General features: G+C 41.8%; 2 protein-coding genes and 2 long non-coding RNA genes across 9 annotated transcripts in view; 3 read left to right on the top strand and 1 right to left on the bottom strand.

The window, feature by feature from the left end:
- The first annotated feature begins 7,443 nt into the window (after window positions 1–7,443).
- LOC308386402 (uncharacterized protein) lies at window positions 7,444–13,445 on the top strand. The gene is made up of 5 exons (XM_080865909.1): window positions 7,444–7,513; window positions 9,738–9,789; window positions 11,315–11,470; window positions 11,703–11,798; window positions 11,990–13,445. Exons 3-5 carry the CDS (start codon window positions 11,357–11,359, stop codon window positions 12,227–12,229), a joined length of 450 nt encoding a protein of 149 aa, XP_080722035.1. The 5' UTR covers window positions 7,444–7,513; window positions 9,738–9,789; window positions 11,315–11,356; the 3' UTR covers window positions 12,230–13,445.
- A 3,261-nt stretch (window positions 13,446–16,706) lies between these two features.
- LOC308385764 lies at window positions 16,707–19,208 on the top strand. 5 transcript variants are annotated; one of them, XR_013969634.1, is made up of 3 exons: window positions 16,713–17,043; window positions 18,146–18,269; window positions 18,498–18,679. It is a non-coding gene; the product is annotated as an uncharacterized lncRNA (long non-coding RNA). The 5 variants fall into 5 exon arrangements; XR_013969635.1 differs by lacking the exon at window positions 18,498–18,679 and adding an exon at window positions 18,704–19,208 and having other exon boundaries at window positions 16,714–17,043; XR_013969636.1 differs by lacking the exon at window positions 18,498–18,679 and adding an exon at window positions 18,704–19,208 and having other exon boundaries at window positions 16,714–17,043; window positions 18,146–18,265.
- A 26-nt stretch (window positions 19,209–19,234) lies between these two features.
- LOC308385763 lies at window positions 19,235–21,227 on the bottom strand. 2 transcript variants are annotated; one of them, XR_013969631.1, is made up of 5 exons: window positions 21,169–21,227; window positions 20,956–21,068; window positions 19,871–19,965; window positions 19,697–19,762; window positions 19,235–19,538 (listed from the first exon to the last, which is right to left on the bottom strand). It is a non-coding gene; the product is annotated as an uncharacterized lncRNA (long non-coding RNA). The 2 variants fall into 2 exon arrangements; XR_013969632.1 differs by lacking the exon at window positions 21,169–21,227 and having other exon boundaries at window positions 19,242–19,538; window positions 20,956–21,161.
- Window positions 21,228–48,354: 27,127 nt separating this feature from the next.
- reck (reversion-inducing-cysteine-rich protein with kazal motifs) overlaps window positions 48,355–72,089 on the top strand; it is a 100,997-nt gene continuing 77,262 nt past the window's right edge. Inside the window, exon 1 of the mRNA XM_080865841.1 lies at window positions 48,355–48,544. Within this exon, the coding sequence (XP_080721967.1) occupies window positions 48,472–48,544 (73 nt within the window). The 5' untranslated portion in view covers window positions 48,355–48,471. The remainder of the gene's footprint in view (window positions 48,545–72,089) is intronic.

A 72,089-nucleotide genomic window follows, 5' to 3' on the forward strand; every position in this document is an offset into this window, starting at 1 on the left:
GCACATCATTATATACCAGCTAGCTCAACTTCAGTAACCCTACAAACGTCACTGCTGTTTAGTTTTCTGTCTTCATTGATGTTGGAAGTGATAACAGAGCTGTACGTTTTTAATTTGTTTCCAAAACCCTGCAGTCAGGACATGCTATATTCTATTTAGATAGAAGCGAGCTAACGTCCTGCTAACTAACTCCGTTAAATGTCATAAATTCCGTTTTCATGGATGCCTGGATGTTAAACTCAATTGTTACACCTGGTAGAGCAGAACGCTGATCATTTTATTAAACATGAAAGACTTTAGACAGTTTTTCAACTCTCAGTAATGCCACAGTGATCGTTTGATATATGGACCTGCAGCGGAGTTTAGGTCCAGACACGGCTAGTGACGTCAGACTGAACGATGGGATACTGGTCTGCACTGACTTTCCATTACAAACCTAGAGGTGCTGACTATTATATTAATCTTTTTTTAAATCTAGAGAAAACCTATGTGTCATTATAAGCTGCCTTCTAACATTCAGAGATTTACATGATCTGATTCACAGTGTATAGTAAGCTTCATACACTTAAGCATAAATAGTCGAGTCTGAAATCATCTTTTAATACAAACATTATGTACAACATTATTATTGAACAAACATTGTTGAACAAAAAAAAACAGGTCACATGTTAGAATGATTTTATTTTTGTAGTAGGCCCCTAAGACAATATACAGTTGGTGTTTAGAATAGAGTTGAATAAATGTTAAAAACATGATCTGATCATTTCTGAAACAGTCTTCAGGAGGATAACCACGTAGAGCATCAACAGGGGCCCAGAGGTTTCTGCTCCCAGTAAACATGCTCACGCTTTCCTCCTGGATTAAAATATTTCTAATGTTAAGCTTTTAAAATCAACATTAGGGAGTAAAGGCTGCCCGTGAGTCCCTGCAGTGGCTCTGGTCTAGGCCTGCTCCTGTTGCCTAGCAACCACAACACTATAGCGTTACATGATGTTTTGTTGGGTGGAAATCTTGACTTTATTTTCTTCTTTTTCATTTTCTTTATTTTTACTTTTACTGAAGAAAACTGATATGTTTCATAGGTACATATCAGAAAATTAACAAGATGTTGTTATTTTTCATGATAAAAATGAAGGAATCTATCTGAGGCCAAAAGACCACAGCCATGTAAAAATAAGATTTGTTAAGCTGTGTCCCTTTAGCCAAAACTAATGTGAATATTAGTTTATAATAAGCAAATAGCATAGTTCAGGAAACTAGTGTCATTTCACTTTGAGAATATAAAACAACAGGGCCTACATTAACCATACTAATATATGAAATATACTAAAAATGACCAGCGGTGAATTTAATTCAGTTGATTGTGCTACACTCCAAATTCAAGGTACATTTATTTCAATGTTATATAACTTTCTATCTTCTTTACCAGGGCTCATCTCAGAGACGTTGTTGCCAAAGATGAATATATATAAATATGTCATATGTTGAGACAGATATTGTTCATTTTATATATTGTCTCCAATAGATTTTGGGAAAAAGTTTTGGTTACATGTATGGAAAAAATAACAAGTTGTGGTTATTTTGCATGATAAAAATGAAGAGATTGTGTTAGTTGGGTGAGTAAATGCTGTATCACAGATGCTACAAATAGCTATAAACACAATATACTTTATACAGGGAGTGCAGAATTATTAGGCAAATGAGTATTTTGTCCACATCATCCTCTTCATGCATGTTGTCTTACTCCAAGCTGTATAGGCTCGAAAGCCTACTACCAATTAAGCATATTAGGTGATGTGCATCTCTGTAATGAGAAGGGGTGTGGTCTAATGACATCAACACCCTATATCAGGTGTGCATAATTATTAGGCAACGTCCTTTCCTTTGGCAAAATGGCGTGCGGCGTGCGGTGAGAGATGCCAAACGCAGGTACCGGGAACGTGTGGAGTCCCGCTTCCACCAGGGCGACACACGGAGTATGTGGCACGGACTACGCACCATTACGGACTACAAAGCCAGGGACACTGCGCCGATCAACGCCGACTCTGCATTCACCAACGAGCTGAATCGGTTCTACGCCCGTTTCGAGGTTAGCCAGGCGGCTAATGCTATCTACCGCCTGACTACCGAGGACAGTGACGTCATCAGCGAGAGACCGGTGACCAGCATCGCGGAGCATGACGTCCGAGCGGCACTGAGGAGAGTGAACACAAGGAAAGCGGCGGGGCCAGACGGCATCACCGGCCGTCTGCTGCGCTGCTGTGCTGACCAGCTAGCAGGTGTGTTCACTTACATCTTCAACGAGTCCCTGGCGAAGTCTGTGGTCCCCACATGCTTCAAAAGATCCACCATCATCCCTGTGCCCAAGAACAGCAAACCCTCATCCCTGAACGATTACCGGCCAGTTGCACTGACCTCGGTAGTAATGAAGGTGTTTGAGAGGCTGCTGAAGAACATCATCTCCTCCTCCATCCCAGACACCACAGATCCGCTGCAGTTCGCCTACAGATCCAACAGATCCACAGAGGATGCCATCGCCCACGTCCTACACACCACTCTCAGCCACGTGGACAAGAAACAGGGTAACTATGTGCGAATGCTGTTTGTTGATTACAGTTCAGCGTTTAACACAATAGTGCCCTGCAGACTGTTCACAAAGCTCAGGGATCTGGGACTTAACAGCCGTCTGTGTGCATGGGTGTTGGACTTCCTCACTGGCAGAACTCAGGTGGTGAGGGTGGGCAGGTGCTTCTCCAACAGCATCACCATCAACACAGGAGCACCTCAGGGATGTGTCCTCTCGCCACTGCTCTACTCCCTCTACACTTCAGACTGTGTGGCCACCCATGGCTCCAACACCATTGTGAAGTTTGCTGACGACACAGTGGTGTTGGGTGCCATCTCCAACAACGATGAGGCGGCCTACATGGATGAAGTGAAGAATCTGGCATCATGGTGCCAGGACAACCACCTCCAGCTGAACGTCAGCAAGACCAAGGAGCTGGTGGTGGACTTCAGAAGGGGTCAGCACAGAGACTACAAGCCCATCATCATCAATGGAGCTCCAGTGGAGAGGGTGCAGTCCTTCAAGTATCTTGGTGTCCACATCTCCTCAGACCTGACATGGGCTGCCCACATTCAGGTCCAGACCAAAAAGGCTAGGCAGCGCCTGTATCACCTACGACAACTGAGGAAGTTCAGGGTCTCTCCAAAGATCCTCAGGATTTTCTATACAGGCGCTGTGGAGAGCATCCTCACACAGAACATGACATCGTGGTTTGGGAACAGCTGTGTGAAGGACCAAAAAGCTCTCCAGAGAGTGATCCGTACAGCAGAACGCTGCTGCAGGATTGCTCTCCCCCCGCTTCAGGACACCTACACCAGGAGATGCCGGACTAGAGCAGCGCAGATACTGAAGGACCCGTCCCATCCTGGCAACAAACTGTTCCAACTTCTGCAATCTGGTAGAAGGTTCCGCATCTTCCGGGCAAGGACAGAGAGACTCAAGAGGAGCTTCTACCCCCAAGCCATCCGTGCCCTAAACACACACACCCGCCCTCTCACATCATCTATAATTGACTGAGACAGGACTCTCTTCCAGACACCAAACCAAGGCACAATGTACATTTCAATTCCTTTAATTTTAAATATGTTTATATTGTCTATCCTGTAAAATAGTCAGATGTCTATTCATATTAATGTACAGAATTCACCTGCCTGCTGCTACTACTGCACATTTACCCAGTGTATATACTATATGTATGTATATATATATATAATGTTCTTCCTCTACACCCCCCCCCCCCCCCCCCAATTTTTGCACATGTCGAGGAGCGTGTCAGGCTACATTTCACTGTGTGTTATACTTGTATAACTATGCATGTGACAAATAAAGAACCTTGAACCTTGAACCTTGAAATGGGTCAAAAGAAGGACTTGACAGGCTCAGAAAAGTCAAAAATAGTGAGATATCTTGCAGAGGGATGCAGCAGTCTCAAAATTGCAAAGCTTCTGAAGCGTGATCATCGAACAATCAAGCGTTTCATTCAAAATAGTCAACAGGGTCGCAAGAAGGGTGTGGAAAAACCAAGGCGCAAAATAACTGCCCATGAACTGAGAAAAGTCAAGCGTGCAGCTGCCAAGATGCCACTTGCCACCAGTTTGGCCATATTTCAGAGCTGCAACATCACTGGAGTGCCCAAAAGCACAAGGTGTGCAATACTCAGAGACATGGCCAAGGTAAGAAAGGCTGAAAGACGACCACCACTGAACAAGACACACAAGCTGAAACGTCAAGACTGGGCCAAGAAATATCTCAAGACTGGTTTTTCTAAGGTTTTATGGACTGATGAAATGAGAGTGAGTCTTGATGGGCCAGATGGATGGGCCCGTGGCTGGATTGGTAAAGGGCAGAGAGCTCCAGTCCCACTCAGACGCCAGCAAGGTGGAGGTGGAGTACTGGTTTGGGCTGGTATCATCAAAGATGAGCTTGTGGGGCCTTTTCGGGTTGAAGATGGAGTCAAGCTCAACTCCCAGTCCTACTGCCAGTTTCTGGAAGACACCTTCTTCAAGCAGTGGTACAGGAAGAAGTCTGCATCCTTCAAGAAAAACATGATTTTCATGCAGGACAATGCTCCATCACACGCGTCCAAGTACTCCACAGCGTGGCTGCAAGAAAGGGTATAAAAGAAGAAAAACTAATGACATGGCCTCCTTGTTCACCTGATCTGAACCCCATTGAGAACCTGTGGTCCATCATCAAATGTGAGATTTACAAGGAGGGAAAACAGTACACCTCTCTGAACAGTGTCTGGGAGGCTGTGGTTGCTGCTGCACGCAATGTTGATGGTGAACAGATCAAAACACTGACAGAATTCATGGATGGCAGGCTTTTGAGTGTCCTTGCAAAGAAAGGTGGCTATATTGGTCGCTGATTTGTTTTTGTTTTGTTTTTGAATGTCAGAAATGTATATTTGTGAATGTGGAGATGTTATATTGGTTTCACTGGTAAAAATTGTCATGGCTACTGAACGGACCCACGCGCAGACAGTTCTTTCAAGGAAACAAAAGGGGATTTATTTACAATAGGGATCACCTTAGTGCAAAATATATGTACAGTGAGTTGGGAGGGGGTCCAGGGCTCCAGGGAGAGAAGGGGGGGGGAATCCACACACACGCTTCCTCTTCCACTCAGTCACCGCCACCGCTCCTCCGCACACACGCACTCCTCTTCAGCCGCACTCGCTCCAACACTCCACACACTGCCCCACTTGGACAGGTCCGGTGATTCGGTCCAGAATCTACAGACAGAAGGTCAAAGGTTAGTTCCACAACATAAAACACGTGTAAGCGATTCTTCTTTGAATATGCCGCGAGCACGAACTCAGGTGGTTCGACGTTCCAGCGGTGAGCTGCTCTGTGCCACTGCCTTAAATAGCAGCTGGGGAAATCAGCCAGATCAGCCGCAGGTGGACACCATCCACAGGGGTGCGTGGGCCAAGAGTGAGAGCCCGTAATGAGCTCCACCCAGGCAGAGAGGAGGAGGAGAGACAAAAAACTAAAACTAACAACAACAAAACCTGTAGCCAGCGTGGGCCAACCAGAGAGACACGGGGACCGTGACAAAAATAAATAATTGAAATGGGTATATATTTGTTTTTTGTTAAGTTGCCTAATAATTATGCACAGTAACAGTCACCTGCACACACAGATATCCCCCTAAAATAGCTAAAACTAAAAACAAACTAAAAACTACTTCCAAAAACATTCAGCTTTGATATTGATGAGTTTTTTGGGTTCATTGAGAACATGGTTGTTGTTCAATAATAAAATTATTCCTCAAAAATACAACTTGCCTAATAATTCTGCACTCCCTGTATTTTAATGTCATAGATGAACTTACCTCGAAGAAAAAAACTGTGAAAAACTCTAAACTTGTAGAAATTTTTGGGGGGCTGATTATTTCTTTGTTTTAAAAATACTTCTTGGAAATAAATCTTATACTGTTGGAAAGCCTGTTTATTTCCTCTTACATGATGAAACATTGCAAGGAAAATGAATTTGGGGCTAAGTATAAGAGTATGTGGTTTGCATCCATGAAAAACTTGCCAAACAACTTCCTCTGCTACTGACTCTTGTTTGGTGTCTCTCACTCTTTCCTAGCATCTTCCCAGCGCGGGGTCTGCTGCGTGGCTCTGTCTTCTCCATTTGGATCGGTCTTGAGTCTCCTCTGGGGTGAGAGCCACTGCGCGCATGTCTTCGGTCTTTGTATCCATCCACCGCTTTTACAGTTTTCCTTGCGGTCGGCGGCCTCCAGGGTCGAGTCGGAGGGCTGTTCTTGACACCAAATTCTCCTTACTGCACATGACGTGTCCATGCGACCATAGGCACGCTTCCCTTATCTTCCTTTCCATCAGGACAACTCCGAGTCGTTTTCGAACACCTTCATTAGTCACACGATCCACGCGGATTAAGCCCATCATCCACCTGAGCATCTTCATCTCCATAGCATTGAGGATCTGCGAGTGTTTCCTGGTGGCTGATGAAGCTAGCCTCCTAACGCAGGCTGTTTAAGCTAAGCAAGCTGCTGTTTCACATAATAAACCCTGTCAACCACTGTCAGAAGAAAATTGTACATAGCATGATCAGCTACATGAAATGTGTTTTTTATTGATCACTAAGCAATCCACATGTCTACGTGACCTTTTACATGAACTCTTGTGTGATAAACTTTTTTAGCATTTAACAGCTTCCACTTTTCTAAGAACATACAGACTTAGAAAAGGGGAACCTCAGCTCTAAGTTCTTGGAATAACTTTGTTACCTTTGTACACACACAAGCTTGTATAAATAAAGAACGCAGACAGTGACAGAGCGCGAGTCCGTGAGTGCCTCCTGCGAGGACGAGCGCTCTGTGGCCGCCCTCGCAAGTAAAGACAACTCCAGTGTTTGTGTTTTCTAACTCGGGTGTCTCAGCTGAAGAACTGTGGGGCGATTCTTAGAAATCCCCTGTCAACCACAGTACTGCCTTCTGATTTAACAGTTAAAGCAGTAGAGATGAGCTGTGTTTTCATGTGCTTGGAACTCTAGCTTCATTAACCAGGCTAGCTGTTAGCTTATAGCTCACGCTAGCTAACCAGCGAGCAAAAGGGCAGCCGAAGCTACGGACACAACACCCACAAACTTACACTGAAAGAAGTGATATTGTCTCCTTTTAAATATAGCATATTATATTTTGGTATATCTTTTCAATTCAAATGAGTAATTCCTGTCTACATATATAATTCGAGTAACTCCAGAATACATTCCCTGCGTTTTAATCCAATTAATTTTAGTTAATTAAATGTAGCTCAAAATGCTTAAGTATGTTTTTCATAGCCTCCTGCTGGGCCATTTTGCGCATGCGTTAGGACAGGCCACCATTTTGCGCGCGGACTGAAGAAGCGGACTCTTTGTGTGCTGCAAGCAGGCTCAAGTTAATCGCACAACTTCATATAAAGGTGGTCTAGCTTCGGTAAGTAAACCTTTTACAGTCGTTTTTGTTTTATTTTTTTACCTCAGTCAAAGCATGTTGACTCTTTAAGACGTGTGCACATGGAGAAAGAAGTCTAAGTAGTTGTACAGCTCTGAACTTTGTCGTGATTTGACTTAAGCTAGCTATGTGCTCTATTAGCTACTGCTCTATTAAAAGAGTAATTGTATTGATGCGTTAAAATGTCATATGTTTTTAGCTTAGTTCTTGTGGCACACTTTGTACTAACAAATTATGGAACGAGGCAATTTCTCTGTAGTTAGCTGTAAAGTTCACTGTACAGTCGCCTGCAGTTTTAAGTTGAGAAATCGTCCCTCCCGCCACAACATTGGCATTAAGGAATAGTCGGGCGGGGGAGGGGGCTTCTGAGCGCACCTGCACAGTCAGGGGTGCAGTAGGAAATAAATAAGTAGGATTGGCGTTGCACAACGTCTTTTGTGCAGAAACAAATAATGGTTGTAAACTGTGGAGGAGAATAACTCAGTGGTTGCCAAAAATGTGAGATCAAAAGGCACTGAGAGTGATGTTTGTCAGAACTGAAATTAACTCAGAAAAGAAGTTGCTTCACTTGATAGAGCTGAGTGCGAGACCTGTCAGCGGTCTGGTTTAGCATTTAAAGCCTCGCTACCTGCTTCCAAACCGCTGCATTTAATCTCAGAGAAAACTAACACAGAGAAGTAAAGCAAGTGTGTAAGTTCATCTCTTTATGTTTGCATAGTATTTCCATGTTGAGCTTAACAACCGATGTATGGAGCCACAGCTGGACTGGCTGTCGGAGTTTTGTATTGAGGGGGAAAGGAAGCGATTTGTTTTATACTTCAGCTAGAATGAAAAAAGACACAAAGCTGGAGTTATTCGGTGTCTTCATGCTGAACAGCTAAAACTTCTTCCCTCATTCTCCCCCCTCCCTCTCCTGTTGCTACTTCAATCATGAAACTGATCGATTATCAGCTGATCGGCTTTTCTGTCGCTAGTCTCTCTCATTTGTTAGTCACCCAGTTTGCGCTAGAAAGAGGAAAACGGCAGATAAACAACAGCAGCACGTTTAAGCTTGATAAGCTGTTGCTAGAATTTTTTTAATATTACTTCTAGTATCAGCTGATGTTTTCTGGAGCCACAGCCGTAATAGCTGCTGGTCATGATAGTTTGGATATGTGGTGAGAAGGAAACATGAAGGTGAAACCAGGAGAAGTTTTTACTGAATCATTAGAGCTGAACAGGTAATGAAGAAACAGGTTTACATTTTAGGTCACATGAATGAGTTGAAGTTATGAACTGTTTCTGAGAGACAAATAACTCCAGGATCCTTTTTTAGGTAGCTGACATCTGGTAACTGTGCAGGGGCGGGTCTAGCAAAGTTTTGCCAGGGGCCAGGTAGGGCATTAACAGGGAAAGGGAGACACAAAGACATAATTTCTTTCTTATTCTCATTTAAAATGTCTAGCTTTTAATAAATAATTATTCTAAATCTTACTACCAAAGTGGTGATCTGGTTAAATGTATAGAGATCCATTATTGTATGTAGTAAATATTAAGTCTAATATATGCCCTAGTAATAGTAGTACATATAGCACTTTTTCCTTTGGGAAGGTACCATCTGCACTGTCTGCCACTGTATTGAAGAAAAATGTTGAATCAAATTATTATAGAAAAATAATTGATTTCTGTGCATTAAAGTAGATTACGTCAATTAAGCATTATCAGGCGGAGGGTGCGGGGTGATTTCCTAATATTTTTGCTGGGAGTTGGCAGCCCTATTAGTTAGTTTAATATTTCTATGTACTGTTTAGAATACCTGAATAAGGAGGATGGTGTAAGTTTTTTAGGTTGATCAGTATTGCTGAAGTATAAAATATTTTGGGTGCAGTGTATTTTTTGCATACAGGTATAACAGAATAGCTTTAATGTTTTGTTTTTAAAACTGAGTATGAACTTATACAAAATGCAGCAAAATATTTATAAAAACAATTTTATTTATTATAAAATACACTATATCGGATTCATATCGGCAGATAATCAAATTTATGATATCGGTATCGGACATAAAAAAGTGGTATCGTGCCATCTGTAGTTTGCACAGAGGCACAAGTAAGATTTGTTTTGTTACAAGGGAGTATCATGAAGTAATGCACTAATGGCTTGGAAACGGTAATTGTTTGTCTTTCTAAAGTTTTTTTTTTTTTTATTTGTCTTCCTTTTCTGGCAGATTTTCTTCCCCTTATGTGTTACTGTTTATTCAAGAAGATGGTGTTATTTTGGTAAGTACATGCAAATTCCTTACATATTTATCACAACAGTATTTGTCACAGTATTGCAGGGACAAGTTTATCTATCTCATCTTAAGGGTTCTTGTGATTATTAATATTGATATTAATTAATATCAATTAACCCTCCTGCCTTCTTGGGACCTTTTTGTGCCACTGCTATGTGTTAAATGGCTGCCATTTCCACTGTGTTCAGTGGAATATAACCAAACTTGCCACAGGATAGTTTTTACCTGTCAATGTTAATATTCCAGTGTGAATTCCTTAAATCAGCCTAAAATGGCTGAGCAGCAGAAATCCCCACACCCATCACCCTGGGGACCATTTTCTGCCCATTGACTTCCATTATAAATGCTATTTTTCAACCCCAAATTATCATCATATGATTTTATTTTTTCTTCTTTTCTTGGATGTCAATGAAGACTCAGGGCCTTGAAGTTTTAATTTTTAAATTGCAAAAAAAATGCAAAAAAAATAATGGCAGGTCAAAATGTATGTTGGTGCCAATCTTTGGTCCATCTAAAGGCCTACTTATAATGACAATCACATATTACTTCAACTGGTTTTTTGTGGAAATATTTAGTTTCGTTTTTTGGTTTTTGGGGCTAATAACACAGGGCGCTCATGTAATAACACTGGGATTTGAAGGGTTAAAACAACGAAAATATAATTAAAACTTTACATGAATATTTCAGGGAGAAGTAGTTTTACAAGGTTGGCTAATTTAAAGTGGAATAAAATATGGATATATGGTCTTTTTATGGCGTGGCTGAGAATGGTCCCTAGGGTGATGGGTGTGAGTTTTTTAAAGGATGGCAGGAGGGTTAATATATATGATTAAATTTCTTTTATCCAGGACAAAAGAAAAAAAAAACTTGCGAAAGTGAAATGAAAAACAGGAATTTAGTTCTTGTGAGTTAAGAGGATGCAGAGCATAGGGTTAGATGGAGGTGGATCATTCACTGTGGTGATCCCTGAAGGAAACAGCCAAGAGAAAGAGGATCAGATTGCAAAAAAAATGTGGTTTGTGTGCATACATGAGTCTTTACGGTACCCACAGGACTCCTGAAGTATAAGTACTCTGAAGTTTGCAGAGCAATTTCAGAGATGTTTGGGGCTTACATGGCAAGCATGTTTTTAGTTGCACATCTAAATTTTCTCTGCTCTCTGTTGCTGACGGCAGAGTTCTGCCCCGCTGACCTCACAGGTGAGACACTCCCACCAGTGGACAAAGAGCACAGGAAAATGTGTTGCCAACCACCTGAAACAGACAAATATCTGCTTTTTAAAACCCTTTAAACCCGTTAAATGGACTGATGCCATTCATTTCTTCTTTGATTAACAGTAGTAACATCCTTCATGCACTGTATACTAACCCATATGATAATCATGCTTTATGAAGTGATGGCAATTGCATTGTAGCATTTAATGAAGAAATAACAAAATAATCATACCAATGATTAAGCACCAGTCTTCTTTTTTTCTGTGTGTGTGTGTGTGTGGTGTGTGTGTGATACAGGTAAATGCTGAATTCCAGTGTATTACAACACTTCAACTGGAGATGACCTTCGCGGCACAGTTAGACAGAATTACACCTCAGTTGATGACAGTTTTCCAGAAGAAGGGCGGTGTTTCTGGGCAGAAACTTGCCCACCACTTGCAGATCATGCAAGAGGTAAATCTGAATATTGCAAATTCTATTTGGATTTCTTTTGTCTTAAGTGGCAGGTCACTGTGAGTCCAATAAGCCGTTTTAGGTGACCAGCCAAACAATCTAAATTTTGAAATTTCTTATATAAATTTTATTTACTATGTTTGAACTGACATATGATAAAATTTACTTATTGCGAATTTCAGACATTGTTCTTTTTTCCAAATTGGTTTAATCAGCAACTCTCTTTAAACAGGCTGAAAGTGATGTTAAAGTGAAAAGGGAAGCAGTTCTCAGGGCGCTTTGCCTCTACCTTGGTGAAGAGGACGGAAGCTTTATTCGGGAGTTCTTTGTAAGTCATTTAAGTCATTGTAAGCAAGTCATCTATACACACACTTTTTAGATAGATATCTGTGTGTGTGTATTACACACACACACACACACACACACACACACACACACACACACACACACACACGACTAGATTGGAATTTAATTGTAGAGTTAATTGTTTTTTCTTTTACCTTTTTATTAAATGTTTAGGACATTGAAGGAGATGATATCCAGAGAGACCTGAAGAAGCACACCATGGGCATTTATGTCATCAACAGGGAGGATGGACAAAATGGACATTATGATGACATTGGAATATTTGTTGAAGGGGAGATAGTCATGGACAACATTGGATCTCTGGCCCAAGCTTGTGCATTGATGCTTGGAGTAATCTATGCACTAAACCTAGCCTTCCCCAAGGAATTGAAGGACTATTATGAATTCATTTAGAAAGTGTTGATGGGATTCGATGGTGAAAAGCTCTCCCCCAAAGTCTTTGGGCTGAAGAACAAAATTGCTACTGGATAGGAAGATTTCTAAAACCACACATCAAGAGAATGCTGTTATGTAAATTACCAATGACTGGTGCTCTTGTGAATAGGAGTGAAACTCTTGTACAACCATCATTTGTTCTGTGTTATGTTTCGATTGAACATTTTAACTTTCAATAATGAATGTTTCACGTGTGGTACATTTGAGTAGCTTGAAGAGCAACTTTGTAATTATTCAGTTATAGCTGCTGCCCTGCGTATAATCAGTGTTAACTCAACCGGATAAAAAAAACAAAAAAAAACATTCATGATTACCACACTGCAGCACACTGGTAACACTTTAAAGACTATTAATTGTTTTGAAGCGAGTATGTTAGGTCAGAAAATATGTAAAACATTCAGAATCTTCAAGGAAGGACTAGAATGGAAAGACAGTGGTCAATAAGCAGTAAGGAAAACACAAGTTTAATTTTAAGTCTAATTACCTTATTAAAATGCAATTTCTAAATATGGATCGCAGAACAGCAAGTCTGAAACTGGTTAGTTTGTGGATGCATCAGTTTCTAATTGTGATACATTATACTGCTGGTAGTGTTTTATTCTTTTATGTAAGGAGTTTGTTTGTTTTTTTCTTTTTTAGAGGAAGAGAAACATTGGTTAACATTTCTCTTGTCTGTTGTTTCTGTTTTGTTTGAATACAGCTTTTTAAAGCTACTAGTTCATAGGCAAAAGTTTTGTAATTTGTATTATACAAATTGCAGCAATTTCCCTTAGAGATGTGGATTCTTATTCTGTTTGCAACAAATTTTGCATTAATAAATGATGTGAAAGAATGTTGTAGTTTTCATTATTGACGTTTTTAAAAACTACAAATCAGGGTAAGCAATATTTTTTAAGTAAACTTAACTTAATTGAAATAGAGAGAAATTAACAATTTGATTGATTTGAATATAAGTTTGGGACATAAGTGTAAAGGAAACAAATTATTCTGGTACATTTAACACGACCTTAGTTGGACTTACTAATAATATTTGACTAAGACGTATCCACAACAGTTAAGTTAAAGTAGCTTAAAAATATATGTTGGTTTTACTCGCTTAAATTAAATTCAGTGTACTTAAAAAATATTTCTGGATTCAAACAAATTTATTTCGTGCAACCACTTGTCATAAAAAAATTGAGTAAATTGAACAAAACATTTTTTTCAGTGTATCTCACCACAACGTAGCGCCGAAAAAATTATGTAATTCTAGTTTAATCAAACTCAGGGCATGAGGAAAACCACCTCCATATCCCCACAGTCATGTGACGGAGCTCTCCACATGTTAGAGGTGGACAAGGCCAAGGTCCAATCCTCCTCCCCAGTGTCCTAAAACTATTAAACATGTCCTCACCGCAACACGCCAGAATAAAATTATTAGTTAATTAGCAAATACTTTACTGCATGCTGAGGTGGCAATTCAGCCATTTAATTTATGTGTGTTGAACTAAGGACACATCAAAAAGTTGCTCGACACAACATTAGCCAGACATCTACCTAACCACAGCTAAAAAGAAATTTAGAGTAAACTTACCGGGGCACATTTCCTCAGGTTAGACGAAATGAGTTTTTTCACGTTGAAATGTCAGTTTGTTTTGGCTCTTCCCACTTTGCCTGCCATAGTGTATAACTGGTCATGTGACTGCATAGCTACATCTGACTCGTGAAAGAGTTACAAGAAACTCCACTGGTGGCATGATCTATTATTTGGCTTTCACAAGAAAACAATCACACAGGGATAAAAAGAAACACAAAGAATGGCAAGAAGCTGTTGTATTATTAACTGCAACAGCCGGTCGCATGACAGCAACGGGAAGCCGACGGGTAAAGAGATCGAATTTTTTTTTCTTTTTTTTTTTGCCTGTCCCGTTTGGCTCTTTTGCCATCAGAATTGTTGTCTAAAGGCAAAGAAAGATGCCCAACGGATTTACTTTACCAAATGGACCATCCCAGCCTTGCCGTAATGGTCTATTTGATTCACCTTTTATTGTTTATTTTATTTTCACTTTGCTAAATACGGAACAGACTTGACTGGGGAAAAGAAAGGGGAGAAAGAAAGAGAGAAAGAAAAACAGCGGGGAAGAGGGACGGGGGAGAAGGGCAAAAAACAAAAAACAACAAAATAAGCAGACAAAAAATACGTATATCAATCACCTGGATCACCTGTTGAGAAAGAAAAAAGAGAAAACAAGCAGAAAAAAAGAGCAATATAATAAACAATATCACAATGATATATGGGAATATAACAGTAAATGCTAAATATTAAACATTATTGTGCAGCACGTAAGATCGACAGCGCACAGTGTGCTTTGAGGAGCCAAAAAGGGTGTAGTTTGTGTGTGTGAGCACCCGTGTGTAAAGTAAGTAAAGTAAAATTTTATTTATATAGCACCTTTCAAGATAAAAATCACAAAGTGCTTCACAGAAGCCAAAACCTAAAAATAAAAATCAACCAAAAGCAAGTTTAAAAAGATGAGTTTTTAGCTATTTTTTAAAAGCGACCACGGAGTCCACAGATCTCAGGCTCAAAGGGAGAGAGTTCCACAATCTGGGGGCCACAGTCACAAAAGCTTTGTCGCCTTTTGTTTTCAGCCTTGTGTTTTGGACAACCAGCAAACCCTGGTCACATGACCTCAGGGACCTGCTGGGAATGTATGGATGTAAAAGTTCACTTATATATGTTGGTGCTTGTCCATGCAGAGCCCTGAAAGTCAAGGTCAAAACCTTAAAGCGGATTCTGAATTTAACGGGGAGTAGTGATGGTAAATTTGATTCTTTTTACTGAATCGAGTTTTAATGAGTCACTCACCAAAATGAATCGGATTTTTGGATCATTTGATTCACTGAGTCAGTTGACCAGAGAGTTCAAAAAATGTACATTTTCATGTATGTCCTACTGCTAAGATGAGTGATTCTAAAAGAAAACCACTATTTTATAGAGCAAAAAAGAGCAAAAACATTTCTAAAATTAAGCAATTTACTATCGCAGGTCTTTCCTCCCCACTGCTGTCAGACTCCATAATAAAGACTTTAACTGATCAAGCACACACATCCATACATATGCAATAATACTAAGTGCAATAATCCTTTCTGTCATCGTTGTATTTTTACTCAGTTGTATATAGTATTTGTATTTGTATTCTATTTTTATCTTATTGTATATTTATTTTATTTTATTCTACTGTATATAGTATTTTATTCTATTCTGTACAGTTGTGTACTGTATTTATTCTTATTGTATTCTAATTTTTGCCTCATAACTTTTGCACTGTCCACTTCCTGCTGTGACAAAACAAATTTCCCACGTGTGGGACTAATAAAGGTTATCTTATCTTATCTTATCTTATCTTATCAAAATTGCTTAATAAACATTTATTTTGTTTATTTGTATTTTATTAGTATTTTCCTTAAATGTGTCAAATATATATTTTCTCATCTAAATGTCCACTGAGCTGTGAGCCAGGGGACGGTAATGCGCCTTAACATTGGTTGCCAACCAAGAAGAAGAAGAAGCTGTGAGCCAGAAGGGATGGGGTGAGTGAGTGAGTGAGTGATTCGTTCGCTCTATGATTCAGCACAGGAGGGAGGAGGTTAGTGAGTCCTGAGTGAATCGCTCGCTCTATGGCTGTGTCCCAATTCGGGGTCTGCACGCTTGAAGTACGCATTTTAAGTGCGATTACGTCACCGCCACGTGACGACGGCTGTCCCAATCCGAAATGTACTTCAAATGCATACTCCAAATGTGCCGTCGATTTCCCCAAATATCAAGCGTGGTCCGGTGCACGCTTCGTGGTCCCATATATCCCACAATTCATAGCGCGGCTGTGGGTGTGGATAATTTTGCCGCAAAATACGGCACACTGCTGTTGGCCACATGTCGGCAAAGTTGTGTGTGTAACCCATATCAACTACTCCCTGTCACATGACCCACGTCAGCTGATTTGAGGTCCCTCTTCTGATTGGCTCCTTCCACGTCGCGGCAACTCTCAAAACCGGCTGTGGAGGGATACTTCCGGGTTCGACTCCTGCTGTGGCTGTGAGCTTATGGCATTTAGAACGGTATTGGAAAACAAAGCGTTTACTATGGAAGAAATATAGTATCATCAGAATTCAAGTATTTTTAGACATTGAATTTATGACACTGAATTGTTATCCTCCAAATTTCCCTGCAAAAATATTCACCTGCAAAAATTCACCTGCAAAAAATTCACCTGAAAAAAATTCACCTGCAAAAAATTCACCTGAAAAAAATTCACCTGCAAAAAATTCACCTGCAAAAATTCACCTGCAAAAAATTCACCTGAAAAAAATTCACCTGCAAAAAATTCACCTGAAAAAAATTCACCTGCAAAAAATTCACCTGCAAAAATTCAACTGCAAAAGTGATGAACTTTAATGACCCAAGCCAGAGCAATCAGCACCAGATCGAGTCGAGTGGCTCTCGGCCAATTAAATTACGCTGTTTGATCACATGACACCGTTAGCCAGCAGTTTGTCTCCTAAAAGAGAGCTGTTTAGAGGTGAGTGATTAAGTTTTTCTCCTAAATAGAGATCATTACAGAACGCCTAGTCCTACTTAAAATCCCATTTATTTTTATTTTATCATCTACTCGAACTAAGGAAAACGTTTGACTAACTCAAAGACAATTTCCACGCCTCCCCTGCCTGACTGCAGAGGCAGTTTTGAATTTAGGAGCAGCAAGATGGAAGCGGCAAACCCTGGCGATTCTCCGGTAAGTATATTGTTTTTTATCTTCAAGTTTGTCTTTTGAAACGTTAATTTTATTTAAATCCGTTGCTCACGTATAAAGTACACAGACGGGGTCTTTGCTCAACTCGTCTGAGGCGTGTCTCACTAAGCGCTACATGCTAGCATCCTGCTAACCGAGCTACCCTTTACATGCTGTGCTTTAGAAAATAGGATAATCGTTAAAAAATACTCCGCAGATATTGATAGATAGACGAACACTGCAAATATAATGTTGTAAACGAAAACGGCCTTTGGTGAAGGGGTAAAATACACCATGAATAAAGCCATAGATTGAATGGCTGCCATGGTTGCAGAACAGCCTGATTTAATGACAAGAATGGGGAAGAGTGAGGCGAAGTGAACCAAAGCCACAAAACACGGTCAGACAAGGCGGCAAAAGGGCAGTGATCTGTCCGTCAGTATGAAGTTGGTGTGTGCTTTGGTGAACAAAAACTCCAGACCGGTAGCAGGAAGGTGCGAGACTCGTGTTTCACTGGAATAGTGGTGAATTAAAACATCCTTTGTTGGGGACATTTAGGTGTAAATGCATCCATACAGGTGAGACAGAGGCAGACCAGACAGTGAAGAAAACAAGGCAAACATTAGAAATATTAAAACGGAAATATAGGATTAATATAACATACAATTGGGGAAAATGTAAGGAACACAATGTAAATGATATTGTAAAGTCATTAAAACAGCATACTCTGATTAAAAGAAACAGATAATTGGGTAGGAGGATGATGATGATGATAATAATAATAATAATAATAATAATAAAATAAAAAAATGTACAAGATGGGTATGTATACTTGTAGCCAGAACTTAACAACTATAAAGTTGTAGCATGTCAGTACCTTACCCCATCCATTATATCCACACTTTCAGAAAAGGATATGGTCAATATCTTTACAAATACTATCTAAACTTAAACTGGATATCCCCTCTGCTTCTTCTGCTTCTCGTATACACCCTCAGGGTTTGTGATCAGCCAGCGGCTGATATGATCATTAATCCTGTAAAATAATATTCTTTCGGTTTATGAATCTGTTTGCATGGATTTCTTAATCTGTTTCCACTGTTAGCAGAAGTTGTGCATGCAGTTTTGGTGTGCTGCTCTCCAAGACTACAAGCTGCGTTAAAGTTGGAAGTAACTGGCCGATGTTCCACTGTTGAAGATCAGCTGTGCCCATTTGTTGCACATTGTGGGTATGGAGAAGTTGAGGCTCTTGCAGGCTACCCACAATTTCCCCAAACTGAGCGATTATACATCTTCCTTCCATATTTGTATCTTGTGTCACTAAAAATAATTTTATTTAATTTTATACATTGATTAATGACCTGCAGAATCTCCTTATCATATTAAGTGATTCATAATTGTCACTTTATGCTTTCTCCATCTTGAAAGTGATGACATCCTTGCATTACATCCTTTAGGTTCATTTTCTGCAGGCAGGTTTCTGACAGAGAACAGGCAGATTTACACTATAACATGCAGCGTTCTATAGATGGACACATAAAGAAATGAAAAATTACGTGCTAACTTTCTAAACACTGTTACATTAATGATTAAGTAGATAAAACATTTATGTCAGCCTTGGCTCATAGTTCATTTAAAGACAAGAACTTTGTGTGTGTTTCAGGTCCTGCACTCTCAAAGACTGAATGAACCAGCATTGCAGCCATGGGTCACTGTGAGCATCACAGGGAAGGTTGAAGCCACCCACTGCAGCTGTAAGGCCGGAGTCACGGAGACCTGCACCCACGTCACTGCTCTTCTGTTTAATGTAGAAGCAACAGTGATCTGTGGCACAAGGACTGTTACAGATGAACCTGCATACTGGGTTTTGCTGGGTAATATGACCAAGATACAGCCAGAGGTTGGCCATAAGATAGACTTCTCCTCTTCAGCTGCCCAAAAAAAGGCTCTTGATCAGAACAAACAGACCATCTGTAGTGACAGGTAAAAGGAGCCGTCCTCAAAAAAGAAAAATCCCACCTGCTACTGTGGAGGAGTTGTCACTGCTATAATGCCATCATGTTTTATCTAGGGGTCTAGATTTATGCCTATAGTGCACTGCCATGTAAATAATTTGCATTTACTGAATGAGTATCACTGTTCAAAAATTGAATAAAGAAACAAACTAATTTTTGCCTTTTTTTTTATTAAAACCACTTTATAGAACATCACATCAGTTACAATGTAGAATCCATGTCACTGGAGAATTTTGATTCAATAAACAGTAAAAAGGTGAGCTGTGAAGACCAAGGACAAGTGCAGCTCACAGGTTTTCTATCCAAGGAATCCCAGAAGATTGCATGGTGTCATTGCCCAGCAGTTGTTCGCAGGACATATGGACTCAACCTCAACAATCCCTCACACTGAGCAGCATGAAGTGACAGTGCAGAGGAAAAACTCCCCTTTAACAAGAAGAAACCTCCAGCAGAACCAGAACCCGGTTCAGTACCAGCAGCCATCTGGGTTTGGAGGAGAGAGAGAGACACAGAACTACCAAAAGTATTTTTTTTTTTATGTGATTGACTGTTGTTGTAATTCAAGCCCTGAGTGTAGAGCAGGTAAGATATAAAGTTGCATCCTAAATTCATGCAGAGTGTTTATTTTATGACTTTTTCACCTGGTCATTTCTTGATGAACAGATGGTCTTTTAGGGTTGACCAAGCTGGTACCTTGACTCTGTTCTCTGCAAGATGTTGCAAAAAACAAAATCATATGGAGACAATATTGGACACAAAATATATAACAATTTAGTTAAATGTAGCATTAACTCATAGGTCTTGCTAAAGTAAACCTTGTATTCTGATTCATCACAGCAGCAGTTCAGTTGGATGATGTCAGTAACTGCAGCAAGTGTCTTGCTGACTGAATAATTACATCTTGCATAATCTGAAACAAACACATAAAGACAGAAACAATTTATAAATTAACGTTTGATAAAATCTAAGAATTAATCATTTATTAGATACCAATATGAATATGTCTACCATAAAACTTGTGTGGAGCGAAGTTACATTCAATCAAGATGGTCTGGCATGCTACAACTTTGTAGTTAAGTTCTGGCTACAAGTATACATACCCATCTTGTACATGTTCTTTAACATTATTATTATTATCATCATCATCCTACCCAATTATCTGTTTCTTTTAATCAGAGTATGCTGTTTTAATGACTTTACAATATCATTTACATTGTGTTCCTTACATTTTCCCCAATTGTATGTTATATTAATCCTATATTTCCGTTTTAATATTTCTAATGTTTGCCTTGTTTTCTTCACTGTCTGGTCTGCCTCTGTCTTGCCTGTATGGATGCATTTACACCGAAATGTCCCCAACAAAGGATGTTTTAATTCACCACTATTCCAGTGAAACACGAGTCTCCCATCTTCCTGCTACCAGTCTGGAGTTTTTGTTCACCAAAGCACACACCAACTTCATACTGACGGACAGATCACTGCCCTTTTGCTGCCTTGTCTGACCGTGTTTTGTGGCTTTGGTTCACTTCGCCTCACTCTTCCCCATTCTTGTCATTAAATCAGGCTGTTCTGCAACCATGGCAGCCATTCAATCTATGGCTTTATTCATGGTGTATTTTACCCCTTCACCAAAGGCCGTTTTCGTTTACAACATTATATTTGCAGTGTTCGTCTATCTATCAATATCTGCGGAGTATTTTTTAACGATTATCCTATTTTCTAAAGCACAGCATGTAAAGGGTAGCTCGGTTAGCAGGATGCTAGCATGTAGCGCTTAGTGAGACACGCCTCAGACGAGTTGAGCAAAGACCCCGTCTGTGTACTTTATACGTGAGCAACGGATTTAAATAAAATTAACGTTTCAAAAGACAAACTTGAAGATAAAAAACAATATACTTACCGGAGAATCGCCAGGGTTTGCCGCTTCCATCTTGCTGCTCCTAAATTCAAAACTGCCTCTGCAGTCAGGCAGGGGAGGCGTGGAAATTGTCTTTGAGTTAGTCAAACGTTTTCCTTAGTTCGAGTAGATGATAAAATAAAAATAAATGGGATTTTAAGTAGGACTAGGCGTTCTGTAATGATCTCTATTTAGGAGAAAAACTTAATCACTCACCTCTAAATAGCTCTCTTTTAGGAGACAAACTGCTGGCTAACGGTGTCATGTGATCAAACAGCGTAATTTAATTGGCTGAGAGCCACTCGACTCGATCTGGTGCTGATTGCTCTGGCTTGGGTCATTAAAGTTCATCACTTTTGCAGTTGAATTTTTGCAGGTGAATTTTTTGCAGGTGAATTTTTTTCAGGTGAATTTTTTCAGGTGAATTTTTTTCAGGTGAATTTTTGCAGGTGAATTTTTTGCAGGTGAATTTTTGCAGGTGAATATTTTTGCAGGGAAATTTGGAGGATAAAAATTCAGTGTCATAAATTCAATGTCTAAAAATACTTGAATTCTGATGATACTATATTTCTTCCATAGTTTTCTCTCCTCAATTCATCGATAAACTCATTTCACCTCAGCGGTAAGTGTCCTTAATATCTTACAACCTTTGGTTGTCAGTAACCAGCCGATCGTTTTCGCGACTTAAAAAATGACTTTGTGCGGCAGCGTTCCCACCGCGAGCAGAACTCCGGTTCAAAAACTGCTGTTTTTGAACACTTTTGTTTACTTAAGCATTTTTATGGGCTTACTTTGAAACAAAGTGCGATTGAATGATTATTGTTATGTGTTGCCTTGAATTCGGCTATGCTGTCTGTTAGACAGTTGTTTTCCTTTATTGTTGTTTTTGTATTGTTTGTAGCGAACGCTACTGGAATGTATAGAGTAAGCTACGTAGCCAAGATGATTAATGATTTAACTGTTGTACATTGATTGATGATGATTTATGATTTGCATTGTTACCTAGACTTGCAGAAGAATATATTTGTTTACCGGTAAACTGAATTGAACTTGATGTGCTAATGGACATTTTTCTGACCTACAGGTCAGGTTTTTTTCCCCCTTTGAATTTGATCTTCTTCATATTGAAGTGGCGAGCCGGTAGGACCATCCTTTGTTTTCCCCTCTTTTCCCCCACTTAGCCGTCTTTGGATTACGGACATATTTCCCCCTTGTATGAAGCTGGACCCTAAGGAGGAATACCTTAAAAGTGAACTCTAAAAAGAAAAGGACCAAAAAAAGGACTCTTAGCAAAAGGACTCTTGCACAGAAAAATCACAGCACTGATTTATTATTTAATTGTGGACATTTACGTTGTGTGTTGTGTTAATTATTTATTCAATATATTTTTGGTACAAGACATTGCAGTTTTTGGTCTCATCATTCACACCATCTAGGCTCCATAAAGAACTATTTCTTCTGCGCGTCAGTCAGTAAATTCATCCATTGCCATAAACTAGTCCTTAAATAACTTAGCGTTACACGTGGCGAGCCAGCCAGGAGCCTGATGGGTGAATGAGGGTTTTTTTTTTTTTGTGTTATTTGATGTAATTTGATATTCGGTAATTTCTGTGGTTTTGATAAGGTCCGCGACAAGAAAAAATGAAGTTTATTCAGGAAAGTGGGGTCAATGTTGCACATTCTGTCATTGTTTCTGGTGCCACAAACACTGAGAAAGATGAGGAAATTCTTGATTATTTGACACAATACGGTCGTATAAAAACTGTTATATTCGTGGATGACGCAAATAGTGTTTTTTACAAAAACCTGATCGTTGAATATTGTGATAGTTCTGCGATAACTGCTCTTAATACGTTTTTCCCATATACTCATCAGTCAAAGAATCACTCGGCTTTGACTTTTTGTGTAAGATCGCTTGCCGCAGAATGCACAGCCACAGGAGGAGTCAGGACCCCTGCAGATTACCTCGGCGAGCTCAAGCAACTTGCACGCCGCAGCGGCAGGGATTTTCCAGATATTCTGCGGGAAATGATGGGACAAATCAGTGAGCATCTGGAAGGAATCGAACAAGACAGTGACTTAGAGGGAGCCTCAGTCCAAATTGTGGAGCCTGCATCATCTCTGCCTGGCCAGCAGGGGTCGTTGTCTGGACACTCCGCAATCTCTGAGACAGCTACCAGCAATCCCTCACCTGACCAACAGGGGTCACTGCCACATCCACAAAGATTTTCACTGTCACAGACTGAAATGAACCCCCCGGAAATACAAAAGTTAGTGGTGGAGCATGTTGTAAAAACAGACACCGTATCTGCATTCAGACTTCGTCCTTTCTCTGGGAAGATCCCCAAACCAGCTAACGAAACAGATTATGAGACCTGGAGATCTCACATTGAACTGCTGTTAGCAGATCCAAATTTGGCACCTCTACAGATCACTCGTCGCATCCTTGAAAGTTTGCTACCTCCAGCAGCAGATGTTGTGAAAGGGCTGGGCTCAAACACAATTCCATCCATCTATTTGAAAGTGTTGGATTCTGCTTTTGCTTTAGTACAAGATGGTGAAGAGTTGTTTGCTCAATTCCTGAATACGTTACAGGATCCGGGTGAGAAACCCTCTGCTTTTTTGCAACGTTTACAACTCACATTAAACACTGTGATGAAAAGAGGTGGTATCTTGTCTTCAGACTTCAACAAACATTTACTCAAGCAGTTTTGTCGAGGATGCTGGGATAGCGATATCCTAAACAAACTACAGTTGGAGAACTTGAGGAGCGATCCCCCATATTTTGCAGAGCTCCTCCTACTGCTTCGAACTGAGGAGGGTAGACAGCTGGCCAAGGAGAATCTCATGAAGAAGCACCTAACTGCATCCAAGCCTCGTGCCGCTGTTCATTCCCAGAGCACATGTGCTTGTAGCCATTCAGACACCAAGGCTATTAATGAGCTGAAGCAACAGATGCAGAAACTGCAGAGTCAAATGGCTGCTCTTCTCTCACAGAAATCTCAATTCTCCAAGCCAGCACCACCTCAACTCAGATCAGCACAACCAAGACCCAGCAGCAGTGCAACCAGTTCCCAGCCTAGAGCAGGCTACTGCTTTAAATGTGGAGAGGATGGGCACATGTCAGCAGGATGCGCCAACCCTCCGAACCCGACACTGGTTCTGAAAAAGAAGAAACAACTTGAAAAAAGACAGCAGGCTTGGGACAGCAATAACAAATCGTCAAACTAGAGGCAGTCTCTGTGGAGGGACAGACGGAGGCTGCAATCGACCCATGTCCCAGTTACAAGCAGGATGGACGTTCCATCACATTGCCTAAAGGAGTCATTGGAACCAGAAGCACAGCACAGGTCACGATTGGAGGAACTGTATTCAACTGCCTGTTAGACACTGGGTCTCAGGTAACCACCATCTCTCACTCCTTCCACCATGATTATCTTTCTGACCATGAGATACAACCTCTGAAAAATCTACTGGAGATAGACGGAGCAAATGGCCAAGCTGTTCCATACCTTGGTTATGTGGAGCTGAACGTCACTTTCCCTCCCGACTTCTTGGGTTCCACCACAGCTGTTGACACACTTGCCCTGGTAGTTCCTGATGTCCAATCAGCTCAACAGCCGTCAATACTGATTGGTACAAACACTCTGGACTTGGCATATGAGAGAGCATTCTCAGACCAACAACCCTCCATTCCAGCCCCACATGGATACAGAACGGTGCTGAAAATCCTTGAGCAACGATACAGACTGGCCAACAGTAACCATCATGGAATCATCAAGCTGCACACTGACGGACCACAGACCATCCCAGCTGGAAAAACTGTTGCCTTGGAGGGGTTAATTTGCGGACGCTGCCTCCAGGCCGAGAAGGCTGTGTTGGTGGAACATCCAACTTCGTCGCCTCTGCCAGGTGGCTTAATGGTCCCGTCTTGTGTCATGGATTTCCCTTCTCACCAGCCATACCACTTACCTGTGGTAATCTGCAACCAGTCTGATCATGACGTAACCCTCCCAGCCAAAGCCATCATTGCGGAGATCAGTGCCATTCAGTCTATTCAGTGTCAGGAAAGGAGTCATGACAGTATGCCTCCTAACCCTGTGACCTCTGGGTTCAACTTCAACTTTGGTAACTCCCCCTTAACACCGGAATGGAAGAGTCGTATTACTGAGAAGTTAAACGCCCTCCATGATGTCTTTGCAAAACACGACCTTGACTTTGGGAAAACCGACAAAGTGAAACATCAGATAAAGCTCTCTGACCCTACTCCCTTCAAACAGCGCCCAAGACCAATCCATCCTCAAGATTTGGATGCTGTGCGCCAACACCTGAAGGAGCTGGTTGACTCTGGGGTCATCAGAGAGTCAGAGTCACCTTTTGCATCACCCATTGTCGTGGTGCGAAAGAAGAATGGGAGTGTGCGGCTCTGCATTGATTACCGGAAACTAAATCTGCAGACCATCAAAGATGCATATGCATTGCCAAAGTTGGAGGATACTTTTACAGCTCTCTCTGGATCAGAATGGTTTTCAGTCCTTGACCTTAAATCTGGTTATTATCAGATTGAAATGGAGGAGGAAGACAAGAGCAAAACAGCATTTGTATGTCCACTTGGATTCTATGAGTTCAACAGAATGCCCCAGGGAGTCACGAACGCACCCAGTACCTTCCAACGACTAATGGAAAAGTGCATGGGAGAAATGAACTTGAAAGAAGTCTTGGTCTTCATTGACGACTTGATTATTTTTGCACCAACACTTGAAGAGCATGAGAGGAGACTACTGAAAGTCCTTCACCGTTTGAAGGAATTTGGACTCAAGCTCTCAGTTGAAAAGTGCATGTTTTTCCAGAAATCCGTTAAATACCTGGGGCATGTTGTGTCAAAGGATGGTGTGCAGACAGATCCAGATAAAATCTAGACACTTAAGTCCTGGCCGGTTCCAAAGAATCTTAAAGAACTCCGCTCTTTGCTGGGTTTCGCAGGATATTACCGTAGGTTCATCCAAGGCTACTCCAACATCGTTAAACCTTTGCATGACCTTACTGCTGGATATCCTCCATCACAGCGGAAACTCAGAGCCATCTTCAAGCGAGAGCAATATTTGGATCCTAAGGAACCACTTGCCAGTCGCTGGACTCCTGCATGTCAACAAGCCTTTGACACAATTATCAAAAAACTCACGACAGCACCAGTACTTGCTTTCGCCGATCCCCAGAAGCCTTACCTTCTCCATACAGATGCTAGTTCTACTGGGCTAGGAGCTATTCTGTACCAGGAGCAACAAGGACAAAACCAGGTGATTGCTTATGCGAGTCGGGGTCTGTCGAGGAGTGAGTCAAAATATCCAGCTCACAAACTGGAATTTCTGGCTCTCAAGTGGGCTGTTACGGAGAAGTTTCATGACTATCTCTACGGCACCAACTTCACTGTCATTACTGACAGCAACCCACTCACCTATCTACTTACCTCGGCTAAATTAGATGCCACCAGTTACCGTTGGCTCTCTGCTCTTTCCACATTTTCATTCAAAATCATGTATAGATCTGGTAGGCAAAATCCAGATGCTGATGCTCTCTCTCGCAGGCCACATGGAGACCTCTCCAATGACCAGATGTCCCAAAAGGAGATGCCCAACAACATCTGGATCAGTCTTCCTCAATTTCCATCGATCAACACACAGTCAAGGCCCTTTGTGACCGGCAGCTCGTTTATAGTATGGCTGAAAAGATGTCCACCACCGCACTCATCCAGTCACTAACTGCCCATGCCGACAGTTTGCCTGACAGCTTCGTCAACGACACTCAGTTTGCACCTCCTGTTGTTCCTCAGCTGACAAATGCTGAAATCGCTGAGAGACAGAGGGAAGACCAGACCCTGAGGCATGTCATATTGCTGCTAGAGACTGGGGAAAGCCCACCTCCCGTCTTGCGGGATGAACTCCCAGAACTGCCCCTTCTACTCCGAGACCAACATCGCCTGGAGCTCCAAAACGCCATTCTCGTGAGGAGGAGGCAAGTTGGGGACCAGCTCTATCACCAGTTAGTGTTACCTCAGAAATTTCGGGCTGAAGTACTGTCAGAACTGCATGACAAGATGGGTCATTTGGGCATCGAACGTACTCTTGACCTCGTACGTCGAAGATTCTAGTGATGTTTGTACTTTCAGCGTTAACTTGGTTTTGAAAGCGCATATATATATATATATATATATATATATATATATATATATATATATATATATATATATATATATATATATATATATATATATAAAAGCAGCTGGATAGCGTAGTGGTTAGACTACACGCCTTTGGAACAGAGGATCGCAAGTTTGATTCCTGCCTGTATCCAGTAAAGGTCCTAAGGCTAGACCCCCCTATGCTAAGCAAGCCTACCGCAGACATGAGCGAGACAGATAAATATGAAGGCATGCCGGCTCGGACGTCGCCCGGATCAACAAGGTCCGCGTCAGGTGTTGAGGAACCAGGGCACCCTGACGAAAAGTGGGCTACTGGAACAAGAAGGCATCGGTGGGCAAGAGACGAAAACAGGGCGTTGTTGGAATGCTACTACGCAAGTAACCCCGGCGGAAGGGGCTACATGAATAGGATGAGGGACCTATGGATTCTTCGATACCCAACATCCACAATGACGGCGAAACAACTAGTAGCTCAGTGTTCCAACATTCGAAAGAAGGGACTGCTCTCACAGCTAGAGATTGACGAGGTACAACACAAATGCTACGGCAAGGAGGGCGATATCATCACCCCCACCCGAGATTGGGTACATAGCCCCAAGTGCGATAGGAGAAGGATCGTTGAGTGCGAGAGGAACTGACCTGAAAAATAGGATCATGGCCAAGCTTGAAACCTGGATCCCCCGTAGCCGGTTCCCAAGATTACGTGAAGTACCCTCAGAAGGTCTGCTAGATGATGTTAATGCAGCACTATAATACCGACACTAACAAGCTGATCTACAATACGGCAGCAGTGATCAGTGAGATGCTTGGCTACAAGTTGAACAGCCACAAGGGGCAGTACCCTCCATGGAGAAGGAGGCTAGAGGGCAAGATCAAAGTAGCATGGAGGGAGGTTAGCAACTAACGGAGTTGCAGAAAGGTGCGACAGAGAAGGTGCCTAAGAAATACAGCAAGCTGTCCATACCTGAGGCCTTGGAAACTGCCAAGCAAAGACTCACAGCCTTGGCCAGCCGCTTGAGGAGGTACACCAGAGAGATAGAAGGCAGGAGAATAAACCAGCTGTTCTCCACAGAACCAGCAAAGGTGTACTCTCAGTGGCAAGGGAACAATAAGAGAACAGCACCACCAAGGCTGGAGACGGAGCAATACTGGAAGAGCATATGGGAGAAGGACGCAACCCATAACGACAATGCTCAGTGGCTAGTGGATCTGAGGGCAGACCATAGCGACCTCCCTGAACAGGGTCCAGTAACCATCACAGTGGCAGATATCCCAGAAAGGGTCTCCAGTATGAAGAGTTGGACAGCACCAGGGCCCGACATGGTTCACGCCTACTGGCTAAAGAAGCTGACTGCACTCCACGAGCGTCTGGCAGCACAAATGAACCAGCTGCTAGTTAACGAGAGACACCCGGAATGGCTAACCGAAGACTGGCTACGGATACCGACTACGGAACGGAGCAGTTGTCAGCCACCTCCTGTACATGGATGACATCAAGCTGTATGCCAAGAGTGAACGAGACATCGATTCACTGATCCACACTACCAGGCTATACAGCAATGACATTGGAATGTCGTTCGGACTGGAGAAGTGTAGTCAGATGGTAACAAAGAGAGGGAAGGTAGTCAGAACTGAGGGGATTGAACTACCAGAAGGCAACATTGCAGACATAGAGGACAGTTACAAGTACCTGGGGATCCCGCAGGCGAATGGGAACCATGAAGAGGCCGCTAGAAAAGCTGCAACCACCAAGTACCTGCAGAGGGTCAGGCAAGTCCTGAGGAGTCAGCTGAATGGTAAGAACAAGATCAGGGCCATCATCACGTACGCCCTGCCCGTGATCAGGTACCCTGCTGGGGTAATAGGCTGGCCAAAAGAGGAGATAGAAGCCACTGACATAAAGACAAGAAAGCTCCTTACCATGCATGGAGGGTTTCACCCCTAAGTCCAGCACCCTGAGGCTGTACGCTAAGCGGAAGGAAGGGGGCCGGGGACTGGTGAGTGTCAGCACCACAGTCCAGGATGAGACAACGAACATCCAAGAATACATTGGGAAGATGGCCCCAACTGACTGAGTGCTCAGTGAATACCTCAGGCAGCAGAAACCCAAGAAAGAGGAGGGAGACGAGGAACCATCATGGAAGGACAGGCCCCTGCACGGTATGTACCACCAGCAGATAGCAGAGGAAGTGGCTGATATCCAGAAATCCTACCAGTGGCTGGACAAAGCTGGACTGAAAGACAGCACAGAGGCACTAATCATGGCAGCACAAGAACAAGCTCTGAGTACAAGATCCATAGAGGCTGGGGTCTATCACACCAGGCAAGACCCCAGGTGCAGGCTGTGTAAAGATGCCCCAGAGACAATCCAGCACATAACAGCAGGGTGCAAGATGCTAGCAGGCAAGGCATACATGGAACGCCATAGCCAAGTGGCCGGCATAGTGTACAGGAACATCTGTGCCGAGTATAACCTGGAAGTCCCGAGGTCAAAATGGGAGATGCCCCCAAGGGTGGTGGAGAATGACCGAGCTAAGATCCTGTGGGACTTCCAGATACAGACGGACAAAATGGTGGTGGCTAACCAACCGGACATAGTGGTGGTAGACAAACAGAAGAAGACGGCCGTAGTGATCGATGTAGCGGTTCCGAATGACAGCAACATCAGGAAGAAGGAACACGAGAAGCTGGAGAAATACCAAGGGCTCAGAGAAGAGCTCGAGAGGATGTGGAGGGTGAAGGTAACGGTGGTCCCCATGGTAATCGGAGCACTAGGTGCGGTGACTCCCAAGCTAGGCGAGTGGCTCCAGCAGATCCCGGGAACAACATCGGAGATCTCTGTCCAGAAGAGCGCAGTCCTGGGAACAGCTAAGATACTGCGCAGGACCCTCAAGCTCCCAGGCCTCTGGTAGAGGACCCGAGCTTGAAGGATAAACCGCCTGCAGGGGCGTGCTGGGTGTTTTTTTTATTTTTATATACATATATATATATAAACCTATATTAATTCTGATTGTAAGGCTGTTACATTACTAGTTCAAGTTGGAGTTATGATCTTATGAACTATGAAATTGAATCAATCAAGTTAGACCTGGCTGAACTGAATTTGGAACCAGATCTCTTTAGGAATGAACTAGCACAGCACTTAAAGTTAACTGACTAAAATCTTTTAATCAACACAATGACAATAAGGGAACTTCACTGGGATTGATAAATTATCTAATGTTTATTTGAAGACTGTAAAATAAAAACAATGTTCATGGAACAAGTCTAGTTTCATACTTGTAAGGGATGATAGCTGACTTCGTAGAAAATCTCTCTCTCCTTCCAGTTCTTCAATTCTCTTCTTTTGCCACTCCAGTTTCTCCTTAACCCTTTAAGACCTACCATAGAACCAAGTCCGCCAGAGCTTATAGTATATTTTTACATGCTGTGGAGCCATTTCAAGTTGCTATACATCAATACAACCATTATAGCCCAAATTTTAATAATATGTCTGCATTAAGTCCATATTAATTACATAAATTGCAAAAAAGTGCAATAAACTACAAAAAAATTTAAAATCGTTTTTGTTTTTTTGTTTTTTGCTTGTAACTTATATCACCAATTATGTTATGAAAAATATATACCAATGAAGTCAGTTATGGCAACTCACCTTTGATTAAATGGTAAATGGCCTGCATTTGTATAGCGGCGCTTTTCTAGTCCCTAAGGACCCCAATGCGCTTTACACTACATTCAGTCATTCACCCATTCACACACACGCGATGGCAGCTACATTGTAGCCACAGCTGCCCTGGGGCGCACTGACAGAGGCGAGGCTGCCGGACACTGGCGCCACCGGGCCCTCTGACCACCACCAGTAGGCAAACACGGGGTTAGTATCTTGCCCAAGGATATTTGGCATGCAGCGAGGAGGCAGCCTGGGATCGAACCACCGACCTTCTGATTAGTGGCTGACCTGCTCTGCCACCTGAACTACAGCCACCCTAGATTACTGACTTGCATTCACTTCATCAATGAATCCAAGTAAACATTTGTTAAATTACATTATTAATAATCTTACCAGTGTAGTCAGTTACCCACCAAATTAGTCTATGCTGGTCAGTCAGCTAAAAGTCTTTACTTTAGCTTACATCTAAGCTAACATTAGCATTTGTTAGCATCAACCAAGAAGATCTGAGGCTAAAACTAGGGTTAGTGTAACTTTGCCTAAAACCCTTAAGTTTACAGTAGTGGTAACTGTGAAATATAAGTATTATTTTAGAACTTATTAAAGTCCTCAAATGATCCCTTTCTATCTCTACATCAATAGAACCATGAGGTTTTTATTTTTCCCTGTTACTTACATCACTGGCTTTAGCTTATTAGCTAGCAGTCACAGCTGTTTAAAACCCAGAGAGAAACAGACATTTAAGTGTAATATTTATGAAAACTGGTCCAGCTACTGGAGGGGAAATCTGGTGATATCATAGCAAAAAATGATTTTATATTAACTCAGATGGAAAGCGTCTGTCATGTTAAACCTAAATAAAGTTGCGTTTTAAAAGAGTCAGTAAAATATTCCTAAATTAACTGGTATTTGCTGTAACCAGATATCAAATAAATTAACAATTCTTTCTTAATTAAAACACTCTTTCACTTTCCCGCCTTTTGGGGTCGTGCTTCCACAATGCATTTTAGTAATTAAGAAAATTTTGAAAAATACTTGTAAATGACTATCACGAAAAATCCCTTCACATTTATACAGTGCATTATATTGTATTTTTTTACAGAGTTTTCCTACAGTATTTATTAAAAAAATCTTTAAACTTGACACATCTCAAGTGTAAAAAAGTACAGACTTTGCTCACATAAGTAGAAGTACAGATAGTTGTGTTAAAATACTCTGCTTAACAAACTACACGAGGTCGCAAAAAACTAAGCAAAATGGTAGCTGGTACGACAGCAGTCTGTGTCATATTTGTTGAATTATCGTTCAGAATCAAATAATCCCATTTATTATAAGAGATTATACCATTATAACAAATGTCAACATTGCTCATCAGAGTTGTTACATTATTGCAGGAATAGTGTTAACAACATGTAAAATCTCACAAAATGTGTCTATCAAGTAGAACAATCTATTTATTTCAGCTGTGGCCGAGTGTGTGTGTGGCCAGTTTTAATCCAAAGCTGAGATGTGCTTCATGTTTGGGACTAATTTAGAACCATGCACAGCTCACATGGAGCCAGTCCACAAATTACATCTGTACAGCTGTGTAATAAATACAGTTAAACAGCATCTGTTTAGGGGACACAGCGACGTGCCAAATGGAAAACAAAAACACTAAATTTATCTCTTACTACACAGACGACAACAATAGAGCTTTGTGCTGAAGCTTGGAGCCAGTTGGCCAGTCCACAACAGATGTCTCAGGCCTCAAGGTTCTTACTGTAGGACTGGAAACAAGCGGCTCTCTCTTCCACACTGTCCACTACTGTTCTCTTTAAGACCTGTGTTATGACCCAGGTCATATCTTTTGTATTGTGTTCTGTGTTCACTCTCGCCTGCCTCAGGGTGGTGGTGCTTCTGTGTTTTCAATTAAGTGCACTAGATGGCATATGGCCATTTTGAAGACTGGAGGCGTCAACTTTGAGACAAGACCATCTGGGCTCTGCCTACTTCCTGAATCCAACCAGCCTGTGTTCTATGTGAGTACCAGGGAGTGCAGTGTTGTGGGGGGGCATCAAAAGAAGCCCATTAGATAACCTTTCGGTCTATCGGTCCCTGTGTGCTTACAATTATCAATACCTTACTGATTTCTGGTCAGGTCCCTGTTTATTGTAAGACTGCTGTTATTCACCGTTGTTAAAAAAAATCTATCCTTGATGCTTCTCTTCTCAGTAGCTACAGACCAATTTCAAAATTTAGAAAAGGTAGTGGTTAAGGTAAGTCAGACAAAGCAGAGTTGTTCCTAAGAGTTTGCGTCTTGGATCCACTATCAGGGGATACAGAGCAGACTTGATTCTACGGAGAGCACAAAATCAGCTTCTAAGTGAAAGGATAAGACAGGTCCATTTCACTATAAATGCCCTACAGAGCAAGAATAGCCAGACTCTGCAGGAACTGAAAACCCTCTCCTATTTTAGAAGAGGTTTACAAGTTTGTGGACAAGGCTCAGCGGGCCCAACACTCTAAAGGAAAAGAAAGACAATGCAGGAAATGCCACACCTTGCTTTCAAAAACATACACTCCTCAGTCTGAACCGTCACAACTCAGAGAAGAGCACACAGCTGAGGACAGTCAGGAGAAATGGGTGAAGAACTTTTCAGACCGAAATCTCCCTGAACCTGAAAAGAGAGTATTAGCCAAAGGACTCAATTTTGCCATTTCTCCACAACAGTTGCCCATAGTGGACCTCATCACAGCCACAGAATCAGCCATACGGATTAATAAATTATCACAGACAGAAGCAGAGCAAATCAGGATGAAAGTCTCAGCCACCCTCTCCAGTGCCAAAGTCCCTCCATCCAACCTCACAATACAAGAAAAGAAGGCCGTCGCTTCCCTGAGCAAAGACCACAACATCACTGTTTTACCAGCTGATAAGGGAAGGTGCACCGTGGTCCTAAACACTACAGATTACCACACAAAGATCACTACTCTCCTCAGTGACAACAATACTTACGAAGCCTTAAAGCGAGACCCCACAAGCAGCTACAAAAAGAAAGTTATAGTTTACCTTCAAGACCTTGAAAAGGACAAAATCATTGACCGCCTTACATATCACTTTATCCAGGGGATGCCATACCCTGCATTTACGGACTTCCTAAGATCCACAAGGAAGGGGTCCCACTCAGACCCATAGTCAGTAGCATAAACTCAGCCACTTACAACATCTCGAAACACCTTGCTACCGTCCTAGCACCTCTTGTGGGGAACACCCCACATCACATCAAGAACTCCACTGACTTAACCCAAAAATATGGTTTGATAAGAGAATGTAATTTTTGGAAATATTTACAAATAAGGGATTGTGTTACCAAAGGAAAATTTACTCAAAGCTCAAATATGGTGGTGGAGTTTTTAGAATTGTCCAGTACAGCACATAGAGCAGCTGTTTTCTACAAACTGTTTAACAATCCAAAAAAAGAGATATGTGAAAACTTGAGGGTTATATGGCAGAGAGATCTGAGTTGTGCAATTTCTAAAGAAGACTGGTGTAGAATCTTGTCATTCTCTGATAAATATATAAGAGAGGTCAGGGGTAAATTTACTCAGTACAAATTAATACACAGGTGGTACTTCACTCCGTCCAAACTTTATAGAATGGGAATCAGTCCCAGTAATATATGCTGGAAATGTAGTTCAGATCCAGGGACATTTATGCATGCTTTTTGGGAATGTGAGAAAGTTTATCCCTTTTGGCAAAAAGTATTGGACAAAATAGGAAGGTGGATTGGTTTGATGATACCCTTGTCACCAAGACTGTGCTTATTAGGGGATCGGTCGGTGTTACCTGGGGTTTCAAAATATGACTTTGTGGTTATAAAGGTGGGGGTGATCGCAGCGGCTCGAGTTATTCTCAATGTATGGAAGGAACCCTCTCCTCCAGAATATAATAGGTGGAAAGAAAATATGCTGATATGGTGTCGTATGAAAAATTCTTGGCTAGGATTAATGATGATAGGGAGGGTTTTGACAAATCATGGGGACGTGTTTTTGGCTGAGATGGTTAGAATTTATTTGGTCAGGGCAATTATCTTTAGTTAAATATTATGCTTGCTGTATTGTATGTTTGTGTAGGCACTCAGTAATGGAATAACTTAAGAATTTGATTTTATTGTCCTTTTTTTGCGGGTGTACCGATAGTAAGTATTGAAAATAGACCCAAAATACAAAGGTGAATTAACCATGGGATTGGAAGCTGTCTTTTCTTTTCTTTTTTTGTTTCTTTTCTATTGTTGTTTTGTTTGTTGTTTTGTTTATGTTTTCATGTTGTTAAATGTTAAAAACAAATAAAGACTTCAATTACAAAAAAAAAAGAAAAAAAAAAGAACTCCACCGACTTCACCGACAAGGTCCAGAAACTTACCCTGGATCCAGATGAAACCATGGTGTCCTTTGATGTAGTCTCTCTCTTCACTTGCATACCCACCACGGAGGCCGTGGAGACTGTCAGAAAACGACTACAAGAAGACAGCTCCTTGGAGGACAGGACCAACTTCACACCCGATCAGATCTGCACACTGTTAGACCTCTGCCTCACCACTACATACTTCAAATACAACGAAGGCTTTTACAGACAAAAACATGGCTGTGCCATGGGCTCCCCCGTGTCACCTATTGTAGCCAACCTTTACATGGAGGAAGTGGAAAGGAAGACTCTTGGCTCTTTCAAAGGAAGAGTACCCAGCCACTGGTACAGATATGTGGACGACACCTGGGTCAAAATCAAGACACAAGAAGTGGAATCCTTCACTGCGCACATTAACGCTGTGGATAAAAACATCAAGTTCACCAGGGAAGACACAAAGGACAACTGTTTGCCTTTCCTGGACTGCGCTGTGCACATTGAAGAGAACGGCAAACTCAACATCGAAGTTTACCGGAAGCCCACACACACGGACCAGTACCTCCTCTTTGACTCCCATCACCCTTTGGAACACAAACTTGGAGTAATCAGGACCCTACACCACCGGGCAGAACATGTTCCCTCTAAGCCTGAAGGAAAAAAGAAGGAACACACACATGTAAAGGAAGCACTCAAAACGTGCGGCTATCCTAAATGGGCGTTCTTAAAGTCAGCAAAGAGGCACAGAAAAGAAGACCAGACACCAGCGAGGGAGGATAAGAAGGACAGACGCAACAACATTGTCATCCCCTATGTAGCCGGTGTATCAGAGAAACCCGGTGTATTTCAGACCCAGCAACACGCTCAGACACAAACTGGTTCACCCGAAAGACAAAACGCCAAAACACAGACTTAACAATGTGGTGTATGCTGTACAGTGCAGCGAGGAATGCTCAGACCTCTACATTGGAGAGACCAAACAGCCACTTCACAAGCACATGGCACAACACAGAAGAGCCACCTCCACAGGACAAGACTCAGCAGTCCATCTGCATCTAAAGGATAAAGGACACTCTTTCGAGGATGCCAATGTTCACATTTTGGACAGAGAGCCATTAATGAGCGTGGACATAAATGAAGCCATTTATGTCCACTGTGAGCGACCATCTTTGAACAGAGTGAACACAGTAGCTTACAACACCAACTGTCTGCTATCTATAATCCCGTTTTGAGATGCTTCCACTCACATCCTGGGCCATCTGACCTCAGGAAATCACACGATAGGTTGGGGCCAGGTTTCACAATGAGCTCACCCGAAACCCTGGCTGATTGTGACCCACACCCGATTTCACACCTTTGCTCATGTGATTAGGTAGAGGATCATCAGGGGTCCTTTGTCCCTCTTTGGGGGAAACTCCCACTGGGTTTAAATCTGGGACTCTCCACCAACTGAAGAAGCTTCTTGGATGAGAGGTGAAACGTCTTCAAGTAACTTAAAGAAGTCCAGACGCTTTTCTTTCCAAGATCCTTAGACTATGATGATCTGGATGACTGAGAACCTTCACAGACAGTGGCTAAGCAGCTTATAGCTGTTTTAGATGAATACAACATTCTGGATAAATTCCAATCTGGCTTTCGTAGAGCTCACTTTACTGAAACTGCACTTCTTAGAGTCTCCAACAGCATTTTGATGAGATGTAATGCAGGAGAATGCTCCGTTTTGTTGATGTTGGACCTGACCTCTGCCTTTGATACTGTGGACCATCATATTCTGCTAGATAGGCTGAGACACTGGGTGGGCATATCAGGGTCTGCTTTGGACTCATTCAAATCTTATTTGCATGAATGATCCTTTTCTGTGGCTACCTCTAAGTACAGTTCTTCTTCTACTTTTCTTGCCTATGGTGTGCCACAAGGTTCAGTTTTGGGGCCTTTATTGTTTTTGTTGTATTTACTTCCTCTTCAGTACTTATTGAGCACTTTTAAGGACATTTCGTATCACTACTATGCAGATGATATTCAGTTATATATTTCCTTTAAGCCCCCAAGATGTTTCCAAAAAAAAAAAAACAGCTAAAAACTCATCTTTTTAAAACTGCTTCGGTTGATTTTTATTTTTATGTTTTAGCTTCTATGTAGCACTTTGTGATTTTTATCTTGAAAGGTGCTACAGTATATAAATAAATTTTTACTTTTTTACTTCTATACATTGTATGCATAATATGTCTGAAAAGCAGTCCCAGTACCTGCAGGGATAGGAATCCTTTTTCCTTTAACAGCTTTTCATGTGTTGAGTTTAGGCACGTGAGAGACTTTTTGTTTATTTGTTTATTTGTTTATTTAATTGTTGTTTTTTTGGTGCACCTGTCCCAATGTTGTTCTACCTTTAAATGATAAAATCTGTTTGAACTACAAAATCTCACAATAGTACTGGTCTTTGCTTGGGAACAGGAGAGTCACATTTGTGTTCCACTCTGTAGTGGTTGGGGAGTACTGCTGCCTTAAACTTTGACCTCAGAGTGATGTGACATTTGTTCACACAACCAATAGAAATGCAGAATGTCCCAGGTTGGGCATAACGACATAAATAAACCGGTGGGGGTCCATGAGTCTTTTGGTACCAGGCCGCGAGAGTTGAGGCTCCTGTGTGAAATTTATGGTTTTCAGGGTTTTTATCACAGTTTAACATAATTTTTTAAATTGTTTTTTTCATTAACTCGGTTTCCCTGGTTCTTTTTCTGTGTGTTATGAATAAATCTTTGTTTTTGGTACTGGTACTGGTTTTATTTTGTTGTATTTATCCACAACACCTTAAAGGCAGGTCCATGAAAATATTGTCAAACATAAACCAGTCCATGATGCAAAAAAGGTTACAATAATGGAAGAAGCTCGCTTCTGCAAAAAGTTCACCTCTCAAAGTGAGAGAAACGGTGCCTGAAATGAAAATCAGACTGTTCTTCAAACTTTCTTTCGGTAACAAAGTAATATTTCTAACTTTAGCACATATTAATCAGACTATTAGAAGTGTTCGAACTCTAAAGAGAATTTGTAAAAAACTTGGGCTGTTTAGAAGGAAGATTCAGTCAGACTAGCCTTTGTCCAACAAGAGATCATGACCAATGCACAGATGCAGCGATGTATTCGTTTCCAGAGGATGGACTGAACCCTATTTTTGTGGATGAGATCACTGTGTGTGGATGAGATCACTGTGTATGGAAGAGTGCACGCCAAAAGGTCAATATTCCTGCAATGAAACAGTCTTTGTTGTCTGCTTATGGTAGAAAATGAACGAGATGCCCCAGGAGATCCACTTGTTGCTGCTGATCTGTATATTAGGTTAAGAGGAGAAATACTGCAAAGTATTTAAGAAATGTCAGTGTCTAAAAGTCCAAATAAAATAAAAAAATTACTCTTTATCTTGACCATGTGATTTTATATAGATACCCTATATGCAGGTATTTCTTCATTGCATTTAATGAAAGACATCTTTTGGGTGCAAGCAAACCATTTTTTTCATGTCATTCTGTCAGAATATGGCCATTCATTACTGCTATAATATAAATTCAGAGTGCTGATAGGAGGTCAGATTAGTCTTCCAACTAGTATCAGTTTATGTTGACCATAGTAGAAAAGTACATTTTCTATTTTCCCCCAGTTCAATTGTTTTTCTACCTGCACACTGCAATTAAAGCATAAATGCTGACGTTGCTTGACGAAGCTGAATATTGTGACTATATTGAAACAAAGCTCTTATAATCATTTACCCATGTGAATATCCAGTTCAGTTTCAGAGTACCAAAGTAATAACCACTTAATATCAAAGTAATATCATGGTAACAACCAGGGTTACAGTTGAGTAAGATTACACTGAAATTTATGTAATTGCATAATAAGGGTCCCAAAGCTGGGACCTGTATTAAGTGCTAATAGCAGGATAATGAGGAAGAGGGTCAGGGTTAGTTAGGTAGTTTCTGTGTAATAAGCAGGAAACAGTTGCAAAATGCAAAACTGTCTCTATTTAATAACATATTAATAACCTATTAAAGCAAACTTAAATTATTACCTGGAAACACCTGTGGTAGTTTCTGTGTAATAAGCATAAACAGAAACAGCCTGTAAAGAGCTGGCTGCCAGTAGGTGGCAGACTGGTGCCTACTGTGAGTCTGAACTTTCTATTTTATCCCTGGATAAAGACAAAGAAGAAGTGGGGTGCCAACAGCTAACTTTAAGCACTTTTCCCTTCATTTTTGGCTTGCCTCGTAGAGTCATGGTTGCATAAACGAGAGGGTTATAAAAATACATTTGGAATCAATGAATATTCTAGCTACTGTTCCTTAAGTTATATTTAGGATCACTTGCGCACATCTTGCAGGCGGTCTGTCCTCCAAGCTCGGGTCCTCTACCAGAGGCCTGGGAGCATGAGGGTCCTGCGCAGTATCTTAGCTGTTCCTAGGACTGCGCTGTTGTTCCTGGGATCTGCTGGAGCCACTCGTCAAGCTTGGGAGTCATTGCACCGAGTGCTCTGATTACCACTGGGACCACTGTTACATTCACCCTCCCCATCTTCTCGAGCTCTTCTCTGAGCCTTTGGTATTTCTCATGTTCCTCCTTCCTGATGTTACTGTCATTCGGGACCACTGCGGCTGTCTTTCTTCTGCTTGTCTACCACCACTATGTCCAGTTAGTTGGCCACCACCATTTTGTCCGTCTGTATCTGGAAGTCCCACAGGATCTTAGCTCGGTCATTCTCCACCGCCCTTGGGGGCATCTCCCATTTTGACCTCGGGACTTCCAGGTTATACTCGGCACAGATGTTCCTGTACACTATGCCGGCCACTTGGTTATGGCGTTCCATGTATGCCCTGCCTGCTAGCATTTTACACCCTGCAGTTATGTGCTGGATTGTCTCTGGGGCATCTTTACACAGCCTGCACCTGGGGTCTTGCCTGGTGTGATAGACCCCAGCCTCTATGGATCTTGTGCTCAGAGCTTGTTCCTGTGCTGACATGATTAGTGCCGCTGTACTGTCTTTCAGTCCAGCTAATCACATGAGCCACTGGTAGGATTTCTGGATATCAGCCACCTCTGCTATCTGCCGTGGTACTTACTGTGCAGGGACCTGTCCTTCCATGATGGTTCCTCCTCTTCCTCCTCATTCTTGGGTTTCTGCTGCCTGAGGTATTCACTGAGCATGCAGTCGGTTGTGGCCATCTTCCTGATGTATTCATGGATGTTTGTTATCTCATCCTGGATTTTGGTGCTGACACTCACCAGTCCCCGGCCTCCTTCCTTCTGCTTAGCTTACAGCCTCAGAATGCTGGACTTAGGGGGGAAACCCGTCATGTATCCAGATTTATTTACCTTTGAAATCCGATGTGACTGCTTCTTTGCAACCTCTGTTCAACTGTTTGCATGAAGTTAAAATTTGGTTATCACATAATTTTCTTACATTGAACGAGAATAAGACCGAAATCATAGTCTTTGGTAGTCACACTCCGCTAGACCAGTTAGCTGACGCCCTAGGCCCTCTCGCTAGCCATCTTTTGTCCACTGTAAGAAACCTCGGAGTGTTCCTGGATGGCTCTTTTAAACTCGAGAAACAGGTGTCCACTGTGGTAAAAAACAGCTTTTACCAGTTGCGTCAGATTTCCAAAGCAAAGCCGTTCCTTCCTTTAAAAGATCTTGAAAAGCTTATCCACGCATTTATTACATCCAGATTGGTCTACTGTAACTCCCTCTACTCGGGCCTCCAACACTCCTCTCTTTACCGGCTCCAGTTAATTCAAAATGCAGCTGCACGTCTTTTAACAGGTACGAGAATTCATGAACACATAACTCCAATTTTAGCCAAATTACATTGGCTCCCTGTTAAATATCGTATAGATTTTAAAATTCTTTTGTTCACTTTTAATATTTTCTGATTTACTCCATTCATACAATCCCAACAGGGCACTTAGATCGTCCAACCACAGGCTCCTAGCACAACCTAGGACTCGAATGAAGTCGAGAGGCGACCGGGCCTTTGCATCTGTGGCACCCAGACTCTGGAATAACCTCCCCGTTCATATTCGCACTGCCGAGTCTATCCAGTCTTTTAAATTACGTCTTAAAACTTATTTTTTTACTTTGGCTTTTGATTCTGTCTAGTTGGCTGTTTTAGCTTGTTGCGTTGTTACCTATTGTTTGTCGTCCTCCTCTATTGTTTGTTTTAACTGTCTCATGTTTTTATTGACTGTGAAGCACTATGGTCAACACTGTTGTTTTTAATATGTGCTATATAAATAAATTTTGATTTGATTTGATTTGATGTATGGTCAGGAGCTTCCTTGTCTTGTCAGCAGTGGCTTCTATCTCCTCCTTTTTCCAGCTTATATATCCCAGCAGGGTACCTGATCATAGGCAGGGCATAGGTGTTGGTAGCCTGGATTTTGTTCTTACTGTTCATCTGATTCCTCGGGACTTGCCAGACCTTCTGCAGGTACTTAGTGTTTGCAGCTTTCATAGCAGCTTCTTCATTGTTGCCATTTTCCTACGGTGCATGTGTGTGTGAGTGTGTGTGTGTGCAGCGGCTCTACTCTGAGCCCCTCCTGGATGGCTGAACTTCTCACCCTATCTCTAAGGGAGAGGCCAGCCACCCTTCAGAGGAAGCTCATTTCCACCGCTTGTATCCGCGATCTCGTTCTTTCGGTCTCTACCCACAGCTCGTGACCATAGGTGAAGGTAGGGACGTAGACCCACCAGTAAATTGAGATCTTCGCTTTTATATTCAACTCTCTCTTCACCACGACGGACCGGTACAGCGTCCGCATTACTGCAGCCACAGCACCCCGCCCCTTTCTCCCATCACTCGTGAACAAGACCCCGAGATGCTTAAACTCCTCCACTCTGGGGCAGGAACTCGTCCCTGACCTGGAGTGGGCACTCCACCCTTTTCCGGCTGAGGACCATGGCCTCAGATTTAGAGGTGCTGATTCTAATGTCCACCGCCTCACACTTGGCTGCAAAGCCTTCCAGTGCAAGCTGGAGGCCACCACCCGATGAAGCCAACAGAACCACATCATCCACGAAAAGCAGAGATGAGATTCTGAGACCACCCAAGTGAAAGCCTTCCACCACTTGGCTATGCCTAGAAATTCTGTCCATAAAATTATTACAAGATTCGGTGATAAAGGGCAGCCCTGGCAGGGTCCTTCACCCACTAGGAACAAGTCTGACTTTTTGCTGGCTATAGGGACCAAGCTCTTGGGCCAGACACCCCATACTTCCACAGCACCTCGCACAGGACACCCTGAGGGACATGGTCGAATACCTTCTCCATGTCCACAAAAAACATGTAGACTGGTTGGGCAAATCCCATGTATCCTTAAGTATCCTTGAGAGGATAAAGAGCTGGTCCAGTGTTCCACAACCAGGACGAAAACCGCATTGTTCTTCCTGTATCCGAGATTTGACTAACGGGTGGACTCCCCTTTCCAGCACCCCGGCATAGACTTTCCCAGGAAGGATGAAGAGTGTGATCCCCCTGCCACAGATGTTTCTGTGGTGTATTTTGCAACTCTTTTTCCTGCTTATTACACAGAATCAACTAATTGGGTGGTAATAACTAAGAAATTACCATATTATTTCATTCTTGTTTGGACCTTGTTTTAGCTGTGGTAGCTACCTGGGTTATGTGCAACTTCAGTATCTCAATGGGGCGATCGTGGCTCAAGAGTTGGGAGTTCGCCTTGTAATTGGAAGGTTGCCGGTTCGAGCCCCGGCTCGGACAGTCTCGGTCGTTGTGTCCTTGGGCAAGACACTTCACCCGTTGCCTACTGGTGGTGGTCAGAGGGCCCGGTGGCGCCAGTGTCCGGCAGCCTCGCCTCTGTCAGTGCGCCCCAGGGTGGCTGTGGCTACAATGTAGCTTGCCATCACCAGTGTGTGTGTGTGAATGTGTGGATGACTGGATGTGTAAAGCGCTTTGGGGTCCTTAGGGACTAGTAAAGCGCTATACAAATACAGGCCATTTACCATTTACTATTGCTGTGTGATTTATTAGTATTACTAAAGGCTACTCGCCACCGAGCTAACATTGTTAGCTGAGGTTAGTTCATAGACTGCGGACTGTTAGACTTGATGGACAGCATTAACAACCTGCTAGCTGTAAATAATCATGTGCAGTTCTGAAAACAGACAAAAAGAAAAAATATTACTGATACAGAAATAGTTTTCTATATTAGAAAGCTGCAACAAGTGCAGTCTTACCTAATATCCACCCTACTGATACTCATTTTATATTAAGATTTAAAAATGTAGTTGGTGGCAGATGGCCAGAGGTTTCTTCCTGTTAAAAGGGAGTTTTTCCTTCCCACTATCACCAAAGTGCTTGCTCATAGGGGGTCATATCATTGTTGGGTTTTTCTCCGTATGTATTATTGTAGGGTCTACATTACACTATAAAGCAGCTTGAGGTGACTGTTGTTGTGATTTGATGCTGTATAAATAAAATTGAATTTAATTTAATTATTGGTATGGAGAGTAACCTTCAGTAATAGTAATAAATCACACAGCAATAGGACATTCATGTAGTTGTAAAAAGCATGACAATATATCAAGTAATCCAAAGTATTCAGAATACGTTACTCACATTGAGTAACTTAATGTAAAATGTTACAAACTACATTTTGGGCCATGTAAACTGTAATCTGTAGTGGAAATACATTTTAAAAGTAACCTTCCCAACACTGGTTATGGATTTCAGGCCTATTCAAATGGATAAGGAGCTTCATAAACATACTCAAAACCACAATAGAAATGCAGTGTGAAAAGTAACATTTTACCGGCATCTTCTTCAGGATCTTTTGGCTTTGTTGCAGTGTAGAAGCATAACATTGTCAGCCTCGCTGCCTCTGGGATTCAGAGATTCTTTTATTGCTACCATTTAATTTGCCTTATGAAGAATGTATTAATAACATGTTTCACAGTATCATTTATCAGTAATATTTCCTGCAGGGTTTATAAAATTGCATTGAATATGTCTGTCATCACATTGACCTTTCTATTTTTACAGGTTGAGTTCATTTTATACACAATGCATAAATGTGCTTGGTTAAGAGTTGATGTTCCATTCTAGAAGGTTTTAAGCTTCACTGGTGAGAGTGTCCAGATGATCCATGCTGAGGGGAGATGAGAACATAGCAGGTTAATTGCATGCACGCTTACGATACACATATTAATCTAGTAGCAGGTCTGAGCGAAGGCCTAAGCGTCTTCTGCTTCAGTTTGAGACTGGCTGCAAAAGTACTCTACTTAGTGATTAATGACGAGGGTCCATTATTAGCTCTCAGAGATGCTAAGACCTGAAGTTATTACCCTAAAAGGCAAGTAATGTAGAAAAGGGAAGTTAAATGTCGGTTTCACACTCCAGGATAGGTTTCCCTCTATGCTTCTTGGGAGTCAGCATAGAGGGAAACCTATCCTGGAGTACCTCTGAGCTACTGAAAAAGACACAACAGAGACTGTACTTTCTGAGAGTGCTTAGGAAGAACAACATCACACAGAGACTGCTGGTGTCTTTCTACAGAGCCTCCATCGAAAGCATACTAACGTACTGCATAGGCATATGGTACGCTAGCTGCACAGTGGCTCAGAGGAAAGCACTCCAGGGAGTAATCAACGCTGCCCAAAGGACAATCGGCTGCCCTCTCCTCAAACTGAAAGACCTACACAGTTCCCGCTGCCTCAAAAGAGCCCATAACATCATAAAGGACACCTCACACCCTGGACACTCCATGTTCGAACTGCTGCCTTCAGGTAAACGGTATAGAACAACATACACAAGGACTAACAGACTCAAACACAGTTTCTACCCAATTGCAATATCATGTCTCAATGCTACTAAAAGTAGATGACTTTCATTGCCCCTGTTGTCATTTGTGCCCTTGATGTTGGAATGCTTTCAGACATGTTTTGTTGGATGCGCTAACAAATTGACTGAGTGATTGATTGTTTGAGTGATATTAGATTAGAGATTAGATTAGATTAGATAGAACTTTATTAATCCCTCGGGTGGGTTCCTCTGGGAAATTCGATTTCCAAAAAAGCACAGCACCGACAGAAGTTACAGAGTTACAGAATATTATATATATATATATATATATATATATATATATATATATATATATATATATATATATATATATATATATATATATATATATATATATATATAATACACACACACACACACACACACACATATATATATATATAATACAGAGACAATATAAATAAAATATACGAAGGGGATAAATAGAATAAATAGGAATAAAAATAAAAATACAAGTGAATTGCACATTTCAAGTATTGAGTCTGTTGACTATTTACAAAAGTATTGCACAAAAGGTATTGCACAGTGAGGTGCAGAGGCACTACAGCTTAGTTGTTCCCCCCTCCTTTGTCCTCCTGTCTCCCCTCCCTCTCCCCTCCAGAGAGGAGTTAAACAGTTTGATGGCGTGTGGGACAAAGGAGTTTTTAAGTCTGTTAGTTCTTGTCTTGGGGAGAAGCAACCTGTCACTGAACAGACTCTTCTGGTTGTTTATGGCCGTGTGCAGAGGATGCCCAGCATTGTCCATAATGTCCATCAGTTTCTTTAATGTCCTTTTCTCTGCCACTGTCACCAGAGTGTCCAGCTTCATGCCGACCACAGAGCCAGCCTTCCTGATCAGTTTCTCCAGCCTGGATGAGTCCTTCTTTGCTGTGCTGCTCCCCCAGCACACCACAGCATAGAAAAGTACTCCAGCAACCACCGACTGGTAAAACATCCTCAGGAGCTTCCTGCAGATGTTAAAAGACCTCAGCCTCCTGAGGAAGTACAGTCGGCTTTGGGCTTTTTTATACAGGTGCTCTGTGTTGCATGACCAGTCCAGTTTATTGTCCACCCACAGCCCGAGGTACTTGTACTTGTTGACCACCTCCACCTCCTCCCCCTCTATCTGAACCGGCAGTGGACCTGCTCTGGACCTCCCGAAGTCCACAACCAGTTCCTTAGTCTTTGAGGTGTTGAGTTGCAGGTGGTTTGTGTGACTCCATGCGACAAAGTTCCTCACCAGACTTCTGTACTCCTCTTCCTGATCATCCCAGATATATCAACTAGGTCGTATGTTGAGTGTCTGTATGGGGCCTTAGGCCTGGATTGCGTGGGTGTATTTACCGTATGAGAACACTGTATTTTATATGTATTTCTATCTTTTATATCATATCTATTATAGTTTTTAAGTATTTATCTTTCGTGATGTTGCACTGACCGGAGACATCTTTCAATTTCATTGTACTTGTGACAATGACAATAAAGAATATTCTATTCTATTTATGGTTATTAGAAGTGTACGTGATGTACCCTTGTCTGCACGGGTTGAACTTTTGCCCGTCTGTCACCATGTATTTTTGAACTGTATTGACGTAGGTGTGATATTTTATCCTATAAAACCAGAACCCAATGTATTCTTGTCAGAGCAAAACAATCTGTATGCTGACGGTTGGTTGTTCTCCTGTGATAATAAAACTCATCGTTTGATTGCACTTTTCCGGAGCCTCCGTCGTTTGTTGTCTGGTCTAAAGTTGATCGATCTCGCAGCATCAGTAAGGTGGTTCTGTTTAAAGTCGCAAACGTCAAACTATTTCAGATACCTTAGGAGATATGCCATCAGGAAAAAAAAATTCCTTCCTGAAAAATATCTTTTAATCTATTAAGTGGCAATTTGAATTTTTTTAGGTCCACCTCCCTGCTTTGCTCTCACCTGTTTGGCTATTTTTCCATCACTGTGTATCCATCCTATCTCAACATTTCATGCTGCTTTTTGCTTCTTTGTCTGCCTTATTCTTGCATGTGCATGTGAGGTGCTCTCCTTTGAACTTTCATTTCTGTTTTTCATTTTCTCACAAAGTTTCTGCAGAAGTCCTAAAGTCCTAGTTTTCTTTTTGTAAGTGGTTGTTTGCTTTTGCAGAAACTGGGGAAGGCAATTTGGTCTCTTTAGGAGATGTAATTTGCCAAAGTTGCATCGCCATCAATCTGCACAAAAGAAGAAAGAAAAGACAGTCATTTTCTTTAATGTCTACACTGCTAAGCAATGTTAAGGTTAAGCTTCTTAGGTCACCACTAATGCCAGTAGGAAAGTACTGACTGTAGTTAGCAGAAAAGCTATTTTATGCGGAGAGAAATACAGTAATGGAAGAAGCGAGCTAAGGCATAGCCTTTCAGTAAACGCGTAAAAGCGCTATATAAATACAGGCCATTTACCATAAATCTGTTAGCTAATATGGTGTGATATTATATATATATATATATATATATATATATATATATATATATATATATATATATATATATATATATATATATATATATATATATATATGTATGTGTGTGTGTGTGTGTGTGTGTGTTATTGTAAACATTCATTAAAGTCTTTCACTGTACTAAGAGTAACTTATATTATATTATATTATATTATATTATATTATAATATATTATATTATATTATATTATATTATATTATATTATATTATATTATAATATATTATATTATATTATATTATATTATAATATATTATAATATAATATAATATATTATATTATAATATATTATATTATATTATAATATAATATAATATATTATAATATAATATATTATATTATATTATATTATAATATATTATATTATATTATATTATATTATATTATATTATATTATATTATATTATATTACTCATATGGGTAGGCAGCCAGCGTCTGTAATACAAAAACTGCTCATCTGCCGGGACCACTCAGCTCGGAAACGCCAAAAACTCACTGAAATCCGACATTTTTCTTCAGTGAGTTCATTCTGAGATTAAAGTCTTTTATGTCAGATTTCTGCCTTTTTCTCTGACTCGTGTTTGATGACCTCAGTAGTTCTAAAGTCCAAAGCTGATTAGGAGTACTGACTGCTAACAGACTGTGCCTGGGAGGGACTAGTATAGACCTTTATGTGTTTTTCGCTGAGAAACATAATAACAGTGACAGTAAACATGAGGGTTAAACTGCAGCATACACTGAACAGACGTGGAACATCTACTTAACCGGACTCCGGCTTCAATCTGCGCATGCTCTCTGCGGTCGCCAAACCTGGGGTTGTGGACACAGGGAGGGATAGAGAGGGCAGCGAGAGAGCGAGCGGCGACCCAATGAGCAACATGTTGCATTTTCTATGTCTTCTTTTCCACGATGCACTTTAGGATTTCAATAAGATGCGTGTGTGTTTCCAGATAACCAGTTTCCTTCTCGCCGTAAACTTTTACAGCCGGCCAGTGCGAGCTCAGGGTGAGTGTGTGCCTTATATTCTTAAACTCGACTAACTCAGATGTTCGTCTGCTTTAATGTTGTGCTGAAAAAACACTGACTGTGTTTATTCAGTGACAACTGGCACAACTGAGATGTACTAAGACTCCACTTTCTTCATATTCTTACAGCCGGATACTTTAATGTGGGTAAATTTAGATACCACACAAAGTCGTCATTAGGTTTTATTCTGAAACTTTAAAGTGTTTGTGTAAACGTCCAAACGTATGATTACGGTTCACTGTTGATAAATAACAAAGGTTGTACTGCAAGCTACCGCCCACCGAGGAATGTGTAAGTGTGGAAATAACGGTTTAAACACTCACACACACACACACGCATTTGGAAAGTTGGAGCTCCACAGTGATTGGAGATTTTCCTACGCGACAGGATTTAGTGGTAAATGTTGGGCGTGCGGCTTTTCCGATCATCTGAATAACTTTAATATTAGTGAAAGCATTCAGGCGGGCGTTAGCTTTACCCTCCTGCGAAACGCGACGCATTGAGTTGACGTCCTGTTTTAAATACACAGAAGCCTTCGAGCTTTTAAGGACAAAGATCAAAGTTAATCTAAACTCCTCCCAAAATGTATCCTTCTGTCATTTATGGATATATGCTTTCAAAAGAGCAGATTTGTTCCTTGTGCGACAAATTACAGGAAGGAAACGGGGCGGACATAGCGGGTCGGGTGGGCGAGTTAAAAGCGAATGTGACGAGCAGTTTAACGTGTATATACAGAGCTGCTAGGAAGAAGTCTGTCTGTGCTTTATTTATCAGCAAAATCACTGTTCAGCTCGGCTCCTATAAATGTTCCCCAACACATGTGTACTTTAAATAAACAAAATGAAAATGTAGTCCTGAGTTAGGTCTCTGTCTGTGGTGAGAAGGGCACCACAGATGCTGTTTGAATAAAAGAAAGAGCCCATGTAAACATGAATGAAGAGCCAGTCATTAATGCTTTTCATCAACTCTGTGGAAGTTAGTGTCTTATCTAAAGGGACTCAACTAGCAGTGTGTGAACTGGCGAGCGCTTTGATGTTCAGTGCACATGGGTGCAGGATGTGGATTTGCTCTGGCTAAATATCTGTTTTTTCACCGCTTGCACATCTGTCCTCAACATGAAAGAAACAAAAGACTTAGATCCTCATTCGGGGTGCATATTGTTGGGCAGGCTGGCGACAGGAATAAGGCTCTCGCCATGTGTTATAGTGATGACCGGCCTTTAGTTGATACTGTTTTCTTCACACTTTGTGTAGAAATTCCACACATTATACTTGCTCTGCTGAGTTTTTTGCAAAATTTCTCTCGTCTGCTTGCTTGATGTGATTCAGTTGTGGAGGCTGGCCAAGAGAGAACGCATCTGGAACCAATTTGACTCCACGGAGCCCGAGGGGGAGAGGAGGGATGTAAATGGCAGCCCTTTTCTTTCCATGTCCACTGTGAGCAGACATGGGCCTGAGTCTCCGAAGCTTAATTATAGTTTGGTGAACAGCAGATTAAAGTGGAGCACACAGAGTTGCATTTCTTGGCCGGGGTTTGGAATATTGCTGGATTGACTCAGAAATAGATGGTTTCACCCAAACAGAAAAACATTTTTTGCTTTTTGTCAGACTAAAAAATCAAAGTTGAAAGAAATCCAAAGAAATGATAAAAGTAAACAAGGTTTGATTTGAGTTTAACAGGGCAACGATCTGTTCTCAAAACATGTAGCAGGAATTATCATTTTATGTTGTATCGATCCTTTCCCTGCCGCTTATCCTTTTAAAGGATTGTGGGGGGTCTGGAGCCTTTCCCAGTCAGGTGATAGGGTGGGTACACCCTGGACCCTGTCTGTGTGTGCTTGTTTGTCTGTGTCTATATGTCAGGTCGGGTCTTACACTCCACCTCTCTGGGTACATCTCAGGCCTTCCAAAGTATGGAGGCCTATCTCCCCTCACCACACTCCCTGCCGGTGACTGATGCCCTCAGGGGTCGGTGCGTTGGTGGTTCTTGGTGTCCGGGGCTGGGCGCTCAGGTGTGTACCAGCTCACTCCCGGTGGCTACTTGGCGGGGCCTGGTGCCTGTTGCTCGGTCAGGCCTCCTCCGGGGTGCGGGGGGCCCTCGGGCCTCCGGCCTCTGGGCCTGCGGCTCGGTTCACTCTGGCACAGCTGGCTGCCGGCAGAGCCGGCGGGCACACCACTGCAGCCCCCTCTGGCTTCTGCTCCATGGCTACTGGGTGCCTCCTCATCTGGGGATCTCCTCAGCTCCTCCCAGGAGGGTGGCATGGATGCCCCTCCAGTGGTCCTCCTTGGGCTCTTGTACTCTGGGGCCTCTGGATGTCTGGGGCCTGGATCTCCTCCATGCCTGCTTCATGCCCTGGGGGGCGGGGCTATGGCTCTCTACACCCTCTAGCAGATCGTTACATGTGGAAACCATTTGAATACAAGCGCGCTGATCCACACAGGTGTGCACACGGGTGTTCACTGTTCATAGACACAAACTACACCTCTATTGGTGCTATTTCCAAGCACATTGTGCGCTGTCGGTCCTGCTTGCTGCACAACAACATTCAATATTTAGTATTTACTGCTGTTTACACTCAGCTAGATTAACGTGATGGTGTTGTGTTTAGTATGTTGCTCTGTTTTTTGCTTGTTTTCTCTTAAGTTTCCTTTCTCACTGTCCCTCTTCCCTTCTGTTTTTCTTTTCCTTCCTCTTTCTCTCTCCCTTTCCTATCCCTCACTCATGTCTGTCCCGTCTGTAACAACTGAAAATAAAATAAACAATAACAACAAAGGTCGATCAAATGGACCAATACGGCAATGCCATGATGCTCCATTTGGCAAAGTAAATCCATTGGGTCTCCTTGTTGGTCTTCAGACAGCAATTCTGACGGCTAAAGAACCAAATGGGACAGGCAAAAAAGAAAAAGGTGACACTCTGCACTGGTTGCCAGTGTGTCACAGGGCTTTGGATTACTTTATATATTATCATGCTTTTTACAACTACATGAACGTACTATTGCTGTGTGATTTATTACTGAAGGTTACTCTCCACACCAACACCAACTAGATTTAAATCTTAATATAAATGAGTAACAGTAGGTGGACATTAGGTAAGGCTGCACTTTTTGCAGCGATCTCGTATAGAAAACTATTCTGTGTGTATCTAAAACAGGTCCGCAGCTCCGAACTGTAGTAAAGGGACCTCTGGCTGATACGTTGGGTTCGTGTCGGCTCGTAGCTGAAAACTAGCTTTACTTTGTTGTGTGGGTCAACTTTGCTAGCAGAGACAGAGAGAGGCGTTGAAAGGCTGCTGCAATGGAGCTTATTGTTTCAGAGGAAAACAGGAACACAGCGTACAGTCGAGTCTTAACAGCTTACTCACAGCTGGGCCACACTGCCCATCAGGCTACATTCTTTAGGGCGATGCCTGTAACTCTCTGCCTATTGCCTTCTTATTAAATAATTTTTTGAACAATAATTTTTAAAAATATTTCTTCACATCATTATGCGGCTGCAAGCAGAGGTGAGACAATGGCCGCGAGATTGAGACACGGGCATTTGAGCCTCTTAATGCGTGTTCTGTTTTAGTTTGTACTGGCATGGAATTACCAAAAACAGAGAGGGGACAGCCGAACATATGAAACAGGAAAAGACCGCCGTGTAATCCCTTTATTTCAACAAAGTAACTGTACTCTGAATACCACCTTTTTAAACTGTAACAGAATACAGTTACTCGTATTTTGAATACATAACAGCGGTACATGTATTCCATTACTCCCCAACACTGCAGATAGTTACCCTAGCCTCACTAACTTCATGTCTTTGGGAGGAAGTAGTACACAAACACAAGGAGAACCTGGCCTGATGAGGGAATTGAACCCATAACCTTGACACTGTGAGGTAACAGTGTGAACCACCATGCCATCCGTTATAATTCATGCCATCATACATTTTTTCTTAAAACCCTCACTTTGATAGTTCCAGCATTCCCAGTGTTTTGCTTGGACAGAGATGGCTGACCCCCGTACTTTGCTCCCCAGAGACTTAGTTGAAAACACATTGCTATCAAAGGCAGCAGCAGCATAGCTGTAGATTGTAAACACACATTTTCAGAACAAGAGAATGAATCTCAGAGTAACACATTATGACATTCATATGTAGGGTGTCATTAAATACCATTTGGTTAGCAGCTGTATCGCAGATCTACTTCCTGTGCACCTACAACCAATTTCTAAACTCTTTAAAAGTTGTATTAATGACTTTCAAATCATTTTGTGTAGTGACTTTGCACCAGTGCAGGCAGGAGGATTTTGTGGTTGATTCACTTGCAGACAAAGAATCCAGCTTCAAGGTGCAGCTCCATTTGTGCATCTTTATGCTTCAGTAATCAGGCTAAACAGCAGTCAAGTCTAAAGACAAGCAAGCTACTCCAAGGCAACCTAAACAATTCAAAACAACTGACATGCACACAAAGTGAAGCGGCCAACCAAAAGTACACACTACACCCTATTTATGTTACCTTAACGTTTCCTCTTTATTAGCTGAAAGATATCCCACACGACATGCATGCCAGTTGTAACTCCAGGAACAGACATGCAGTTATCCTTTTACATTAAGTCATGATTTCTGCCTCCAGCTGGAAACACACTTTAGTACGGGGCCTTTCTTCGTCAGCAACTCTTCCCATTCCCGTCTTGTCAATGAAAAGAGTCATAAAGTTGTGCTTTATGTCAGACCACTTAGGTCTTTCCTACAATATTTGCTGAAGCAGGTATTCCTTGGAAAACCTCCATGAGAGATCAGCCATAGACTGGACCTATACTCAGCAGTGACGTGCAGATGTGATCCTTTTGAACTTCCCTTAGGAAGCAGGCAGGAAGGGAGATGTCTTTAATAAGAAGAGATGATTGGGAGCAATGTTCCCTGTAATGTTTCATGTGTCTGAGCGAACACACAAACTGAGCGTCCCTTGGACCGCTGTGAGCGACATCAGACGTGTGCACTGTGGTCACGCCAGCATCCAAGTTACATGTTTATTAAAGTAATCAAATTACAGCATTTACATTTATGTTAGACTACTTTTAATTAATGCTTTAGCCCACTTACAATGAAAATTAAAACAATCTTCTTCATGACCTGTGCAGCATGTTAACACTATTGGAAGGAAAAATAACTTGAACTCCAATTTTGAAAGCACAACTTTATTTAAAAAAAAAAATAAAGCTCTGACTTGTATTATGAGTCTGTGGTCTGGGAGAGAGTCTGTAACTCTGTCTGCAAATACAGTAAATACTGACCAACGTTGGGCAATTAATTATATAGTTACTTCTTCAAAAAAGTAACTGAGTTATGCAAACAAAGTGTTTTGCAGCTGTTTATCTAAAAATGCAGCCAAGGTGTTTTTAAACAAACATTTCAAACTATTTACAGAACAATCAGCTGTTCTGCATCAAATCTGATGCCACACAAATTATTTGTGCCGCTCCAAAAATAATTTCTGTCCACTATGAGATGAAGGAGAACAACAGCCTGATACCTGCAGGCCTGACAGCAGCAGATGTGTCACTGCTGTAACACCTGTAACACTCAGCAGGCGCCTCATTGTTCTGACACACACAACAACACTACTGACTACACTACACACTAACTACACACTAACTACACACTAACTACACACTAACTACACACTAACTACACAAGATTAGCTTTGTCCGTCAGTTGTTCCGTCTGTCCTGCTCACGTCTCCAATGGTTGTACACGTTGTCATTAACGTGGCTTCACTCCACATCAGCCGCTTTGCTAAAACACCGGTGTCGCACATAAGGACGCTGTCACAGCCTGTCAGCCACGTTGATTAGCTGCGTATATACGAATGTGAATTGCATCAATGGCTGGACTGTGGGATAAGGTGGCATCGTTGTAATCCCATACTTGAGCAGCCAGTCACTGACTAACACTGCAAAAAAGAATTGTTAACGTATTTATTTTAATTTCAAATCAGGTTAGATTTGTTTTGTGCACAATGCAGATTTTCTGTGCGCAGAGACGTGCCAGCAGTGCGCAGCTTAGAGGGAACACTGATTGGGGGTTAATGCTTCTAAATCATTGGGGTCTTTACATGGCTTAGTGGTTGTTGTTGGCCCAGACAGGCATTAACCCTTCCACTGCTGCTCTGCTTTTTGCCACTTTCAGTTTGCTCCATGTCTCTTCTGACTGTTTCTCCTCATATTTAGAAGAGTTAAGTTCCAGCTTTTATTCTTCCTGTCAAATCATCCTGGACTCTGTGGCTCCATTAAGAACTAGGCAGCCTAAAGCTGAGCCTAATGACAGAACCTTTGCTGTCAGAAGGCAACGTCACCGAGCAGAACATCGGTGGGAAAAAAGATGAACTGCAGGTGTCATTTCAAAGTTTAAACCACTGCTGGCATCACAACCAAACATGTTGCAAACAGGATTTCTGCCGACAGTCATAACTGTCCTCGTGTGTTATTTAACACTTTTGTTCTTAATACTCCACATAATGTCTGTTTGTACGCCTCTCCAGTCATCTTCAGTGCTTCCTTATTGAAAATGTTTCCACCACCAGGGCTGGTATCACAGCTCCATCTGTCTCTGTCCCTGGCACTGCTGCTTTCACTCAGTTTAAGCCTTTGATGCTCTCACTTTTAGAGGAAATGGTTCACCATATTAAGCCCTCAGGTTCGTCCTGTGATCCTGTCCCTAACGATTTTTTAAAATAAATTTAGCGTAGTATAGGGCAGTCTGTTCTTACCATTATTAGCAGCAGTCTGTTCTCTGGTGAGGTTCCTGCAAAATGCAAATGTGCAGCAGAGCAGCCACTGCTTAAGAAGCCTGGCCTTGATCACGCTGTCCTGGCTAATTACAGACCTATTATAAGCTGCATTTCCTTTATAATGTTTTCTAAATATTTATTTGAAAAATATTTTCTAGATGAGCACCAAATCTGCATCAGTAAGGGTCTCTGACAACATCCTTCTTGCATGTGATTCTGGTAACCACGTTGTTCTGGTTCTGCTTGATTTAACCGCTGTCTTGAACACAGTAGACCATAACATTTTAAAATCTCGATTACATTACTCAGTGGGCACTTAAATGCTTTAGGTCTTTCTCTATTCTCTACCTTCTCTACTCTGAATCATCTGCTGCTTCTCTGGCATCCCAAAGGGCTCAATTTTAGGGCCACTGCTCTTTCCATTATACCTGCTTTAAACTTTTTACATTTTAATGAAAATAAAATAGAGGTGGTGGTGTTTAGAGCCAGTGGTCCCTGTCAGTCCTCCTCTGTTGATTTGGGACCCCAAACCAACAGAAGTATATTCTAAACCTGTTATTACTGAGCTTGGTTATAAGTTGAAAAGTCAAATCAGAGCTGTGTTCAGTTTTTATCATTTAAAGCGATTGGCAAGGATGAAATCGCTTCTTTTTAGGCAACACTGGCAAACAGTGATGCATACTTTTATGGATTACAGTAATTCACTTTGTGTGACAGTCAATCAATCGTTATTCTTGCGTCTGCAGCTGGTTCAAAATGCAGCTGCATGACTTTAACAGGAAACAGGAACTCGTGAAAGAGAGCACATAAGCCCTGTTCACTGCACTGGCTGCCTGAGTTCATTTTAAAAGTCTTATATTTGTTTTAAAATGTTCTCACAGTCTTGCTGCAGCTTACCTCTCTGAGCATCTTCATCACTACATGGATGTCAGATTCTAAGGTCAGCTGACCAGCTGCTCCTAGAAGTACCAAGATCCAGGAGAAAGCTCAGAGGGGGCGGGGCTTTCTCTACTGTTGCACGTTAGCCAGGCCACTTTTTAAAACGCATCTTAAAACCCATTTTTATTTGTTGGCTTTTGACCTTAGCAAGACTTCACTTTTCTTTTCTTTTTTTACCTTTTTAATTGGTTTGTTTTATATCTTATGCATTTTTATTTTGTAGTTCCAATGTACAGCACTTTGTGTCAGTTGAGTTCATTTTAAAGCACTTTATATGGTATGGTGTTGTATGGTATGGCATTATTGGATGTGTTAACATCTGTTAACTATAGCTTCCACTTAACAGAGAGCATTTTGCAGTTCCTCTTCATTAAGACTCTAAGCTTTAACAATCGAATTAAGGAGTTTTTGTGTATTTCCAACTACATAGTTTTTACAGCTCTCATATTCACACTCCTATTCAACACTTTTATTTTAGCTGTAGAAGCAGCAATAGCTGTCTCGATCTCAAGCTGTTCCCTTCTTGCCTTTAACTTACATTTTTCAGTGCCTAAGGCTTTTCTTTGTGTCAAGGATGCTGCATATGCAAGCAGAACAGCACACTCTGCTTCCTCTTTCTGCTGTACAAACAATATGGATGAAATTTGATGAGCAGCCACCAGCTGAGCTTCTTGCAAAACTGAGACCTGATTTCTTTTCAGCTGGTGTAGCTGTCAGTGACACGCTGTCATCTGGGCTCAAATCTTCTTGATGCTGTTTTCAGCTTCAGTTATAAAGCCACTGAACTGCTCCTCTTTTAGAATAGAATAGAATAGAATTCAACTTTATTGTCATTGCACATGCACAGGTACAGGGCAACGAAATGCAGTTTGCATCCATCCAGAAGTGCTTTAGTGATATAGATGTATTACAATATATATTAGCAATAATATAGATATGTGAGTATATTACAGAAATGGGTCTATTATGGTATGTTATAATGTACACGGTATGAAGTATGTTGTGAATATTCTATAACTATAAGTATGTACAGGCTGTAGTGAGTACAAGCTATGTACAGGCTATGAACAGGATATAAATATGAAAAACTATACAGAATATGAAATAAATAACTTTACAGAATCTGAGATATACAGCTATACAGAAATGGGAACTATGCAAGTTGTAAACAGTTGTAGGATTAAAGATTATTGAATGTACAGAATGATTATTTACACAGAGCTATACAGTAGTGCAGTTAAGATAAGTGAGGGTGTAGATAGTTTCTACAGAGGCTATATAAAGTGCTAGTGGTTGTGAGTGGTGGTTCAGTCCATGTTATTATTGTGTGTTTGAGGGTACAGTTGTCCATTGTGGGTGTGTATGTTCAGTCCATGAGTTTAACGTGGGTCAGATGTCAGGAGGCAGAGTTCAGGAGTCTGACAGCTGTGGGGAAGAAGCTGTTCCGGTACCTGGTGGTCTTAGTCCGGAGGCTCCTGTAGCGCCTCCCAGAGGGCAGGAGGGTGAAGAGTCCATGTGATGGGTGACTGGGGTCTTTGATGATTTTCCCAGCCCTTTTCAGACACCGCTTCCTGTAGATGTCTTTTATGGCAGGAAGTGGTGCTCCGGCGATGCGCTGGGCAGTTTTCACGACCCTCTGCAACGCCTTCCGGTCCGAGGCAGAGCAGTTCCCGTACCAGACTGTTATACAGTTGGTCAGGATGCTCTCGATGGTGCAGCGATAGAAGTTCACCAGGATGTCTGAGGACAGGTGGTTCTTCCTCAGAGTCCTCAAGAAGAAGAGGCGCTGGTGAGCCTTCTTGACCAGCTTGGAGCAGTTGGTCGTCCAGGTGAGATCCTCGGAGATGTGGACTCCCAGGAACTTGAAGCTGCTCACACGCTCCACAGCCGTCCCCTTAATGTGGATGGGTGGATGTGGGTCAGCATTCCTCCTGTAGTCCACGATGAGCTCCTTGGTCTTCTCGGTGTTAAGCAGCAGGTTGTTTCTGTCGCACCACTCAGCCAGACGATCCACTTCCTCCCTGTAGGCGGCCTCATCGTTGTCACTGATGAGGCCAATCACCGTGGTGTCATCTGCAAACTTAATGATGGTGTTGGAACCATCAGCAGGTCTGCAGTCGTGGGTGAAGAGGGAGTAGAGGAAAGGGCTCATCACACAGCCTTGTGGTACACCGGTGTTCATCGTGATTGTAGATGAGCAGTGGTTATCCAGCCGGACATGTTGGGGGCGGTTGGTCAGGAAGTCCAGTAACCATTTGCAGATGAGGGAACTGATGTCCAGGTCTGTCAGTTTCCTGATGAGTTGTGAGGGGTGGATTGTATTGAATGCTGAACTGAAGTCTATAAACAGCATTCTGGCGTAGGTGTTGTTGTTGTCCAGGTGTGAGAGGACAGAGTGCAGTGCGATGGAGACTGCATCCTCTGTGCTCCTGTTCTGGCGGTATGCAAATTGGTGGGGGTCCAGGGTGGGGGGGAGACAGGATTTGAAGTGTGCTAGGACCAGCTGCTCTAAGCACTTAGTGATGATGGGGGTGAGTGCTACTGGGCGGTAGTCATTGAGGCAAGATGGGTTGGAGTTTTTGGGTATCGGGACGATGGAGGTGGATTTGAAGCAGGCCGGTACCACAGCGTGGGCCAAGGACAGATTGAATATGTCTGTGAGCACTCCTGCAAGCTCCCCAGAACACGCTCTGAGAACACGCCCGGGGATGCCATCGGGACCTGCAGCCTTGTGGACATTGATCCTGCTCAGCACCGCTCCTACATCGGTGGGGGAGAGAGTCAGAGGTTGGTGGTCTGGCGTCACGTCTGCTTTGGTTGTGGTTGTGGGGTTCCCTCGCTCAAAGCGAGCATAAAAGTTGTTGAGCTCGTTGAGGAAGGAGACATCAGAGGATGCGGGGGAGGGTTTGGTGGTCCTGTAGTCTGTGATGGTCTGGAGTCCTTGCCACATGCGAGATGGCTTTTGGACTGAACCAAAACATGTGGTCCACATTCTTTCCATCTTCTGGCAACACATGTGTTTGCACATGTGAATTCTTCATGTAGTTCTGAGAAAATATTTAAATGCTCATCGGGTGGCTGTAGCTCAGGTGGTAGAGCTACAGCCACCTGATGGTGGCTCTAGCTCTGAAGGTTGGTGGTTTGATTCCTGGCTTCCCCTAGTCTGCATGCCAAATATCCTTGGGCATGTAGACTTGGGCAAGATACTAACCCCAAGTTGCTCTCCGATGCATCCATCGGAGTGTGAATGTTAGCTATAAAGCACTTAGAATGATGTGCTGGTGTAAATGAGTGAATGCACAAGTTGTGTAAAGTGCTTTGAGTGCTCAGATGAGCAGAAAAGTGCTATGTAAGAACCAGTCCATTTACCATCAACGATGTCATTAGTCCATCAATTGTATTCATTTTCAAAGTGGACCAAAGCGTGGACCTTTTTGTGTTTATGTGCCTGCCCAGCTGTTCTTCCAGACCCTTCAGGGTTTACCTTTGTGCCCCCTTGTGGCCAGTCACACTACTGCAGCTTGGTTATCTGGAGCTAGACTCTTGCATGCCTTCATCCTTTTACACAGCTTCTAATTTAACAGGTGTTCATGAAAACATGGTCTATGACACAAAGGCTCATTGGCTCATTTTATTAGAAGCTGAGTAACGTAATGAGGCAGAACACTCAGAAGCAGGATGGTTTTACTTAATGTAGTGGCTTATCTTCTTATAGTATATGAATTCCCGCTTACTTGGTTGTTTTGCTTCCACCATGATAAAAATCACCCTTCCTGCACAGCTTTTTCTCTCTCCCAGTTGTACTTCAAGATCAGTTAACCATCAAAAATCTGTTTCTGCATAATTCGCTTGCTTATTATGCACCAGTCTACTGTTGTGTACAGTGCTGTCGCCCGCTGTCTATTTTTGTTTGTTTGTTTTTCTTCAAAAATGACCTCTGACAATAAAGCCTCATTTCTGCTGTTCAGTACCAAAGATGTTGAAACTTTTACAAATGATGCCAAATTGCAAAACTCTTAGCCGTGTCTCTAATGAAACCTCTGTAACTTTGCTCTGCTTTACTTCAGCAGCATCAGGTAATCATGTTCTTATGTTGATTCATGTTTTCTTCAGTTTTTGATCTACTGCAGAACTGACTTTATAAAGCCAGGCCAGGAACATCTCCTTCATATTTTTCTGTCTCTTATCTTCAGTTACTTTGACACAAAGGCATCTGCTGTGGTGCTTACACCTTCAATGAAGTCTCACAAGTGTCAGCTTTGTTTTTATACATAGATATGGATATGTAGTGATAAATGATCATAATTATAATATTTCTGAGTGTCTGAGTCAAAATTGAACCAAATCGGGACCTTGTGAATCCGAATTGAATCAGTTCTAGAAATCAGTGACGAAACCCAGCCCTAGTGATCAGTCCCTTACAGTATGAATCACCTGTTGTTGTCACGCTGTATAAATAAAATTGAATGGAAACATTTAAGATGGACAGGTCCCAGCAAGCCAAATGGAGTGCAGCTCTGACAGTGGCTGATTGACAGTAGCTCAATAAGACTTTCAGTTGGCCTAAAAGTGATTCTGGCAAACCATCAGTCGACTCAGGAGGGGAAAGCAGTGCTTTACTCACATTGTATGCAGCGGCAGTGGGATGCTGCTGACTTCAACAGAGGATATAAGCAGGCTGTAAAAGGAACACTTTAAAGATCTCCGCAATCCCACTGCCATACCCTTTGCAATGGAAGCAGAGTCTGGGGATCTTCTGGTTGCATGAGCTGGACGAGGTAGCCAGGGTAAGGAAAGTCTGGGCTTCTCTTCTCAGACTGCTTCCCCTGTGACCTGAAACCAGATAAGTGGTGCAAAATGGATGGATGGATGGATGGATGGATGGATGCATGGATGGATGGATGGATGGATGCATGCATGCACGGATCGATGCATGCATGATGCACGCATGGATGGATGGATGGATGGATGGGTATTTCACATTAACCTGTCACCTCATCTGCACCTTATCTACAGTGGTTATCATATTTACACATTCGGCTGGTCATAGATAAATTAGCACAGGTGTATTGTTTTGACTGGGTCCATAATGAGCTGAGATTATCCTCGTACTAACAAATTCTCATATTGGACCCACTTGGTGGATTTAAATGTCGTCATGTTTACCGACACAGACATGCTCTGTTCCAAAGCTGAACTTTTAGCCGTTTGGTGGTGTTTTTGACAGGAACTCTTGAAAAGGAATGTCTGCCCTTCGGTAGACATCAGTAAACAATGGCATCTGGGCAGTGGATTAAGAGCCAGATTTCTTCCTCCTCTCTGGTGCTCCTCCCCTGGGTGTCGCCCAGGATGCTTTAGTTTATAGACATTTGTCAAGTAGAAATATTGCTGTTCTAACATTTCACCCTCTGCTTGTGCCTGTACTTGTTATGTCATTTCCTGATCCATACACACATGATACACTCAAAAAGCAATGTATTAGACATTATGTTACGTAAGGCCCAAAATGGCTTCCGTACAAGAAAGTAGTAGCTCTAATATTGACCAGTAACGAACCACCACACGCACACTGTAATGGGTTACACAAGATTTATTTGTTCTTTCTCCGGGTAAAACTACTGGCTGAAGACACAACTCTGGCCAGGAATCCAAGGCCCAAAGCCACCGCGGTCAGGGTTGTTAGCCTGGTTACAAACAGGGGAAAGGTGGTCACTCGGAAGAACAAGCAGCCAAAACGTATCAATCCTGCAGCTTCCTCAAAAAGGCTTGCCACCCACCTTTTCAGGCTTGACTTCGTTCGAGGCTGGGTCTCCACATCACATCCTGGGAGCTGGAACTTCCCCAAAACTGGTCCAGTTTCCTTGTCAGGGGCACAGAGAGTCTCCAGTCCAGTGTTTGTTTTCCTGCCTTCCAGCACATCCACTCACATCCCAATAAGAATGAGTCCTCCCTCCAACATCCTCAGTTTATTTTAAAAGCAAAACCAGGCCAGGTTAAAAATCTTTTCCATTAAAATGTGCACACTTCATCCTGGATCTTCGAAGCTTCCCTGCTTCACCAGTGTCCTACAAAAAAAAAACCAACGACAACCCCTACTTCCTCTTTCCTCTCCCCTTTATAGAGAAGGGCTCCAATCCTCCCCAATCAGCTGCTCCCTGTATTCAACTCCAAATAGCTGGCAGCTGGACTAGAGTAGAATCTCCACTCCCACATGGGTGTGGCCCACACCTCGCATCAAACACAAAAAACACCAAAGCATGCAATTAATACAAAACAAAATCTAAAGAAATGCCAACCCAAAAGCTTAGTGGGGATTCTCTCCATCCTTTTCCACCATGCTATACTCTGTAACAATTACTCATTACTTTAATTTATAGTAATGCAGTAGGTTATTTAATTATTTACTTGAAAAAGTAATTTGTTACACTACTCAACGCATTGCTTTGATTTTACTTACGATTTTAAACATTTACTGGTATAAATGGATGCTACAGATACAGCTCCTTTGAAATGACAGACTCACGCTACCCTCCTATCATACTGACTTTATTTTCTCTGTAGACAGTGTGTACATATTAAGGGTGTAAAACTATTGCAGTGTGAACTCGTGCTTTTAGATATAGAAACTGTAGTAAGAGAGAGCGAGACAGGAATGATTTCAGCTGGATTTTTATTCTTATTTCCACATATAAGGAGACATATTTGGACTTACATGTGTGCAAACATTGTCAGTTATGAAGTTTAACATATGTAGATACTTACACCCTCTGAGTGACGATTACAGTAATGCAGATGTTCAAACCCAAACAAACTAACTTTGTCTCACTGAGAAAACAAACTGAAAACCTGCAGATGAAGAAATTGACCTACAGGCAGAACTGCAGTAGCACTTTCAGTAAATCTATGACATTTTGCAAACATCTGTACATTTTGTTCACAATGTTCTCAGGAACATTAATGAAATAACAGTGTATACCTGTTTCACATTTTCACTGCCTAACATCTACTCCTACTAGCAGCGAGTGAGAGATCAAATGAGTATTATTTAGTATGATGAATTAATACTGAGCCAGCTGAATTTAGCTTTCTGGTGTGTCCCTTCATAACAGTCCCAGGTTCTCGTGTTGCCTACCCTGGTTCAGAATGATTATTACTAACACAGGCATGGTGCTAAGAATAAAACAGGCCCGTGTGCATGTTCAAACATTTTGTATACACCTTTGTTTTTGTGCAGAATAAGAAAGTTGAATGAATAAATTCATCCAATTCTGTTGTTTGAGGAGGCAGACGCTTTCTCCAAGCTAATCTAGAAGTACCGTATTTCCCGGACTACAAAGCGCACCTGAATATTAGCCGCACAAGCTAAAATCAGGGGAAAATCCTGTTTTGTACATACATTAGCCGCACCTGACTAAAAGCCGCAGGTGTTTCAATGTTGACTTATCATATGTAAGAGAATATGCACAAAGGGAATTGTCAGGAAAGAGATGGCTGTTTGGAAACACACCCCTAACCCTTTTATTAATATTTTGAAAAACAAGTTATGGGTACATATTTGCACATGTAGTACATAACAGTAACCTACAGCACACCAGGAAAATAGATTCGGACTACCTTTTAGGCTCAGGTGCAGTGACACGGCTTTAACAAGAAGAAAAGTCAGTCATTCACCATCTTTCTCTTCTTCCTGCGCTCTAAAACCACCAAAGTCCTCTTCTCCAATGTCGGAAACGAACAGGCTCAGGATGGCTTCGTCATCCACTCTCCGCTTCTCTCCTTCGTTGTCACTTTCAAAACCAAATAAATCCTCGTTGTCAGTGTCAGAGTCGAACACCCTCAGAAGGGCCGTGGCGGTGTCCTCCTCTCCATCATGCAGCAGTCCAGCCCTTCAAAATCCGTTGGTGATCGTGGATGTTTTCGCACTTTTCCACGCTGTCAGAATCCACCGGTGGAGTTGGGCATAACTTGCTTTTCGCAAGTTTATCGCCGCTCGTCATCCACGCCTCCCGCTGAATGCGTAGCGCTACTTTGAAGTTTGTTTTTCGCGCTACTTCGTACGGCACTACGTTGCCTGGCGGACGGACATGTGACTAACATACCACTCTTGAACCCCGATCCTTCCGCCAGGCAACGTAGTGCCGTACAACAGCGGAACAAACAAAACAAATCGTCTTACGATATCACAAAAATCATGGAAAATCCATAGAAAAGCCGCACCTGACTAAAAGCCGCAGGGTTCAAAGCTTGTGCAAAAAGTAGCGGCTTATAGCCCGACAATTACGGTACATTTCTATATTGAGTAATACACAAACCATTTTTTAAATTCCACCTCATGAGGATATTTTTTTTTCCAATGCATTGGGCAGGAAGGAATATGATGCATTTGCTTCCATGTGTGGGCTGCAGCAAACACAATCATGTGGAAAGGTCTTTACGTATCCTCTGCCAGAACCTCTGCACAGGCATACGGGACCACATAGCATGCATGTAGTTCTCAGTGGAAATGCCTGAGCATATGCTTGACTCTGCGTGCCTCACATCCTTTCTTCTGTGTAGTGTGCTCCATGGACAGTTTTGTATTGTATGAGTTGTAAGTTCAGGCTTTTAGTCATTTTGAAGATGTTTAAGCCTCTTTGTGTCCAAAGGTTTGATCTGGATTGATTGATTGATTGATTGATTGATTGATTGGTAATTTATTTCAACATGTGAACAATATACAAGTACATTTAGAAAAGAAATAAGAGAGAAAAAAAATACTATACAAATTACATACAAAAAACCATTCTGATTAATTTACATGTTGAAAGGGAGTGGGAAGAAGTATACACTTATTTAATCCCACCCCTGTCCCATAAATTATCAGTGAATATTTAGTCAGCTTCCTTACTGATATAATTTGTAATAAAAATAGTGAACAGATTTCTGATATACTATATACTATAATATCACATCATGAATTTTTTGTTTGTTTGTTTTTAAATAGAGACATTCACTTAATTTAAATATTTTCCTTTTCTTTATAGATCGAGAAGATCATATTTTTATAACTCTTTTTGAACAGTTTTATGTTTGGACATTGCTTTAATTCCATATTCAGTTTGTTCCATAGTTTCACTCCATGAACAGAAACACAAAAGCCTTTTCTTGTAGTACGTACCTTCATTGTTTTGAAGTTACAAAAACCCCTTAAATTATAACTTCCTTCTTTAAAAAAAAACATACTCTGAATATTACCTGGCAGTTCTTTATTTTTTGCTTTGAATAGAATTTGTGCTGTTTGGAATTTCACTATATCGTCAATTTTCAATATTTCAGACTGCAAAAATAGTGAGTTTGTATGTTCCCTATAACCTGCATTGTGGATGATTCGAATTGCTTTTTTTTGAAGAGTAAAAAGTGAATGTAATGTGGTTTTATAGTTATTGCCCCAGACCTCTGCACAATAGCTTAAGTATGGTGAAACCAGTGAACAGTAGAGAATATGAAGTGATGTTCTGTCGAATACCTGTTTTGCCTTGTTTAGTACTGCAATGCTTCGTGATACTTTGGAATGAATATATCTTACGTGAGCTCTCCAGTTAAGTTTTTCATCTATTATTACCCCCAGAAATTTATTTTCACTGACTCTTTCAATATCAACACCATTTATTTGAATCTTTGCATTTGTATTTAAACTACTATTTCCAAATAACATAAGTTTAGATTTATTCAAATTTAATGATAATTTGTTTTTATCAAGCCAGAACTTCACTTTACTTATTTCATATCCTCCAATAAATTCTGCAGATCATCACCAGAGCAAAAAATGTTTGTATCGTCAGCAAAGAGAACCATTTTTAATACTTTGGACACTTTACAGATGTCGTTAATGTACAAGTTGAAGAATTTTGGACCCAAAACTGACCCTTGGGGTACACCACAAGCAATGTCCATACATAAGGAGCAACCACCATTTATTTTCACAAACTGCTTTCTGTCACTTAAATAACTCCGGACCCAATCTAAAGCGACCCCTCTGACACCATAACGTTCCAGTTTTCTTATTAATATATCATGATCTATAGTGTCAAATGCCTTTGTCAAGTCTATGAATAACCCAGCCACATATTGCTTTTTGTCTATGGAATTTGTGATGTATTCTATTGAATCTAATAGTGCCGATGATGTTGATCTGCTTGATCTGAATCCGTACTGACTCTCAGTGAGTAGTTTATGTTTATCTATAAATTTTTCCAGTCTGTTTTTAAACAGTTTTTCAAGAACTTTTGAGAATTGAGGTAGTAAAGACAGAGGCCTGTAGTTTGTGAAATGGTGTTTGTTTCCAGATTTGTATAGAGGTTTTGCTTTTGCTATTTTCATTCTGTCTGGAAATCAACCAGTTTGAAATGGTAAATTACAGATGTATGTAAATGGTTTTATAATAGCCTCAATGACTCTTTTAACCACTATCATATCAATATCATTACAATCCAAAGATTTGTGATATTTACATTTTTTGACAATTTCAAGAACTTCATTTTCATCAACGGCTGTGAGAAACATAGAATATGGATTTCTGTCAATCAGTGTATCGGGTTTTTCCTGTGCTTTCCCAGGATGAGTGATTGTTCTTGCTAAATTTGGTCCAGCAGTTACAAAGAATTCATTGAGACTATTTGCCACAACATCCATATTGTATTCTTCATGGTCATTACAAATGAAATACTTGGGATAGTTCTTTTATCCAGTCCCACATTTTATAACACTGTTCAGGATTTCCCATAATCTTTTATTATTATTTCTATTTATATCTAATTGCTTCTGTTGGATTGTAGTGTTATTTTATGCCATGTTATACCCCGAATTAAAGATTGTGAATTATTATGTAGTTTAGTTTGCATTTTCCTCCTGAATTAGAAGAAGCTGATAACTATTGCATTAGTTAAACTGATTTGCATTACATTAAACTGCTGACTTGTTGTGAATGAATGACATTGTTTTATGATGCATTATACTGCTGAGTTATAAGAAATACTGTTCGCAGAGAGTTATTGTCTTATTTGTCTGATTAGAAGAGAACAGAATATGCTGGAGTTTTCTGCCCCATCTCAGCAGGAGCAGATAAACAGGGAGCCAAGGTCGTAGCTTAGACGCCGTGTGAGAGAAAGCATGCGAATGTTTAGGCTTTTTATGATAAGGTGGAGGCACCAGACGCTATAAAAGTCTGAGCAATGTTCCACCATTTTGAGATCAGAGGCTGTCTGCATACAGTGTCCATCTCCCACGCGTGTGATCATTAAAATCATCGTTTGACTCAACCCGGCCGGACCAGTGTTGTTATTGTGGTTTTTTCTCTTGTCTCCATCCCCAATTTTGAACTCGTAACAGTTCTTATAGTATTCCATTTTACTAAATCTAAGTATATTAGTTAACCTATTTTTATATCTTTTGTATCTGATTTCAGCATCTTTAGTTCTCGTTCTTAAGAACTCTCTGTATAGAGCATTTTTCTTTATACATCCATTTTGCAGACCTTTTGTTATCCATGCACAGTCCATATATTTCTGTTTCCTACTATATTGCTTTATTGGACAGTTGGTATTGTACAGTAATGTAAATATTCTAAGGAATTTATTATAAGCACTATTAACGTCCTGTTCCTGATATACTTCACCCCAGTTTTCCTTCAATAAATCTTTTTTAAATGCATTCATTCTTTCTTCTGTTCTTACTCGTCTGTACTCTTTTTTACTGTCCATTTTATTAGGGCCCGAGCACTGACTGTGCGAAGGCCCTATTGTATCTGCTCTGTTTCTTATTATTATTATTCAGGCAAAACAAGGGCCATTTTGAGGGCCTAAACATGCTCAAAAACTCATGAAATTTTGCACACATGCCAGGTCTGGTGAAAAATTTTGTATTTTAATGGTTTTACATATGAGCACTGGGAAATGGCTCTACAGCGCCACCTATGCCTTGTTAAATGCAGCCCTACGACCACATCATTTGAGCTACATGTATGAAATTTGGCACACATATGTATCATGCCAAGACGAACAAAAAAGTCTTGGGGCCCATTGACGCAAACCCAACAGGAAGTCCGCCATTTGGAAGAGAATGTGACATTTTGGCTCTAATTTTGCCGTTTCCATGCCTCGAACTTTTGCGAACTCCTCCTTGGGGTTTGATTTCATAACCTTCATATTTGGTCAGTGTCAACTACACCCTTGTGCCATGTTAAATTGCGGAGCTTTTGAGTTTTCACAATACGGTGAGGCCGTGGCGCCATGGCGAATTTCGATGACTCGCCATGAAAATCTTATTGCCTCTCATTTTGTCATACATTTTCTGACCTTGACCAAAGTGAACACATATGATAAGGCTCCACCCCTGAACATATTTCAACTGCCATATTTGACATCAGCAACAGCGCCACCCAGTGGGAACAGGAAATGTCATGTTTTACACTTTGGGGTACAGTATAGTGATGGGTGACATCTGCAGCCTCAAATTTCTCCAGGAAAGGCGTAAGGAGTTGGTCTTGGGTTACAGTGAAAACTGTGACTTTTCACGAAAGGGTGTGACCTCAGCAGCATGGCGAACTTTGATATCTCGCCATGAAGAAACAAATTAGTATAACTCCATGAAATCCAGTCTGATTAGTACCAGACTTTACAGGCATGATGTCAGACCCGCCCTGACCAGATTGATGTGCCCATTGTCAGCAATACGTACAGCGCCACCTAGTGGCAACAGGAAATGTCATGGCTTTAATTTTGTTGTACTGATTTTCACAGGTTCATCGTGGCCACCTCAAAAGCGGTGAATATCACCATCAGTCCTTGATGATGGTTTAATGCAAAAATTGTGACTTTAAACTGAACGGCGCACCCTGGTGGCAGCGCAGTCCACCATGAAAGATGAAGTGGCTTTTGAGGGGCTTGGAAAGTTTATAGAGGCTTTAAACTTGGCCCACGCCTCCAATGTGATGAAGGCTTTGTTGTTATGTAACCATTTTCCTTGAATAGTGGAAAATGGCTCCACAGCGCCCCCTACAAAACTCCAAAATATCAGCCCCTGCTCTGTGTTTTATCTATGAGTCTGAAACTTGGTAAGCTTATGGAAGATCTTAAGATGTACAAAAAAGTCTCTTGGAGCAATATCCCAAATCCAACAGGAAGCCAGCCATTTTAAAGTTAATGTTTAATTTTGGCGACATTTTCCCATCTTTTCAGGCACCGTACTTTGACGAACTCCTCCAAGGGATTTCATCAGATTGGACCGATCTGCAGTTTGTGGAATCTAAAGACCTTTGTGATGTTAAATTGCGAAGCTTTTTACGTCCAGGGAAACGGGGTGGTTATGGCGGCACTTAGAGTTTGAATCACTCGCCAAAAAGCAGTAATCTGCTGTCACTCAAAAACACAATGTCCAATCTCTCCCAAACGTCTCAGGTGTGATGAGACTCAACCTCGGAAGTGTTTGTTATGCCATTTGTACATAATGGTTAGAGCGCCACCTAGTGGAACGACTAACTAATCATGAATGAATGAGTTGAAATGTTAGCTTGTGGTTAAATGCATGAATTCCATCAATGTGACATCAGATCGGTCGTGCTGGTTTTAGGTGTTGGGCGTGGCTCGACGCGCCGGGGGTGCGAGGGCCCTCATAACGCTGCTTGCAGCTTTAATTAGGGCCCGAGCACTAAACGTGCGAAGGCCCTATTGTATCTGCTCCGTTTCTTATTATTATTATTCAGGCAAAACAAGGGCCTTTTTGAGGGCCTAAACATGCTCAAAAACTCATGAAATTTTGCACACATGCCAGGTCTGGTGAAAAATTTTGTATTTTAATGCATTTACATATGAGCACTGGAAAATGGCTCTACAGCGCCACCTATGCCTTGTTAAATGCAGCCCTACGACCACATCGTTTGAGCTACATGTATGAAATTTGGCACACATTTGTATCATGCCAAGACGAACAAAAAAGTCTTGGGGCCCATTGACGCAAACCCAACAGGAAGTCCGCCATTTGGAAGAGAATGTGACATTTTGGCTCTAATTTTGCCATTTCCATGCCTCGAACTTTTTCGAACTCCTCCTTGGGATTTGGTCGTATAAGCTTCATCTTTGGTCAGTGTCAACTACACACCTGGGCCATGTTAAATTGCGGAGCTTTTGAGTTTTCACAATACGGTGAGGCCGTGGCGCCATGGCGAATTTCGATGACTCGCCATGAAAATCTTATTGCCTCTCATTTTGTCATACATTTTCTGACCTTGACCAAAGTGAACACATATGATAAGGCTCCACCCCTGAACATATTTCAACTGCCATATTTGACATCAGGGACAGCGCCACCTAGTGGGAACAGGAAATGTCATGTTTTACACTTTGGGGTACAGTATTGTGATGGGTGACATCTGCAGCCTCAAATTTCTCCAGAAAAGCCTTAAGGAGTTGGTCTTGGGTTACTGTGAAAACTGTGACTTTTCGCAAAAGGGTGTGACCCCAGCGGCATGGCGAACTTTGATGTCACGCCATGAAGAAACAAATTAGTATAACTCAATGAAATCCAGTCTGATCAGTACCAGACTTTACAGGCATGATGTCAGACCCGCCCTGAACAGATTGATGTGCCCATTGTCGGGAATACACACAGCGCCACCTAGTGGCAACAGGAAATGTCATGGCTTAAATTTTGTTGTACTGATTTTCATCGTGGCCACCTCAAAAGCGGTGAATATCACCATCAGTCCTTCATGATGCTGCAGTGCGAAAATTGTGACTTTAAACTGAACGGCGCACCCTGGTGGCAACGCTGTTCACCATGAAAAATAAAGTGGCTTTTGAGGGGCTGGGAAAGTTTAAAAAGTCTTGAACTTTGGCGCACACCTCCAATGTGCTTAAGGCTTTGTTGTTATGGGATCATTTTCATTGAATATCCCAAAATGGCTCCACAGCGCCCCCTACAAAATTTCAAAATCACAGCCCCTGCTCTGTGTTTTATGTATGAGTCTGAAACCTGGTAAGCTTATAGGAGATATCAAGATGTACAAAAAAGTCTCTTGGAGCAATATCCCAAATCCAACAGGAAGTCAGCCATTTTAAAATTAATGTGCAATTTTGGCAACATTTTCCCATCTTTTCAGGCATCGTTCTTTGACGAACTCCTCCAAGGGATTTCATCAGATTGAACTATTCTTCAGTGTGTGGAATCCAAAGACCTTTGTGTTGTTAAATTGCGAAGCTTTTTACGTTCAGGGAAACGGGGTGGTTATAGCGGCACGTGGACTCTCAATCACTCGCCAAAACGCAGTAATCTGCTGTTACTCAAAAACACAATGTCCAATCTCACCCAAAGGTCGCAGGCATAATGAGACTCGAGCTCGGAAATGTTTGTTATGCCATTTGTACATAATGGTTAGAGTGCCACCTAGTGGAACGACTAACTAATCATGAATGAATGAGTTGAAATGTTAGCTGGTGGTTAAATGCACTCCTCCTTGAATCGCTACCTTATCTTGGTGGAGGGGTTTGTGTGTCACAGGGATCCCAGGGGCTATGTTGTCTGGGGGCTTTTGCCCCCTGGTAGGGTCTCCCATGGCAAATTGGCCCTGGGTGAGGGACCAGACAAAGAGCGATTCATAAGACCCTTATGAAAAGGACACCGAGGGAACAGTTTACCCTGCCCGGGATAGGGTTACCGGGGCCTCGCCCTGGAGCCAGGCCCGGGGAGGGTGCCCGAGGGCGAGCGTCTGGTGGCCGGGCCTTAGTCCATGGGGTCCGGCCGGGCACAGCCCGAAGAGGAGACATGAGCCCATCCTCCC

The sequence above is a fragment of the Rhamphochromis sp. 'chilingali' genome (assembly GCF_963969265.1).
Source record: "Rhamphochromis sp. 'chilingali' genome assembly, chromosome: 18".
NCBI classification, from domain to species: Eukaryota; Metazoa; Chordata; class Actinopteri; order Cichliformes; family Cichlidae; genus Rhamphochromis; species Rhamphochromis sp. 'chilingali'.

What these genes read in the sequence shown, in the direction of transcription:
- LOC308386402 (XM_080865909.1), top strand. Translation starts at nt 11,357, where the DNA reads ATGACCTTCGCGGCACAGTTAGACAGAATTACACCTCAGTTGATGACA. An exon ending in ACTTGCAGATCATGCAAGAG is followed by an intron (nt 11,471 to 11,702) that starts GTAAATCTGAAT and finishes CTCTTTAAACAG; the next exon opens with GCTGAAAGTGATGTTAAAGT. An exon ending in GCTTTATTCGGGAGTTCTTT is followed by an intron (nt 11,799 to 11,989) that starts GTAAGTCATTTA and finishes TTAAATGTTTAG; the next exon opens with GACATTGAAGGAGATGATAT.